The following is a 69,028-nucleotide window of genomic DNA, read 5'->3' on the forward strand; positions in this document are numbered from 1 at the left end:
GAGGACATGGGGCTGTGGGTTGGGAGTGAAGAGCACCAGCAGGGCTGGAGAGGCAGGAGGTTGGGAGTGAGGGTCACCGGCAGGGCTGAGGGAGGCTGGGGGCTGCAGGTCGGGAGTGCAGGGCACCAGACTCTCCCATCCCCACTGCCTCCCCCCTGCCCCATGTCAATGCCCCCTAGGGCATTCTGGAATAGGTCAGGACTCCCCCGCCCCCGCTTGGCATTAGCCCAGACTTCATCTGAACCCTTGACCCCCTTCCCCCTCCCATACTGGGTGGCAATCCCTTAAAGGAGCCACAGACTTTAGGAAATTACCATAATTCCCCACCTACCATGCACCCCTTAGAACGACTGGGGACAGGCTGGACCAGGGAGCAACCATCAATCCTTGAAAACACTGGTGCCCTCAGGGTGTTTATGGGGCAAGATACTCCCTGCTCCATTGGGGGGGCAATAAACCATGGGTGCCTTCTTACACCCTGCGGGCAGGACGGTGTCGCCCCAGAATCAGAGAACGGGGGTGGGAGCAGGCTGATCTCATTGCCGCTCATATTTGCTAGCATACAACATGCACTGCTTGCCACAGGAAATTGTGGGTGGGGGCTGTTGTGAGTGGGAGTGGCCGGGGCGGGGGCAGAATGAAAACAGGAGCCACGGGGAGGGGAGGGGAGGGGAGGGGGGAGGGATGGGCAGAGCCTGGGTGGGAGAGGGATTAGGATTGGGGAGGGAGCAGGAGTGAGCAGAGCCAACAAAGCCCCTGGAAGTGCAGGAAGAGGCAACACAGGGCCCCAGAGGGGAGACAGGACCTGATACAACATGGCGGCCAGACAAGGGCAATGGCGTGTCCCCCACCTCCAGAGCGCCTCCTGCCTGACTGCCGGTGTCCGTCCTGCCAGCCGGTAGAAACAGAAGGAACATCTTCTCCCTGGTGGAAACCTGGTCTCCTCACCATCCACCATTACCGCATTTCTTCACCCATCACATGCCCCCTCCCCGAAAAAGACCCGTCTTCCTCTCTCCTCTTCATTGGCTGATGGTAGGAAGGAGTCCCGTTATGTCTCTGATGACAACAGTCCCAGCCAATCATGGGCCAGATCCTAATGATTATTCAAGAGGATTTTTTTTTTAGGTTTCCTGATCCATTTTTCTCCCAAATTTCCATCTCCAGGGAGGAAATATTTGAATATTCCCATATTTGGGATGAAATTGACGTGGAAACATCAGAATGAATACATTTTCATTTAATTTTCCAAACGGCTCCATCAGCTACTGAATAGTAATTATTGGCTTGATTATTAGCTACTGTTTCCTCATTGGCTACTAATGACTGATGATATTGATTATTGGTTAGTGATTACTGGCTACAATTTCTTCATTAGTTATTCGTGACTGGAAATTGCCTATTGATTGTTGGTTAGTGATTAATAGCTACTGGCTACTGTGTCTTCATTGGCTGCTGGTGACTGGGTTATTGATTATTGTCTAGCGGTTACTGGCCACTGTCTCTTCATTGGTTATTGATGGCTGGCAACTGAGATATTGATTATTGGCTGGGGCTTCCTGGCTACTGTTTCCTCCCTGGCTACTGAAGACTAGTGATTACCTCTTGATTACTGGCTAGTGATTGTTGGCTGCTGTTTCCTCATTGGCTGTTGGTGGCTGGTGGTGGGGTCTTTGATTATTGGCTTGAACTGACCATTGTCTCCTCATTGGTTATTGATAACTGGCAATGGAGTCATTGGTTATTGGCTAGGGGTTACTGGCTACACTTCCTCATTGGCCATTGATGACCAGTGACTGGCTATTGATTATTAGTTAATGATTACTGGCTACCATTTCATCATTAGCTATTCATGACCTGTGATTCGCTATTGATTATTGCATAGTGATTAGTGGCTACAATTTCCTAGCTGGCAATTGATGACTGTTGATTAATTACTGATTACTGGCTAGAGATTAGTGGCTACTGTTTCCTTATTGGTTATTGATTATTGGCTTGGGGTCACTGGCCACTGCCGCCTCATTGGTTATTGAGGACTGATGATTGGCTATTGATTATTGGTCAGTGTTTACTGGCTAGTTTCCTCATGGGTTACTGATGACTGGTTATTGGTTAATGATTATTGTCTAGGGACTACTGGCCACTGTCTCCTCATAGGTTATTTATGATGGTTTGGATATTGATTATTTATTATTAGTTATGAATTATTGATCAATTAATCTCATTACCTTTACAGTGCCTATTATCTGCTTCTTATACGCTACCAGCTACTCTCACTGACTCCCACTTGTTGGCCATTGACTGAGAACTGATCAAAATCCACCAATTGATCATTGATTCATTGGTATTGATTAGTGACAGTAATCTGTGGAAAGGTATATTATTCTGTCTCATCAATGCCAGGCTAAAGTCTGACACCTGCTTGTTTTCTATTGTTGTTAGCCCTTAATTACTCATTAATGATTGGTTATTGGATCCCTCTGGTTTATGGCTTATTGACTACTGATTATTGGCAATTGAGTGATCACTGATGATTGTCCTTGCCCTGGCCATACCCTTTCTGCCCCTGATTGGTGGGATAGGGACAGCAGGGCATGTATAAAAGACCAGCAGGGAAGGGGAGAGGTGGAGAATAAGGTGAGTTTCCAGTAGTGGGGAGGAGGAGGAGGAGGAGGAGGAGGAGGAGGAGGAGGAGGAGGAGGAGGAGGAGGAGGAGGAGGAGGAGGAGGGAGGAGGAGGAGGAGGAGGAAATAAGACTGTGATCAAGCCTCCTGCCAACCCAGATGCCTGGGTTCCTCACTTGTGCTGATGCTAAGAGGGAGGTAAAGTGATGAAATGGGGCATTAGAGACCAGGGCAGGAGAAGGGCTGCGTATAACAGGGACAGGAGCTATGGCTGGCTCTAGATAGGATCCCAACTAGCACCACAGAAACACAACAGCTTCCATAGCAACCTTTTATTACAGCTTCTGATTGGTATATTACAGTGGGCAGAAAGGCCCCACCACCACCTCGACCACCCAGGGCCAGGACCAGGGCATCCAGCCACAACCCAGGACCCCAGCTTCTCCCACCAAGAATCCTGGATGCCTGGGCTCTCTGAGAGAGGTGGGGCTGGGAGCCCAGATACCTGGGTTCTCCGGAGGGGACTAGGGGGCTGAGAGCCTGGACACCTGAATTCTCTGGGAGCGGAGTGCCGAGGGGGATGGGAGCCTGGATGCCTGGGCTCTCCAGGAGGAGGGCTGGGAGCTGACCACTAGTGGGGGGCTGGGAGCCCAGACACTGGGGTTCTCAGGCCAGCCTCAGGGCTCCCCTCGCTGCCCAGCCCCCTCCAGCTCCCCACTGCCATCACAGCCCTGGCTCACCTCTTCCGGGGGGTCCCCCTCTTCTCTTTCCTCTTCCCTTTCCCCTGTCCCTGGACATGGCCCAGTCTCCACCCCTGCCTCCCCCCCCCCAGCCTCTTCCTGCCCCCGCCGCAGCTCAGCCACAGTGGCATAGTCGTGGTTGTGAGGCTGGGGGGGCTCGGGCCTCGCGTCCTTGGCCGAGGCAGATCCCAGGTTCTGGAGGGAGGCATAATGGACGTCAGGCTGCTCCTCTCTGGCGCCGCCCTGGAAGGGGAGGGGGTCCAGCAAGGGGTTAACGGTGCCCCTCACTCCCAACCTGCAGCCCCCTGCCCCTGCCCCAACCTTCAGCCTCACTTACCTTCAGGGCTGCCAGCTTCCTTACTGCAAAAGAAACCAAGTGGCATGAGTTCCAGCTCCCCCAAGTCCCCTCCAGAGTGGGGAGAGAGCCCAGGTGCCCAGGCTCCCAGCGTCCCCTTCTCCAAGCCCCCAGCCCCCACCTTGCTTCCAGAGAGCCCAGTGTCCAAGCTGCCAGGCCCGCTGCTCTCACCCCCCAGCTCCCAACCTCCTCCCAGAGAAGCCTGGTGTCCGCGCCTGGGCCTCACCTCTCCTCTTAGCCCGGCACAGACACACAGACAGGGCCACAATGATGACCAGGACGATGAATCCCCCGGCACCAACTCCAGCCAGTGCCCACCAGGGAGCACAGAGCCCTGCTAGGAAGACATCCCCACAAGGGACAAGGCTTCAGTGAAGTCACACCCCCTCCAGATGCCCCACCCCTTTCCCCAACACCTGCCTCCCTCCCTTGTGTCCTCTGGGCCTGCGTGGTCTGCGGGAGTGGTGAGACGGGGGTGTGGCCCCTTGGGTGTGGCAGGGGCAGGGCTGTGGCCCTACGAGGGGGCCTGGCCTATGATGCTACATCAACTGTAGTGTATAGCATGGCGTGAACTGCACCACATGGTGGGGGAGTGGGGCAGAAGTAGCGTGGCCTGGGTTGTGCCACGTATTTGTGGGGAGAGAGGGTAGCTTGGGTCATACCATGTAACCCTAGTGGGGTGAGAATGGTTTGGGTCATGCCACAAAATCATAGTTGGGCAGGTGACCTAGGTCATACCATTTAACTCGGGGGAGAGCAGTCCAGTGGTACCCAGTGAGGTTGTGACCCAGTAGTTATTGTTGTGGGGGGTGAGGATAGTCAGAGTTATACCATGCACTTGTGGGGAGGGAGAGGATGCCTTGGGTCATACCACAGAATTGTGGAGGGGAGAGGGTGGCCTGGGTTGTACCACAGAATCATATTGGGGAGGGTGGCCTGGGTCATCATCAAATTTTGGGGGAAAAAAACAGTGACTTGGGTCATACCATCTTAGCAGGGGGGGGTATGGGGTGGAGCACAGCCTAGGTTGTACCATGTGCCAGGGGTATGGGGTATGGAGCGGGCTGTATCACACGATAAGGAGCAGGGGACATATGGGTACAGCATTGCCTGGGTTGTACCACATCATGGGGAAACCTTTTGGTATGGCCTGAACCACAGTGTGGCCTGGGTGGTGGAGGCAGGGGGTGTGGGAGCTCCTACCATTGCAGGTTGAGTTCTTGCAAACCAGGGCTCCCATCCAGGTGTTGCAAGGCTGGTCCCGCTACAAGGCTGGTTTCCCATTCCACCCATTGCAAGGTGGGTAGAGGGTGGGAAACATGGGACAGAGGAAATACCCATTACAGGTTGCAAGGAAAAGGAAAGAACCTAGGTGTGCGGGCCCCCAGGCCCCTGCTGTAGCTCACCAGACCTCACTCCCCTCTCAGAGCTGAGAGAGAACCCAGGCCTCCGGACTCCCATTTCTCCCCACTCCCCATTCTGATCCACCAGCCTCCCCCCTCTCCCCAAGCTAGGTCAGAACCCAGACATCTGGGCCATAGCCTGCTCGTAGCCAGTGCTGATGCCACCATTGCAGGCCACCAGGCGGTGCTGTGAGCCAACCCTAGGTTGGTTTCCAGTCCTGTGAAACACTGGGGACAAGCCGAGGTTGGGGGCAGGGGTGTCTGGCTTACAGGGTGATTTCTATGCTCCCCCTCCCGTCCCAGGGTAGGGAGAGAACCCGGGCGTCCAGGCTCCTAGGCTGACCCCAAAGACAGGCACCAGAGATGAGATTTACCACCTCTTCTAGCAGGAGCTTTGGGCCTGCTGGTGCGGATCCAGCCTGCTGTCACACTACAGAGGGGCACCAGGACCAGTCAAACCATCCCCATCTGGCCATCCAACCACATCTAGTCAGCCACCCACCTGTCCGATCAGCTCCTGGCCATCCCCACGTGCCCATCCATCCATCCATCCATCCATCCATCCATCTGTCCACCCACCCACTTTGCCATCCACCTCCCCACACACCTTTCCATCTACAAGAAGGGGAAAAAAAGATGGGGAGAAAGTCCCTCCTGCCTTGCTGATTGTGCAGCCAGGCCACCCCTCCCCACCCCCCCTCCTCAAAACACACCTTGTCCCAAGAGAAGGGCAGCGGCCAGACCCAAGCAGAAGCCAGGGCTCAGTGCTTGTCCCTTGGCCAAAAATACAGTGTTTTCATCTCGGCTTTGGCCACAAACAGGTTGTCTCTGGGCTTCCACATCCTGCTCTGCCTTGAGGCAAGCCGACAAGCCTCTTGGGCTTCTTTCCATAATGCCCCGTTCTCTGTCCTCACATGCCCCCTTCATCCCTCCATCCATCCCCACACAACTCATCTATCCACACATTCCCTTCTGTTCATCCATCCATCCATCCCCACATGCTGCCTCCTTTCCTCCCACCCCACATCCATCCATCCCCCTCAAGCTTCTTCCATCTGTCTGTCCATCCAAATGCAGCCCTTCCATCTGTCTGTCCACCCCTCCAGCCATCTCCTCCTGCCTCATCCATCCATGCTTTCCCATGCACCCCTTCTAGCCACCCCTCCACCTACCCCCCCATGTGCCCACTCCATCCTTCCACTCATCCATTTCCACAAGTCCTCTCTTTCCCTTCTTTCCCACAGACTCCCTTCATCCACCCATCCATCCCCATAGGCTCCATCCATCCCTTTATCTGTCTGTGCACACCCCCCAAAAACCCATTTCCCCTCGCACTTTCTTCATCCACCTACTGACCCACAAACCTACCTTCCCATCTACCTACTGATCTGTGTGCCTAGACAGGGGCTCCTGTATGTACATGTCCTTCCATCTCCACAAGCCCCCTCCTTCCTCTCCTTCCCATAGGCTCTGTTCATCTGTCTATCTGTCAGTCCATCTCTCCTTCCCCTCCCTCCCTCTGTCCATCCATTCCAATACCCCCCACCAATATCTCTCAATCAGCACTGTCCCTGGGGCGCACCATCCGTCCGTCCATCCTTCCACCCAGCCACACCCGCTACCTGGGCGTACTCCGCCCGTCCCTCCGTCTGCCCATCCATTCCTTCATCCACCCATCTGTCTCTCATCCACACCCTGCCAGGGACTCACCTGCTGCAGGACCCCTGGCTCCAGCCCCCCCGGGCTTGCAGTGCCCAGCCCCCTTACTGGCCTCTCTGTCCACCCAGCCTGTGTCCCAGCCGGCCTGTGTCCGTCTGTCCTGCCGCACCAGAGGAAGGTGCGGTTGGTCTTGCTGCTTTCCCGACCGCCCCGGAAACCCCAGTGCTCACATGAAACCAGAACTGAGAGGCAGATGCGTCCGTCTGCATTTCACTGGGGCTCTGTGGGGGAGGGGAGGGGGGTCGGGACACCTTGGTTCTCTCCCTGGCTCTGAAAGGGAAGTGGGGTTGCAGCAGGGGTGGCTGGGTGCCCAGATGCCTGGTTTCTTGTCCAGCCCTGGGAAGGAAGTGGCATCTCGAGGTTAGGAGCAGCGGGGGCTGGGAGCCTGGATGCCTGGGTTCTTTCCTGGGCCCTGGAATGGAAGTGTGGTTATAGCAGCTGGGGGCTGGGACGCTGGACACCTGGGGTCTTGTGGGGAGCGGGGAGTCTCATGGATGAGAGCAGGTGGGAGTTGGGAGCCCGGACACCTTGGCTTTCTCCCCAGCTCTGCAGCATTAGAGCAGGGAGGGCTGGGAACGTGGACACCTGCATTCCTTACACCACACTTCCTTCTGAGAGCAGGGAAAGAGCCCAGGTGCCCCTCCCCACCTTCTCCAAGCCTCAATACCCCACTCCCCCCCCCCCCCCCGAACTGGGAGAAGGTGGGGTGGGGAGCTGGGACACCTGGGTTCTCTATCCCAGCTCTGGGTGGGCAGTGGTATGCAGTGAGGTAAAGTGCTGAGAGCCAGGACGCCTAGGTTCTGCCCGCCCCCCCCCCCCCCCCACGCCCCCCCAAACCCACCTGGAAAGGGATTCAGCGGATGGAAATTCACCCTCTGAGCTTTCTCCACCCTCTGAAGACATAAAACCCTCTGGGGTGGGGTGTGGAGGCTGTGTCTGTCCCACAGTCACCTCTTCCAGCCCTGCCCTGCCCTGTGGTCTCGGCATTTCAGCTGCTCCCTTCCAGAGCCCTCTTGCTCTCACCCCTTGTTCTCACCCCCTGCTCCACTCCCATGAACCCAGACATCTGGACTCTCAGCCTCCCCTGCTCTCCCACCCCTCACCTCCATTCCCCTCCCAAAGAACCCAGGTGTCTGGGCTCCAACCCCCCTGCTCTCACCCCCACAACCCCCTGCCCCCCTAATCTTGTAGGGGAGAAAAAGGGGAGTCTGTGTGTGGGCCTGCGGAGTTGGAGCACGGGGGGAGCTCAGACACCTGGGTTCTTCCCAGCAGTGGTAGAGCCATGGCTTAGAGCGATGGGGGCAGATCATGTGCCCGGATGCCTGGGTTCTGTCCCCAGGGGCAGCCAGCAGAGGAACTGAGAGTGTCAGGCCTGGGTGCGGTGCTGCATCTTCGGGGTCCAATGCCTGTGCCCACCCGGGTGTGATGCTACCCACAGCCAGAGCCATCCAGCTGGAACGTACAGCACTGTGCGCCGGCCCACATCCAGGTTGGGGGGGCGGGGGGGGCTGGGAACACCTGGGTTCTCTCCCCAGATCTGGAATAATAAAGGAGGCTTGTGGAGCAGGGCTGGGAGCCCAGACATCTGGGTTCTCACCAGTTCTGGGGGGAGGGCAGTGAGGGCTACCGGAGGTGAAGTGTTGGGAGCTGGGTTCTCACCAACTCTGTTAGGAAATTAGGGGCTGAGGGTGGAGCTGGGTGCCTGGATGCCTGGGTGCTCTCCACAGCTCCAGGATGTTGTTCAACCACGATTGCAAAATCTCCCTGTCGGCTTCCTCCTGCCAACAGCTCTGAGCTTCCCCAGCCATGGGGAGTACCTGCCCTCCCTCGCCTGTTTCTTCCTCCCCCCCATGAAACTGCAGGAGAACCCAGGTGTCCAGGCTCCCATTTCCCCCCACCCCTCCGCCTCCAACCCCCCAACTCCCACTGCCTCCCAGAGAGCCCAGGTGCCTGGGGTCCTGGTTGAACCCATGGATGCTCACATGATGCAAGTAAACCGGTGTGACTGTCTGTGTCTGTCTGCCACCCCCTGCTGGCTGTGACCATGTCCATCCCTTGTCTGTTGATGCCCTGCCCCAACAATCCCATTAGCTGATGGCCCTGTGACCCCACCAGGGTTCCCAGCACCCACTGGCTGGGTATGGGGGGACCCACCACAGCTTCCATTATGGTAGAATCCCCCGTAACCTGCACTATGGTATGACCCAATCAAGACTCCATTGTGGTAGGGCCCATCACAACCTCCACAATGTACTCCTCCATTTCTGTAGGCCCCACATTAAACTTCCATTAAGGTAGGACCTACCATAAACCTTCCCTTGTCATAAAACCTTCCAAAGCCCTCCATGACAGTGGGATCCTTGTCCACCTCCATATTTGTATGACCCACCATAAACTCCATGGCACAACCCAATCAAGCTTCCATAATGGTAGGACCCACCATAACTTCCACTATAGTAGGGCCCACTATAACCTCCATTATGGTACAACCCAATCACGCTTCCATTGGGTAGCACCCACCACAACAGCTATTGTGGTACAACCCAATTAAGCTGCCCTAATAGTAGGGCCCATCCTCCAACATAACCTCCACATTGGTAGGACCCACTATGAGCTCCATTATGGTACAACCCAATCAAGCTTCCATGGTAGTAGGACCCACCACAACCTCCATTAGGGTAGGACCTGTTATAACCTCTATTATGGTATAACCCGATCAAACTTCCATTACGTTAGCATCCACCACAGCCTGTATTATGGTAGAATCCAATTAAGCTTTCATAATAATAGGAAATAATAATAAAAAATAATTATAATAATAGGGTGCTATGACCCAATCGAGCTTCCATAACATACTCGAGCTTCCTCGACTTCTATTATGGTACAACCCAATTAAGCTTCCATTTCTGTAGGACCCACCACCACCTCCATTAGAGTAGACCCTACCAGAGCCATTTCTGTAGGCCACACACAAAACCACCATTAAGGTAGCACCCACCAACATCCCATTACAGTAGACCTTACCCAAACTTTCATTTGCATAGGTCCCACCATAATAGAGACAGCTGTGACTGGCTGGTGCCCACAAAGACCCCAAGACCACTGCATCCTACTGGGTCCAGGTTTATATGGTGGGGAGGGACTGAAGAGCAGAGGGCCGAGGGCCAAGGTCTGAGGTTGAGCAAAAACGATGGGGGTGGGGGCACAGCAACTTGTCTCCTAGTCCTAGGACATTCGACGGACATTGAAATACTCCAGAATAAGCTCCAGGACATGTCAAGTTTAGAGGATTTACCCCAAATCACAGAATTGGACTTGAAAAATAGTTCTGAGAGAGGATTTGGGGTTGGGGGGGGGGGGGGCTGGGAACCTGGATACATGGGTTCCCTGGGAGCAGGGCAGTGGGGGTGAACCCAGACACCTGGGTTCATCCCTGTTCAGGGAGGGGAGTGGAGCATGGTGGGCTGGAGAGGGTGGGGCTGGGAGCCTGGACGCCTGGGGTCTCTGCCAGCTCTGAGCAGTGAGTGGGGGCTGGTGGAGTTGCACCGGTGATGGGGCTGGGAGCCCGGACGCCTGGGTTCTCTGGGTTCCCATTGACTCTGCAGTTTCAGTCTCTGTCTGTTCTGCAAAACTAGAATGAGGAAAAGAAGAGAGACTACAACACCAACCACATGGCACACTGGTAGGAGGCTGTGGGTCGGGAGTGAGGGGCACTGGTAGGGCTGGGGGGGAATAGGGGCTGCAGGTCGAGAATGAGGGGCACTGGCAGGGCACCACCAGGGGTGGCAGGGGAGGGGGGGGTGCAGGTCAGGAGGGAGGGGCACCAGCAGGGCTTGGGGGGAGGGGCTTCAGGGCAAGAGTGAAGGGCACTGGCAGATGGGTGCAGGTCAGGAGAGGGGCACCGCACCTGCAGGGCTGGGGTGGTAGGAGGATGTGGGTTTGGAGTGAGGGGCATCAGCAGGGTTGGGGGCACGCACCATGCCTTTGGTAATAGAGGCTGGAGCCCAGGGCAGCCATGATGAGAGCAGAGACATAGAGCAGCGCCTTCACAAGCAGAACCAGGAGGACAGTAGGTTGGTTGGATCCTTGGCCAGGGCCTGCCCCTGGGAGAGGAGAGCAGAGAGGGTGTTGGGAAATGGAGAGAACCCAGGTAACTGGGGTCCCATTCCCACCTGCTGCCACCCTCCTGGTCCCCTCCCAGGGAACCCAGGCATCCAGGCTCCCAGCTCCCCTGCTCTCACCCCCCTGCCCAACTCTCCCCCCAGGGAACCCAGGCATCTCGGGGATTCACAGGGCCTGTCCACATGCAGGTGGGTGCCTTTGCCAGCCATCTCAGGTGCTCCATGCAGGATCACCAGGCAGCGGTAGGTGCCAGCATTGTAGTGCCTCAGGTCATGGATCGCCAGGTGAGCATAGCCCTCCTCAAGGAAGACCCGGTCTTCAGGTAGCCTCAGCCACCCCTAAAAGGCGAGGATGCCCGGGGCCACTGCCAGCTCCTTCTCCCAGCAGTAGCTGCCCCCCTGGGCAACCCGCATGGAAGTGTTGTAGGAGCAGGGCAGGGTGACAGAGCCACCGTCCAGGCCCAGCCAGGCTGGAACTCCCAGAGTTCCTGGGGCCAGGACCCTGGAGGGAGGGGAGATGGGGGGAGTCAGTGGTGAGGGGTTGGGAGGCATGTGGGGTTCTGCTCTGCCCCTAGCTGGGGTCCAGGGGGCAACCAGGTTGGTGCAGGTGGGGAGGACTAGCAGCCTTTCTGTATGTTCATCCATCCATCCCCATACCCCATCCATTCATCAGTCTGTCCCCATACACATCCCCTCCATCCATCTTTTCATCTCCATCCTATGTTCCTTCCTTCCTTTCACACGCCCTTTCCATCCATCCATGTGTCCCTTCCACCCTTGTCTCCGCATGTCCCCTACGTTCATCCATTCGTTCCTATACACACCCCATCCATCCATCCATTCACATGCCCCCTCTTTTTGTATTTTTTTCACTTGATTCTAAATCATGATATTGCATATTTATGCAATATCATAATATTACATAATATTACATAATATTACATAAAACTATCTAATGATATTTAAATGGGACATAACATGTTACAAATGGTATTTAAAAATTAACTAAATTGGAGGTATATTGGATTTAAGACTGTAATTAAATATATGCATTATTTCATTTGATGGTCTTTTAAATATTGTATTACTTTCTTTTATGTTCTTTTATGTTTTATAATGTTTATTAAATATTGTCTATTATTAAACCTTATGTTCTTTTAACTTTTTTGTTCATTCAGTTTATGCTCATTTTATTTTGTATTCTATGACATATCTTATTTTCCAGTACTTTATTTTGTTCTGAACAATGATATTATGCAAGATATGATGTAATATTATGTAACACATAAATATGCAATAAGAAAATCAGATAAACCTCAGTCAGAGGTATATTGTATTAGACACCATAATGATATTATGTAATTCTTTTTTAGTTTTACAAAAATCAATTTTATTCTTTCATTGTATGTTGTTCTATTTTATTGTACTATTTAAGTTTTTCTGTGTCTTATTTGTTTATCCTGTGAGCAATGCTAATTGCCTAATGAAACCTTCTGCTGTGTGAAGGGCGGGATTTTGGTTGATTTCACTGGCTTCCTGAGCTTCTGTTATGGATTCAAATGAGGTGACCGGAGCTGTGGGGAATAATTACTGGCCATTGCTAAATACTTTCCATCCCTAATTTGCATTTTTTGAGGCTGACTGTAGTCAAGCCATACATACTTCTGGGCCTAATAGATCACTTTCTTAGGTTGTGAAAGTCGAGGGTAAGTAACTGGTGTATTAATTATATGTATTAGGGTTGTTTATTGTAGGTGTGTTGGGCTAAGGACATAGGCAGACAAGGTTCTTTGGGTAAATCTGATATCTAGTTGGTCTAAATAAAAGATACCACATCTACCCAAAAAACCTTGTCTGCTTAATTATATGTAATGATTTATATGTGTATTGTATTTACATGAAATGAACATGGTGTGAATCCAGTATGTAATATGCTGTATTGCCAGTAGTAACCTTAAATAAGATATTAAGTAATGATATGTCATAACAGTGCATAAAATATGTTAATTTGCTATAATTTGTGTGTGAACGATCCTTAAATATGCTCTTCTTTAAGATACATAAGAGTAGATGCTAATATTGCATAATAGATGCAAATTGGTTTTAATCTGTGAGTGAGCTATCTTTAAGTATGCTTTTCATTGATTGAGATTATGCAATATTCTGTGCTAGTATTGCATAAAATATGCTAATTCATTTTCACATGTGAGCTATCTTGATTAATGAAAAGCATATAAAAAAGTAGTTAATGCACGTGTATTGACATTTTAATGCAATATTAGCCAATAATACTGCATTTCTTAATCAATTAAGAGAATACTTAAAGATACATATTATCGGCTAATAATGAATAAAACATGGATTTCAATGTGTGCGTTAACTAGCTTTTAAATGTGCTTTTTGTTAAGTTATATAATATCATGTGCCATGATTGCATAAAGCATATTAATTGGTGCCTGAGCTACCTTTAAATATACTGCTCATAAATATACCTTTAAATATACTTTAAATATACTGGCTTGAGTCATACCACAGCATTGTGGAAGGGAAAGGGTGGCCTGGGCTATATCATGTCATTGTGGTGGAAGAGGGTGGCCTGGGTCAGAGCACCTCACCATGGCAGGGTAGCAGGTGGCCTGGATCATACCACAGAACCATAGAGGGAAAGGTGGCCTAGGTCAGACCACGTAAACATGGAGGGGAAGAGAGTGGCTTGGGTCACACCATCTGAGCAGGGGGCACAGGGTAGAGTATGGCCTAGATTGTACCATTGGCCGGGGGGCGGGGGGCATGTTGCGGGCTGTACCACGTGATAAGGAGCAGGTGACACATGGTGCAGCATGGCCTGGATTGTACCACGTCATGGAGGAACCTTTTGGCGTGGCCTGAGCCACAGCATGTCCTGGGGGGACAGGGAGGGTGTGAGAGCTCTTAGCATGGTGTGGCAGGGCACTGGTGGTGACTGCCACTTTAAGGGCTGGGTCAAGCAGCCAGGAGGTGCTTGATTGTGGCAACCATTTTAGAGCCCTGGCCACCTATATAAGCAGAGCAGTTTCCTGCTGGCAGCCAGACAGAAACATCGCCTGGCCTAACTGCTGAATGGAACATCTTCAGGTAGGAGCAGGAGGCTCTTGGTCCTGAGCATAACCTAAAACCGCACCCTGCTGGGAATGGGTGGCCTGGTGGGGCTCCCAGTGGCGTGGGAGCCTCCAGGAAAATACCAGACCAGTTACCACCCCGGTGGAAGGTGGGTCGGAGTGCCTCAATAACCCCTAGCCCCCACATCACTGCGGGTAGCAGTTGGGGCCAGGCACGGCTACGGCCACCTGAGCCCCCACGGGGGAGGGAAGCCCCGTAGCCCCAGTGCGGGGGTGGAAGATGTGGAGCCCCAACAAGGATAGGTCCCCAGTGAAGGGGTAGAGATATGGAGCCCCAGCATTGTGTCACCTGGATGCCATCTGTGAGGCTTAGGCTGCGGTGTAGGGGAGGAATGGAGCTGCAGATACCACCCCCTGGCATCAGGGCAAGAATGGGCAGCCTCCTCCCTAATTGGAATCGAGTAAAAAACAACAAGGCGTGGCAGGAAAGTGAGGTGGGCGGTTGGCCCAGAAACAGGTGGGCGAGCCAATGGTGGACCGGCCCCAGGAAAGCCCTCCTGTGACACATGGAAGACGTCCGTCCTGTTGCAAAGCCCGTTTCCCATCATTGGGGGGTTGAATCAATCTCTCGGGGGGGGGGGGGGGGGGGGGAGACAGGAAATGGGACAGAGAAGAAATGCCCAACACAGTTTGTAAAGAAAAGGGGAGAACCCAGGTGTGCGGGCCCCCAGGCCCCTGCTGTAGCTCACCAGACCTCGCTCCCCTCTGAACTGAGAGAGAGCCCAGGCACCTGGACTCCCATTTCCCCTGCCCCTCAGTCTGATCCACCAGCCCCCACCTCCCCAAGCTAAGGCAGAACCCAGGCATCTAGGCCATACCTGCTCGTAGCCAGTGCTGATGCCACCACCACAGGCCACCAGGTCCGCTGTGAGCCACCCCTAGGTTGGTTCCCAGTCCCATGAAGCACTGGGGCCAAGCCAAGGTTGGGGGCAGGGGTGTCAGGCTTACAGGGCGATTTCCATGCCCACACTCCACCCCACCCCCCAGCACCCCCTGCTCTGATCCCTGACCCCCCTCCCCTCCCAGGGTAGGGAGAGAGCCCAGGCATCTGGGCGCCTAGGCTGGCCCCAGTGCCAGGCATCAGAGGTGAGATTCACTGCCTCTTCTAGAGGGAGCATTAGGCCCTTTTGTGCAGGTCCAGCCTGATGTCACACTACAGGGGGGCACCAAAGCCAGTCAGACCGTTCCCATCTATCCATCCATCTACCCAACACCATATGCCTCCATCTGCCCATCCGATCATTCATCCGTCTGTCCATCCAGCCAGCCATCTGTCCACCCACCCACCCACTTCTGCATCCACCTCCCCATACACGTTCTTTCCATCTACAGGGAGGAAAAGATGGAGAGAGAGTCCCTCCTGCCTCTCTGGTTGGGAGTCTAGGCTAGGCTTCACCCTCCCTTCCCCATCCCACTTCCCTGAGATGCACCCTCTCCCAAAGGAAGGCCAGTGGCCTGTGACCCAAGCAGAAGCTGGGGCTCAGTGCTTGGCCCTTGGCCACAGTGTTTTCATCTTGGCTCTGGCCACAAACAGGTCATCTCTGGGCTGGCCCATCCCGCTCTGCCCAGAGATACGCAGACCAACCTCTCAGGCTGCCAGAGATTTCTTGGGCATCTTCCCATAAGGCACCTCCCTCTGTCTGTTCTCACATTCCTCCTCCATCCATCCCTTTTGCCATCTCCACACACCTCAGCCATCCACAGATTCCCATGCGCCCCTTCTGTTCATCCATCCATCCACCTCACCTTTCCTCCATCCCCACATCTATCCACTCCTCCATCCCTTCAAGTGTCCTCCATCTGTCTGTCCATTCCCCCAGCCATCTCCTCCTGCCTCATCCATCCACGCATTGCCATGCACTTCTTCTAGCCACACCTCCATCTACCCCCCACATGCCCGCTCGATCCTTCCATCCATCCCTTCCTCCCCACCAACCCCATCTATTCCCACAAGTCCATTCCTTCCCTTCCTTCCTATAGGCTCCCTTCATCCATCCATCAGTTCCTCCCCTCCCTTCCCCTGTCCATCCATCCCTCCTAACACCCCCTCCAGTATCTCTTGATCAGCACAGCCCCCTGGGACACGCCATCTGTCCATCCATCCTTTCACCCAGCCACCCCTGCCAATGGGGTATGCTCTTCCTGTTCCACTATCCATCCATTCATCCATTCCTTCTTCCATCCATCCATCCATCTGTCACTTGTCCAAACCCCACTGAGGACTCACCTGCATGGGTACTGCTGGCTCCAGCCTCCCCAGGATTGCAGTGCCTACCCCCCTTATGGACCTCTCTGTCCTTCTGTCCTGTGTCCCAGCCAGCCCGTGTCTATCTGTCCTGCGGCACTGGAGGAAGGTGCGGTTGGTCTTGCTGCTTTCCCAAGCACCCTGGAAACCCCAGTGCTCATATGAAACCAGAACTGAGAAGAAGATGCATCTGCCTGTCATTTTACTGGGGCTCTGTGGGGAAGGGGATGGGGGCCTGGATGCCTGGGTTCTCTTCCTGTATCTGAGACAAAAGAGGAGGCTTGTGACAGGGTGCTGGCAGCCCGGACACCTGGGTTCTCACCAGCTCTGTTAGGAAATTAGGGGCTGGGGGTGGGGCTGGGTGCCTGGACGCCTGAGTGCTCTCCACAGCTCCAGGATGTTGTTCAACCAAGTAAACCAGTGTGACTGTCTGTGTCTGTCTGCTACCCCCTGCTGGCTGTGACCATGTCCATCCTTTGTCTATTGATGCCCCACCCCAACAATCCCACCGGCTGATGGCCCTGCAACCCCACGACCTTTCCCACCTGGGTTCCCAGTGCCCATTGGCCTGGTATGGGGGGACCCAATCAAGTTTCCATTATGGTAGGACCACCCCATAACTTGCATTATGGTATAACCCAATCAAGACTCCATTGTGGTAGGGCCCATCACAACCTCCACAATCAACTCCTCCATTTCTGTTGGCCCTGCATTAAACCTCCATTAAGGCCCCACCCTAAACCTTCTATTGTCCTAAGACCTACCAAAGCCCTCCATGACAGTGGGATCTTTGTCAACCTCCATATTTGTATGACCCACCATAACCTCCATGGCACAACCCAATCAAGCTTCCATAATAGGAGGAAGCCCACCCCACCCCCCCAACCTCCATATTGATAGGACCAACCTCAGCTTCCATTATGGTACAACCCAATCAAGCTTCCACTACGGTAGGACCCACCATAACCTCCATTTTTATAAGACCCACCACCACCTCCATTACGGTAGACCCTATCAGAGCCATTTCCGTAGGTCCCACAGAAAACCACCATTATGGTAGCACCCACCAACACCCCATTACAGTAGACCCAGCCCAACTTCCACTTTTGTAGGCCCCACCATAACAAAGACAGCTGTGACTGGCTGGTGCCCATAAAGCCCCAAGACTGACGCGTTCAGCTGGGACCAGGTTTATTTGTGGGGGGGGGAGGAGCTGAAGAGCAGGGGGACAAGGGACAAGGGCTGAGGTTCAACAACAAGGGGGTGGGGGTCCTAATCCTAGGACATTTGACAGGTGCTGAAATACCCCTGAATCATCTCCAGGAAACGTCAGGTTCAGAAACAACAGGATTTACCAAAAATCACAGAATTAGCCCCCAAAACAGTTCTAGGAGAGGACTGGGGGTTCAGCATGGGGGGCTGGGAGCCTCGATATGTGGGTTCCGTGGGAGGGGAATCGGGGTGTGAACCCGGACACCTAGGTTCATCCCTGTTCAGGATGGGGAGTGGAGCGTGGTGGGCTGGAGAGGGTGGGGCTGGGAGCCTGGACGCCTGGGGTCTCTGCCAGCTCTGAGCAGTGAGTAGGGGCTGGCGGAGTTGCACCGGTGGTGGGGCTGGGAGCCCGGACGCCTGGGTTCTCTGGGTTCCTGTTGACTCTGCAGTTTCAGTCTCTGTCTGTTTTGCAAAACTAGAATGAGAGGAAAAAGAGGAAGAAAAGAGAAACCACAATTGAGTGATGTAGGTACATGACACACTGGTAGGGCTGGGGGGAACAGGACCTGCAGGTCGGAAGTGAGGGACACCAGCAGGGCTGGAGTGGGCGGGCATTGATGGGGTACTGCAGGCCAGAAATGAGAGGGCACCAGCAGGGCTGGGGTGGCGGGAGGATGAGGGCTGGGAGTGAGGGGCATGAGCTGAGTGGGGGGCACTCACCCTGCCTTTGGTAATAGAGGCTGGAGCCCAGGGCAGCCATGATGATGCCAAGGACATAGAGTAGCGCCCTCACAAGCAGAACCAGGAGGACAGTAGGTTGGTCAGACCCTTGGCCTGGGCCTGCCCCTGGGGGAGCAGAGCAGGAGAGAATGCTGGAGAATGGAGAGATCCCAGGTATCTGCGGTCCCACTCCCGCCTGCTCTCACCCCCTGGTCCACTTCCACAGAACCCAAGCATCTGGGCTCCCAGCCCACACTGATCTCCCTCCCGCCCCGCCTCCCCTCCCAGAGACCCTAGGCATCCAGGTTACTCACCAGGCCTGTCCACGTGCAGCTGGGTGCCATTGCCTGCCGCCTCAGGTGCTCCGTGTAGGGTCACCAGGCAGCGGTAGGTGCCAGCATCGTAGTGCCGCAGGTCATGGATCTCCAGGTCTGCCCGGCCCTCCTCAAGGAAGACCCTGGCCTCGGGCACCCCCAGACGCCCCTGAAAGGGCAGGACCCCTGGGGCCACCTTCAGCCCTGGCTCCTTCTCCCAGCGGTAGCTGCCCACTTGGGGACCCTGCACAGAGGTGTTGTAGGAACAGGGCAGGGTGACAGAGCCACCCTCCAGGCCCCAGGCCCAGTTGGGTTGGGACACCCAGAGCTCCTGGGACCAGGACCCTGGAGGGAGGGGAAATAGGGGGAGTCAGTGGTGAGGGGTTGGGAGGCATGGGGGGTTCTGCTCTGCCTAGTTGGGTCCTAGGGGGCAACCGAGTTGGTGCAGGTGGGAAGGACTAGCAGCCTTTTCTTATGCTCATCTATCCATCCCCACACCCCATCAGTTCATCCATCTGTCCATCTGTCCCCATATACATCCCCTGCATCCATCTTTCCATTCATCCTTCCATCATTCATCTTTATATGTTCCTTCCTTCCTTCCTTACTTCCACACACCTTCTCCATCCATCCCTCTGTCTATGTTCCCCTTCCACCCGTCTCTCTACCCATCCCCACATAGGCTGCAGAAGGCCGGGGCTAATGGGGCTTACCCCCACAAATGCAGGGCAGTGGTGGCAGTACAGAGGCCCACAGGGCAGCCTGGGCATGGGCTCTGAGTGGCTGCAGTAAGGTTGGCAGGAGCACGCGTAGACACAGACATAGAGCAGTGCCCACCACAACAGGTAAGTCTGTCATGAGGAAGAGGCATGGGGGTGCAGATCGAGGCCCCCCCAGTGAGGGAGGGAGTGGGGCAGAGGCAGGGGCAGGGGCAGGAGTGAGTGGGAGCCTGGGGTCAGGGTGAGTTCTGTGACACTCGGAGCCTGGGTGGCTTATCCAGGGGGGCGAGGGGGCTCCCACTGCTGTGCGCACCCTGGGGGGCACGTGTTCCCCAGATCTGTGTGTGTGGTAGAGGCGGTTGCCACTGTGTGCTGGGCTGTGCGCCCCACTGCTGCTGCCCTGGGAGTGGTACAATGCCAAGTGCCTGCTGCGTGCTGACCATGCCATGTTCCCTGCCTGCCTGACAGCGGCTGACACATGGTGTTGTGCCATTCCCAAAGCAGCGGCAGCAGGGCACACAGCCCAATGAACAGCAGCAGCCACCGCTGCCCCGCGCAAAGATTCAGGGGGCACATGCCTGCCAGACCGCCACGGGGGTGAGCGCAGCAGCAGAAGCCACCACCCCCCATACCCCTGGACAAGCCACCTGGGGTCCAAGCATCCCATGACCTACCCTGGCCCCAGGGGGTCCATTCACCCCAGCCCCAGCCCCTGCCCTGGCTCTGCCCAACTCCCTCCCTCACTGCAGGGGTTTTGATTTGCACCCCCCCACGCCCCTTCCCCATGACAGACTTACCTGCTGGAGGATTGGCATGCATAAACAGGCATGTGTTCAGGCCCCGCAAATAATATTTTCTCCTTCCACCTGTGCATCCACATGGCCCCTACGGTCATCGATCCATCCTTCTCCCCACAAACCCTCTCCATCCATCTGTCCATTCATTTTTACATCTTCCTTCCTTCCTTCCACACACCTTCTCCATCACTCCATCTCTCTATGTGCCCCTTCCAGCCTTCCCTCTACCCATCCACATGCTCCCTACATTCATCCATCCCCATACACACCCCCTCCATCCATCCATCCGTCCATCCATCCATCCACATGCCCCTCCTTTTGTATCTTTTTACTTGCCTCTAAATCATGATATTGCACGTTTATGTATTCCATAATATTACATAAAAATTTTCTATGTTACAAATGGGATTTATAGATGAACTATATTTATTAAATATTGTATGCATTATTTCATTTGATGTTCTTTAAACTATTTTATTACTTTCTTTTATATTCTTTTACGTTTTATAATATTCATTATTTTATTAAATATTTTCTATTATTACTTTATATTCTTTTAAATATTTTGTTATTTCATGTTATGCTTATTTTATCTTATAATCTATGGTATATCTTATTTTCTAGTATTTTGTTTTGGTCTGAACAATGATATTATGCAAGGTATATACTATTATGTAACACAGAGTTTCCCAACTGGTGTGCCATCAGGCATGCCGAGGTGTGCTGTGGCATTTTGAGCTGGAGCCTCACCCCCCGCCTGCTGTTGCTGTGGACACAGATTGATGGGGAGCGTGGCTCCAGCCAGGCATGGGGCATTTCCCCAGCCCAAAATGCTATCCGGCTGGCCGCGCACCATCTCCCCCCCGCCAGCTCCCGCCAGCCCCCGCACTCCATGCCTGGTTTGTCATCGTGCTTTTTTATTTAGGTAAGTGTGCTGTGGGGCAAAAAAGGTTGGGAAATGCTGATGTAACATAAATATGCAATAATAATATCAGATATACCTCAATCAGAGGTATATTGGATTAGACACCATAATGATATTGCTTATATAATATTTTATTTTAGCTTTAAAAAACAGTTTCATTCTTTCATTGTATGTTATTCTATTTTATCGTAGCATTTACGCTTTTCCTGTGTCTTGTTTGTTTATCCTGTGACTAACACTAATTGCCCAGGAAACAAATTTCCTAACAAAACCTTCCGCTGTGTGAAGGGTAGGATTTTGGTCAATTTTATTGACTTCCTGAGCTTCCATTATGGATTGAAATGAGGTGACTGGAGCTGGGGAATAATTACTGGCCACTACCAGACTCCATAACAAACAAATACATATTTTATGCTAAATACTTTCCATCCCTAATTTACATTTTTGAGGCTGACCATAGCCAAGTCATATTCGCTTCAGGGCCTAATCAACTACTTTCTGGGATGGTGAGACCCCAGGGTAATTAACTGGTGTATTAATTATACATATTAGGATTGTTGGTTACAGCCGTGTTGGTCTAAGGACACAGGCAGACAAGGTTCTTTGGGTAAATCTGATATCTTTTAGACCAAATAAATTTTAGTTGGTCAAATAAAAGTTTGAATATTATTAGTAGCTGGACTACATCTACCCAAAGAACTGTGTTGCTTAATTATGTAACGATTTATATGTGTATTGTATTTATATGAAATGAACATGGTGTGAATTGAGTATGTAATATGCCATACATAGGCAACGTGTAGGGGGTGCATGGCGGAGCACATGCACCCCCTGAGAGTATTGTTGCCCTCCTCGAGAGCAAGCGCTCTCAGCTTAGGCGACAGGCAAGGGGGGCAGGCAGAGCACTGGTGCCTCACCTGAGAAGTGCCTCTGGCACTTCTACCACTTCCGGCACTTTCAGGCTCGGCGTCCAGCCACAGGAGGCACCCCGGCCCTGCTGCCAGCACCTCCATGGCTGCCTGCAGACGGTCCCCACTTGGCCTGCCCTCGCCACCAACACCCACATCACTGCCTGCATGCAGTCACTGTGCCCCCCCCCCCCCCCCACCTCAGGAGGCACGCATAGCCAGAGATGCCGTATTGCCTGTACATTAATAAGATATTAAATAATGATATGTCATAACAGCATAAAATATATTAATGTGTTATCATTTGTGCATGAGCAATCATTAAATATGCTCATCATTAAGATATATAAAAGTAGGTGCTAATATTGTGTAAAATATGCTAATTGGTTTTAATTTGTGAGTGAATTATCTTTAACTATGCTCTTCATTGATTGGCAACTGTTGATCCTCCTGGATCATGGAGTATGCATGAGGGCTACCCAGACCTTTGATGCATATGCCTGGGCAGGAATTTTTGGAGGAGTATAAGCTGCCCAGACCCGCCATCCTTCCTTTAGGCCACTGAGACAGAATCCAAAGACCAGACTAAGTCCATATGTTTGGTGCCTCTATGGCTGTAATTGTATAAGTGTCTAGAAATCGAAGCCAGGTCTCCTGTGTGGTAGACAAGAATTGTACCACTGAACCACAGGGGACTCCTATTGTCAGCTAATAATGTATAAAACATGTGTGCGTTAACTAGGTTTTAAATGTGCTCTTCATTAAGTTATGTAATACTATGTGCTATGATCTCAAAAGCATTTTAATTGGTGTGTGAGCTACTTTTAAATATACTGTTCATTGATGAAGATACATAATGTTATATACTAATATTGCATAGAATATGTTAATTTATTTAAAAGTGTGCATTAACTAGCTTGAAATATACTATTAAGATATGTAATATTATGTGCTAATATGGCATAAAATACATTAATTAATTTTAATGTGTGCATGAGCTAGCTTTAAATACCTTCTTCAATAAAATATGCAATATTATGTGCTACTGTTGCCTGAAATATTTTAATTTATTTTAAGTGGTCATGAGCTGTCTTTAAACATGTTTTTCATTTATAAATATAGGTAATATTATGTACTAATATTACATAGAATACATTTTTATTTTAATATGTGCATGATTTTTTTTAAATATGCTCCTAAGATATGTAATATTATGTGCTAATTTTGCATAAAATATATTAATTAGTTAATGTGTGGGTGATCTATCCTTAAATACCCTTTTCATCAATTAAGATATATACTATCATGTGCTAATATGGTATAAAATCAGTTAATTCCTTTTAACTGGTGCATTACCTTAGTTGGTGAAGAGCATGTGTAAAGATAGATAACACACCAATTAAAAGGAATTAACCTATTTGATTCCATATTCACATATATTAATATTACATATGCGAACAAACAACATGCTTAATGATAATTATGTAATCTTATGTGTTTATGTGGCATAAAATATGGTAATTTATGTTAAAGTGTGCGTGGATTAGATTTAAATTTGCTCTTTATTAATGGTGTTATGCTACATTACCTGTTATTATTGCATAAAATATTTTAATTCATTTTAATTTGGGACTGAGCTATCTTTATTGAAGAAGATAAGTAATATTATGTACTAATGTTGCATAGGCTATGTTAATTTATTCTAACATGTGCATTAACTAGCTTTAAATACGCTCTTCATTGATGAAGATGGGCTAATATGACATAAAATAAGTTAATTTATTTTAACTGGTGCATTGTCTTAATTAATGAAGAGCACATTTAAAGATAGCTAGCATACCACTTAAATCAAAATAACCTGTGCTATGCCATATTAGCTCATAATATTACCTATCTTCATCAACGAGGACCATGTTTAAAGATAGTTACATAATATTGGGGGCTGATATGATGTAAAATAGGTAAATTCATGTCAATTTGTGTAGGAATGGTCATCAACTACCTCCATTGATTAAGACACATCATATTATCTGCTAATATTCTGTAAAATAGGTTAATTAATGTTAATTTGTGTGGAAATTAATTACCTCCTTCATTCATTAAGGTGCTTCATATTATCTGCTAATATTCCATAGGATACGTTAATTCATGTTAACTAGTATAGGGACAGTTATTAACTTCGTCCTTCATTGATTAAGGTGAGTCATGTTATCTGCTAATATTCCATAGAATAGGTTAATACATGTTAAATTGTGTGGGATCAATTTTAACTACCTTCTTCATTGATGAAAACACATCATATTATCTACTAATATTATGTGAAATAGGTTAATTCATGTTAATCTGTATGGGAATGATCATTAACTAATTCCTTCATTGATTCAGATGTATCATATTATCTGTTAATATTCTGTAAAATAGGTTAATTTATATTAATTTGTGCCTGAGCTATCTTCAAACACACTCTTCCTCCCCAATCTGTCTGTCCATCCACCTCCCCAACCCTTCCACCCCACTCACCTGTCAAGAGGGTCCCGATCCCCAACAGGGTCCCCAGAGCCATTTGGTGCTCACGGCCCCGCCAGATCTGGACCAAAGATTGACGGGCGCTGGACTGAGCTGTGGGGAAGGGAGGAGGAGGATGGGGGTCCGGAAATGGGGGTGGGGACCAGGGAAGGCAGGCACCGGCAGTGGTGAGCGTGACTTGCTGGTGACCTGGGGCCCAGTGGCAGGAGAGGTGTCAGAACCCAGCCTCCTGGGTTCACACACCTCCCTCCCCCCTAACAGGCAGGATGGGGAGGTGAGAAGCAGGGTGGGGGGCTGGAAGCCCAGGTGCCTGGGTCTATTAGGCAGTGGGGTCTAGCGGGTTGGAGCAGGGGGAAACGGGGAGACTGGACACTTGGATTCTCTGAAAGGGGAGTTGGGGGCTAGAGGGCTGGAAAAGGGGGAGCTAGATGCCCGGACACCTGGGCTCTCTGGGGGGTTGGATCAGTGGGGGGCAGAAGACGAGACACCTGGGTTCTCTGGGAGGGGAGTAGAGCTGGAGGGTTAGAGCAGGGCGTGCTGCGAACCCAGATGCCTGGGTTCTCTCCAGTTGTGGGAAGGGTGGGGGCTCTTCCATTTCACTTCCACCACCAAGTACTCTGCGGAGCTGAGACCCTCTCACAGCTGGGCTCTTCTTCCACCAGTTTCGATCTCTGCACACGGAAACATCTTCTGGCTTCACCTGACCACACGGGACTCCCAAAGGTGCCAGGTACAGAACCCCTTCATGTAGCACCCCCTCCAGGCCTAGCCTATGTCCCTGAAATCCTTCCCCCTTCCAAACCAGTACAGAACACTACAGGCTCCTTGCCACTGCCTTACCCCCCTTGCAGCTGAAACCCAGGCATTTGGCTAGAAGAACCCCCTTCACCCTTTCTGGATGCCAATGCTTCTACCAAATATGCCTGGATCTCTGCAGAAGAAATCTAAGAATTGCCTCCAAAAATCATGTTTTGGCCTTGAGTTTAAGTTCAGGGGGACCAAACCCAGGTATCCAGCCCAGACTGGGGCCTGATCCCCTTACTAATGAGCTCCAGTGGCTTCTGGGACTGAGAACACCCACAATCAGGCCTGTGCCTCTCAGCCAGGGGCTGCCATGGTAAGCTGACAGACTCGAGACCCTATAAAAGGTGCTGCAGCCCTTGAGACCCATGAGATTTACCCACATCCATACAATCCTCAAGTGGAAACCAGAGACTCTCAGTAGTAATCAGTGGATCCCAACCTTCCTCCCATAGCTGGGGGCTGCTTGAGATCTGCAAGACTCTCTGTGGGATTATTGCCCCCATAGTCAAAAAATGTAAGAGCCTAAGAAGGACTAGATGGGGTCAGACCCATGGGCCATCTAGCCCCATATCTCATCCCTGACAGCAGCCAGGGTGAATGCTATAGAGGGAGAGCATTGAATTGGATAGATCTACTGTGATCTATCCCTTATTCAGCAGCCTCCCAGGCTCCCACCGTCATTGGGTGAGAGATGCCAGAGGAGACAGCTCCACCCATCCTGTTTGACAGCAATGGATAAATCCATCCTTCATGAGTTCATCCAGTCCCAAGTTGAACCCAGCTCTGCTCTCAGCCTCTACCCCATCTTGTGGCTATGAATTCCATATGTTAATGACCTGCTGGCATCCAAAGGTCCTTTCTCTTGTTCGTTTTAGACCCATTACCTTCTATTTTCAGTGGGTTCTCCCTGTTCTGGTCTTCTGGGACCTGGGGAACAACAGGTCCTGAGTCATTTGGTCTACACCCTTCATGGTGTGATAGACCTCCATTCTTTCTCCCGTTCAGCTGACTCCTTTCCAAATGGAGGAGTACTGGAATTTCTGGTCTCTCCTGAGATGGTAAAGGCTTCAGGTCCTTTCTCTGAACATTTTCTACCTTCAAGGCTTCTTAGACCTTAATGCTGGAGGGCAAGACAGGAACAGTAGAAAAAACTGGTCATACCCAAGTCACCCTCCATTTCAGTGTCCAATCTCTGCCTCTGTGTAACACAGGAGACTAAGCAAGATGGACTTGGGCCTGACCCAGTGAATGGCAGCTCTTATGGGGGGTTTTTCTCTGCCTTCTTTTTACCTGTTTTTATCTTTACCTGATAACATACAAAGAAAAGGTGGAATCGGGGCGGTTTTTTGTTTTCCGTTGGCTGTGAAACGAGCAAAGATTGTCGTTAACTTTGACCTGAAAGTGACAACTCAAAGGTAGAAGAGAATTGTTCTTCTGAATGTGAAATGAATGAACACAGATGGTAGATTACATGGAGTTTCAACCTGAAACTGACAAGCAAAAGGGAGAAAATCAATTGTTCTACTTGATAGTAAATTAACGAATGCAGCCGGTGGATTGCTTTCAGTTTTAACATAAAACTCACTGATAAAAGATAAAAGAGAATTGTTCTTCTAAAAGTGAACTGAATGAATAAGGCTGGTAGATTATTTCTAGTTTCAACATGAGACTGACCAATAAAAAGGAAAAGAGAATTTTCCTTCTTAATGTGAAATGAACTAATAAACCTTGTAGATTACTTTTAGTTTTAATGTGAAACTGGCCGATGAAAGGGAGAAGATTAATTGATTTACTTAATCAGCCAACTTTATTTATTCTTTTAACATACTTTTAGTTTTCATGTGAAACTAATAAGTGAAGGGAATTGTTGTTCTACATGTGAAATATATTAATACAGCTGGTAGATTGCTTCAGTTTTAACATGAAACTGACTAATAAAAAGCTGAAAAGAATTAATCTTCTTAAGGTGAAATGAACAAATACAGCTAGGAGGTTACTTTTTAGTTTTAACCTGAAATTGACTGATACGAGGAAGAAGACTAATTATTTTTCCTAATGTGAAGTGAATGAAGAACGTTGGTAGTAGATGACTTGCAGTTTTAACCTGAAACTGGCCAATAAAGGTAGAAGAGAATTATTATCCTTAATATCAAATGAATGATTAAAGCTGGTAAATTTACTTTTATTGGTCAATTTCACTTTAAAATTAAAAGGGAGAAGATCAATTGTTTTACTGAATGTTCATTGTGGAATACAGTTGGTAGTTTGTTCGGTTTTCACTTCAAACTGACCGATAAAATGCAAAAGAGAATGAATCTTCTTAAAGTGAAATGAACAAATACAGATAGGAGGTTACTTTTAGTTATTTTAAACCTGAAAGTGAGCAATAAAAGGGAGACCAATTGCTTAATGTTAACATTAAATTAAGGAATACAGCTGGTAGACAGCTTTCAGAATTAACATGAAATTGACCCCCCAAAAAGGTAGAAGAAAATCATTTTTCTTAAGATAAAATGAAATAATACATCTGGTAAATTACTTTTGGTTTTTATGTGAAACCGATAAATAAGAGGGAGAAGATCAAGTTTTTCTCTTAATGTGAAATGAACAAATAAGGCTGGTAGATTACTTTTAGTTTTAATCTGAAACTGATAGATAAAAGCTAGAAGAGAATTATTCGTCTTAACATGAAATGAACTAATAAAGCTAATTGATTGCTTTTAGTTTTAACTCGAACCTGGTAAATAAAGGGGAGAAGATCAATTGTTTCCCTTAATGTTAAATTAGCGACTATGACTGGTAGATTGCTTTCATTATTAATGTGAAATTGACCAATAAAAAGTGGAAGAGAAAGCTTTTAATTTTAATGTGAAACCAGGAATCCTGGTTTTCTCTGATTTAAAAAAAATCCCCAATTTTTGGATTAAAAAAAATAACCCCAAATCCACATTTTATCTTGATTAAAATGAAACACCACATGTATATATTAGTGGTGTTTCATTTTAACCATGGAAAGATGTGGATTTGGGGTTAGTTTTTAATCCTAAAATTGGCGATTTTTTAAAATCAGAGAAATCCAGGATCCCTGCTGATAAATAAAAGGGAGAAGATTTAAATTGTGTTTCTTAATGTGAAATTAATAAATAAGGCTGGTAGGTTACTTAGAGTTTTAACATGAAACTAGCCAATAAAAGGGAGAAGAGAATTATTCTTCTTAATAGGAAATGAACAAATAGGGCTAGTTGATTACTTTTAATTTTAACATGAACTTGCCACATACAGTAGAGTATCTGGAAAGTCATTTACCCCTGGAAGGTTTTATATTAGCCAAATCATCGGCCCATAGTTGGGTTTTGCTGGTTGTTGAGACAATGGTGCATTGTGCACTGAGAACTTAAAACCTTGCCCAGAACCAGGCGTTTATTTCATGCCGGGGTTTTTTTTTTTATATTTCCTGTCCAGGACAGGAATTAAGGCCCAGGTATCAGCACTTTCTACAGCTGTTTGATCATCCAGAAAAACTGATTATCAAGATTGAAGGCAATACTAATTAGTTCTGATTAACTGACTTTCTACTGTATCGTAAATTAGCTAATTGGGTTGGAAACATTTTTTTTCAGCTAACCATAAATACACGCACAAAAAGGCAATCAAGGGCCTCTAGGGTGTGTGCTACATGATAGAGGTGGTAGCAAAGATATTAGTTTTAATGATAGCAATGATAGTGATTGTAATGATGATGATGATAATTACTGTCACCATCACTGCAATCATTGCTACCCGATAGCTGTGATAGCAATGATACTAGTAGTAGCAGTAGTCAACCACTGATCCTTCTGGATCACGGTGTATGAGTGAGAGGTCACTAGGACTGTTGATGCATATGCCTAGGCAGGAGTATGGAGGAGCGGAGGCTGCCCAAACCTTCCATCCCACCTTTAGGCCATTGAGACTGTATCCAAGGCCAGACTGAGTTTGGGCAGGCAGTGCCTCATTAGCTGTAACTATCTTACCTGCATATCTGGGAGTCAAACCCAGCTCTTCCACATAGTGGGCAAGGATTCTACCACTGATCACAACAGTGGGTGATATTTGTTGTAATGATGATACTAATGATAGTAATAGAAATGATGACAGTAATGATAACAGTAATCGTTTCTATCATTACTATCACTATGATACAAGTAGTAATGATGATAGTGATGATGTAATAATTGCTATCAACATTATTCTCATTACTATTCTCATTACTATTACCATCACTGTCAACATTACTACAATCATTTTGACTAGTATCTTTGCTATTACTACTACTACCATCATCATTACTATCATTGCTATTACCATGGTAGTAACAATGATGGTAGTAATGATACTAGCAGCAATGATGATAGTAATGATAGTAGTAAAAATAATGACAGTGATAATAATGGCAATCATTACTATTGTTGCTATTTCTATGGTACTAGTAGTAATGATGACAGTGATGATAATAGTAATGATTACTGTTGTTACAACTATCATTACTACTAGCACCATAGTAATAGTAATGATAGTAATGATTGCTGTTATCATCACTGTCATCATTTTTACTACTATTATTACTAAAATTCCTACCAGTATCACTGCTATCATCACTAATGATTCCACTACCACTATCATCATTACTACCATCATCATTACTAGCATGATAATGGTGATAGAAATGGTAATAATGATGATGGGTGATGGCAGCAATAACCATTGTCATGGCTGTTATTCCTGCTGTCATTTTTATCATTATCAGTATAGTCATCATTATTTTATTGTTACCATTTTGCTATTTTATTGGTATTGTTTTATTGTTGCTGTTACACCCACAGAAAGGTAACACTTGGGTAAATCTCAGATCAAGATGGGAAATTATTTTCAGCGTCACCACATTGACAAATATGTTTCGAATCAAATGGAGAGATTTTGTGCATTTTTTTAGTTTTTCACACAAAATCACAAGCACTCTGCTGTTACCACTAGAGATGGAGGATTCCTTTGAGTTGTACCCTGAAATACTGCAGCTGTCTGGAGAGAACCAGAAGATGGGTTTTAATTAATAACGTGAAACTTATGTATTTTGTACATTTTCTGCTAAAGCTGAAACAAAAACTTAACCTAAGAACATCAGAGCTGCCATAGACTGGGCCAGACCTTGGTCCATGTTGCCTGGTCTCTTATGTCCCATGGGGGCAAAGAGTGGATGCTGGAAGGGGGACTGAACTGGGTCTAACCAGGGTTTTTGCCACTGTTCCTCTCCCACCTGAAGCCTCCAGCATTTAAGGTCTAGGAAGTTCTGATTCAGAAGCCTCACTCCTGTGCTCATTGGCTACAAATGCCCCTTTCCTCCAAGAATGAGTCCAATCCCTGTTTGAATTTGGCTGAACTCTCAGCTTCCACCTCTAGCAGGTTGTTGGAGCCAGAGGCTACAGCCCAGCTGTGGGCTGTAATGCTAAGTACAAGCTGCTCAGGAGGACTGAGCAACGATCTGGAAGACAAGGATGGAGTGCACCCTCAGCAAGTTTGCAGATGACACCAAGCTGGGAGCAGTAGTTGATACGCTAGAGGGTAGGGCTAGGACTCAGAGAGACCGCAACAAATTGGAGGATTGGGCCAAAAGAAATCATATGAGGTTCAACAAGGACAAGTGCAAAGTGCTGCACTTAGGACAGAACAGTCCCATGCACAGGCTGGGGACTGACTGGCTAAGCAGCAGCTCTGCAGAAAAGGACCCAGAGTTCACAGTTGGCAAAAAGCTGAATATGAGCCAACAGTATGCCCTAGTTGCCAAGGCTAATGGCATCCTGGGCTGCATAAGTAGAAGCATTGCCAGCAGATTAAGCGAAGTGATTCTTCCCCTCTATTCAGCATTGGTGAGGCCACATCTGGAGTCCAGTGTTGGGGCCCCACTCCAGAAAGGATGTGGGCAACATATGCTGTGGAAGGCTAGGACAAATGGGGTTTAACCCCCCTAGTACAGGGCAGCGGTGGCAGGGCAGAGGGCCACAGGGCAGCCCAGGCATGGGCTCTGGGTGGCTGCAGCAAGGCAGGGAGGGCACACACAGACACAGGCACACAGCCACAGCCTGTAGCAGCCCGGTGGCATGTAGAGCACTGACCACGACAACAGGTAAGTCTGTCATGTGGAAGGGGCATGGGTGGCCAGATCGAGACCTCCACAGTGAAGGAGAGAGTGAGACAGAGGCAGAGGCAGGGGCTGGGATGAATGGGTCACTGGGGCTGGGGTGGGTTGTGGGATGCTCGGAGCCCGTGCGGCTCATCTAGGGGTTTTGGAGTGGGGGGGCTCCCTCCACTGCCCATACCCCAGCAGAGGCTCAGAGAGCACATGCCTCCTGAATCTGTGTGGGGTGGAGGTGGTTGCTGCTGTGGGCTGGGCTCTGTGCCCGGCTGCTGCTGCTACGGGAGTGGCACAATGCCATGTGCCTGCCATGCGCTAACGACACCATGTCCCCTGCCTGCCCAGCAATGGCCAGCACATAGTGTCACACCACTCCCAAGGCAGCGGTAGCAGGGCCAGAGCCCAGCGTACAGCAGCAGCCACCTCCACCCCGTGCACAGATCCAGGGGCACATGCCTCCCAGGCCTCCACCAGGGTGCCCACAGCAGCAGGAGGTCCCCTGCCCCACCCCATGCCACTGGACAAGTTGCCCAGGCTCCAAGCATCCCACAACCTGCCCTGGCTCCTGGGGCCCCATTCACCCCAGCACCTGCCCCTGCCTCTGCCCCACTCCCTCCCTCACCATGGGGACCTCAATATGCTCCCCACTGTGGTGACGCAAAGGGGGTTCATGGGGGTGCAACCGCACCCCCTGAGAGTGCTGGTGCACCCCCTGACAGCAGCATTTCCCACTTAGGCAATGAGTGGGGGGGGGCAGACAAGAGTGCTGGTGCCCCCTCTTAAAGCATCAGCTGGGGAATGGGGGTGCCAGGTGAAGTGATCCCATGGTCCCCCCATGACTGATCACGCTGATGGGGGGGGGTTCCCCCACAGCCAATTGCACTGGCCCGGAAGTGCAATCGGCTGCAGGTGACACCCCCCCCATCTCAAGTCGCTGACTGGCCACTGGGGGGGCAAGTGCCCCCCACCCCGACTCAGGAGGCACCAGTCACCCATGTGCCCCCCCACACCATTTCCCCACAACAAACTTACCTGCTGGGGAGGGGGCTGCACACGCACAAGAACACCTGTGCTCAGCCCTCCCACCCTCCCCCAATAATATTTTCTCCCTCTGCCTGTGGTGGGCAATTTGGAGATTGTCCAGAAGAGGGTAACAAAAAAGGCCAGGGAGCTGGGGCACGTGATTTATAAGGAGAGGTGGAGGGAACTGGGCTTATTTAGTCTGGAGAAGAAGAGACTGGGGGGGTGTTTAATAGCAGCCTTCAACTCCCTGCAGAGGGTTCAAAAGAGAATGGAGCTGGACTTGTCTCAGTGGTGGCAGACGACAGGACAAGGAGCAATGGGCTCAAGCTGCAGCAAGGGAAATTTAGGTTAGATATGAGGAAAAAAAATTCACTAGGAGGGTAGTGAAGCACTGGAACAGGTTACCCAGAGAGGTGGTGGAATCTGCATCCCTAGAGGTTTTGAAGACCTGGCTAGAAAAAGCCTTGGCAGGAATCATCTAGTTGGGGTTGGTCCCACTTGGAGCAGGGGTTGGACTAGATGTGACCTCCTGAGGTCCCTTCCCACGCTCATTGTCTGTGATTTTATGCCTGGGCCAGCTGAGGGAGATAATTAGTGGCCACAGGAAGTTAAAAGGGTCCCAGGGAGGTGGGTCAGACAGAGAAGGTAAGAGAGAGCAGCTTGGCCAGTAGCTGAGACCAGACCAGGGACTCTCAGTGTCTGGGAAGAGACCCATTGGCTGTAAGACTCAGAGCAGCAGCCCCACGCCATGAGCTGAGTTGTAGCTCGCTTGAGAGGAAACACTGCAGGAGGAAGGAGCAGTGGTAAACCAACCTGGAGGCACTTTCTCAGGGGCTAAAGAGGCCTCAGACCTGTCAGTTAACCTTTTATGGACTCTATTTGTGTTAGTGCTTGAGGGCCGACTGATGTGGGATGTTTCCCCTGGTTATTAAAGACTGTTTCATGGTTAAAGACCTCGTAAGCTAATCAGTAACCCTGATCTTGCTACACCATCTTGTCTGCTGGTGAACACCCTCTGCCCCGCCTCTTTAAAGACCCACTGGGTGAAAAAAAAAGTCCTTTTATTAGCTTTAATCTTCTTGTCTATTCATTTTATGTTGTGACCCCTTGTTCTTGTCTGGCAAGAGATCTACGTTCTATTGTTGCTTTTCTTGTTCATTTTTAGTATGAAGTGTTCATATCCAAGTTGGCAAATACCAGGGGAGGAGGGGGGGGGGGTTAATTTAACGATATGATGATGATTTTAATGTGATGTTTTTAATTTCTTTCTACATTTCTGAACATACATTATATAGAAGAAAAAAAGGGAGCCAATAAGATGTTTTGCTCTATTTGTCTTTCTTCTGGTTTGGAAGTTATTCAATTGTCTTATTACAGGTTGGCCCAAGCCTTTGTTGGGAAGAGTGGCGTATGGACAACGTGGGTCTAGGGGACATGGTGATGGACAACACAGGTCTCAGGGATGTGGAGATGGATGACACGGGTCCAGGGAATGAGGACATGGAAGACATGGTTCTTGGGGGTGTAGAGATAGAGGATGCAGGTTCAGGGGCTGCAGTGATGGATGAAACAAGTCCAGGAACCATGGATATGAGGATGTGGAGATGGAGAATGCAGATCTAAGGGATATAGCTATGGTGGATGCAAATCCAGGGGACATAGAGATGGACCAGGCAACGTAGTAATGGGTTACACAAGTCCAGGGCATATAGCAATGGATGGATTGGAGTCCAGAGGATACAGCAATGGACAATGTGGGTCCAGAGGACATAGCGATTGGTGGATGGGGGTCTAGGGGATATAGTGATAGGGGATGTATGTCTAGGGTACATAGCAATGGACAACACAGGGGAAGTACAACTGGAGGATGAGAGTCTAGAGATGTAGCAAAGGAGGATTGGGGTCTAGGAGATGTAGCAATGGAAGAAGCAGGTCCAGGGACATAGAGATGGAGCAAATGGGTCTAGGGAATGTAGAGATGTAGGACATGGGTCTAGGGGCCACAGGAATGGATAGATATGGGTCTAGGGGATGTAGAAATGGAGCAGGCAGGTGTAAGGGATGTACAGATGGAGGGTGTGGGTCATGGGGACGTTGTGATGCAGAACATGGGTCTACAGGATGTAACAATGGGCGGCGCAGGTCCAGGAGCCATATTGCTGAGGAATGTGTTTCTATGGGACTTAAACACACAAGATACATGTCTAGGAGATGTAGATATTGAGAAAAGGCTAGACCCGGGTTCTCCTAAGTTTCACAAGGCTAAAACCAGACAACCTACTCCCGTCTCCCCTTTTATGCTTCTCCCCTCCCATGTCACCCCTATGGCCACTTTGAACACAAAAGCCCAAAGAAAAGCTGCTTTTCTCTGCCCCATGGCCCTGAATCTCTCTCCACTGCTCCCCAGCCCTGCCGGTGCCCCTCACTCCCCCATGCCCTTGTCTAGGGCCTGTTCTCTCCCCTGTGGTTTCTTCCCCTCAAGCATCTCATCTGGTTTCCGCTGCAGCAAGATGAAATTGTATTGGCCTTTAAAGAATGGGGAGAGGCTGGCCGAGGAGCTGAGGCCTGGCTGGGGTGGGCCAGGGTTGTGGGGAGGCAGGAAATTAGTTAGCTGGGCTCTAACAAGTCTCATGCCCTGGCTAAGAAAACCACACAAGCAGCAAGACACACGTACACGGAAAGTTACACAAGGGCTGCTTGGAAACTCCCTCCTCCCCACCCCCGGCCCCAACACATGCACACATTTCTGGCACCTGCCTTTGTGGGGGTTCACTAGCGTGCGAGAGGCAGAGGGCTGCAGGCCGGGTGTGAGGGGCACCAGCAAGGCTGTAGGGGCTGTGTGTCAGAAGTGAGGGGCATCAGGAGGGCTGTGAGGGGAGGGAGCCGGGACCTGCAGGTTGGGAGTGAGGGGCACCAGCTAGGCGGAGGCAGGGACAAGGGACTCTGGGTCAGGAGTGAGGGGCACCGGCCAGGCTGGTGGGGGACAGGAGGCTGGGGGTCAGGAGTGAGGGACACCAGCCAGGCTGGGGGGAGCAGTGACTGCAGGACAAGAGGGCACCACCTGATGGTGAGTTGGGGCGCAGCATGGACCTGTGTCCTGGACGTCTGGGTTTTCTGCATGTGCCCCAGGTGCCCCCTGCTGGCCCATGCTGGGTTCACAACCTGGATGGGGGGGGAGTCATGACTGCCCCCGATGGCTCCAGGGGGATGTTCCCTGCCCCACAGCAAGAGCTGCGTAGACCACAGGTAGCTGCTTCCCCTGAGGAGGCACCCGGTCATGCCCCTTCTTCACCCGCAGCTCCACGTAGTTTGGCTCCAGCCCAGCAGCCTGGTCCTGGGCACAGAGAGGGTTGTCAGCCCGCCTGCACCCAGCATTCCCTGGGCCTCCCAACCCCACACCCCTACGAGTTACCCCAACTCGGGTCACCCTTACCCGGCTGCTCTGTCCATCTGGCCCTGAATGTGCTTCTTCATCCATTCCTCCCTCCATCCCCACACTCACTTCTCCCCACCTCCACCCCTTCACTCTCCACACACAGGTTCTCTCTTTCTGGCCCTAGCCTCGGCTGCCCTCACTGCCTGGGGCAGGACTGCCATGTCAAGTGCCAGGATGGAGGGGCTGAGGGTGCTCCTGTTTCCTGGGGCACATTCAGGGTCTCACCTGTCTTGGGTGCTCCCATCGAGATTCTGTCTCTCTCCTGCCTGTTGTTGAGGGATTAAAACCATAATTAGCAATGAATTAGTTATTTTATCCCTAGCAAGTATGGTCTAATGACTAATTTTTTACAGGTAATGATTGATTAGCCATAACCAATAGCCATGATTCAACTGTCAGTCAGTTGTCAGTAATCATTCATTGTTAGCCAGTAATAAAAGAGCTATTCAATAACCAAAAATGAAGCAGGAGTTAACTGAAATAATCAATAATTATCCCAGAGCCATCAGCCATAACAGCTCCGGAATGGATCATTGTGGATCAATTAGCCAATTCAATTCAAGCAGAATGCAATTAGCCAATAATTAGCAATCAATGATAAACCAAAAAACAATTCCCAATAGATAACAGTATCCAAATAACCACTAATGGATATTTAGCCCATAGCCAACAACCAACACTAACTTGCTAATATATCGAATGCTAGTAATCAATTATCATTTAAAGGACAAAAAAAGCAATAAATGGGAAATGAACAACAAAGAACCAAGAATCAATTACCAGTAGCTAATATTCAGTATTCAAATAATCAATTACCCACGTGGCCAATAGTAACTCAGTAATGCATCATCATTCATTAGCATTCAAATTTAATCAATAGCCAGTAAATAACCAGTAATCAATCAACAAGAGCTGATAGTCAACATTCAATTAACCAATAAGCAATAATGAGCCCATAGCCAGCACCCAACAACTACTCAATGACCAGTCTCTGAAACTCTACCAACTCTATGAAATTATGAAACAGTCGTCAGGGGGTTATCAATCAGTATTCCAGTATCTAATAATCAGTAGTCTCCCTTAACCAGTAAACAGGCAGCAATAACTAATAGCACTCAAATAACAAACCACCAGTCAGTACCCAATTAAAGCTTAATATTCCATCATCAGCCAATTATCTGACATTAATAATCAATTCTCAAACACCCCTGGTCAATCAGCAATAGCCAATGATCAATGATCTGTCCATAGTCACTGTTGCCAAATAAGTCACAACCAATCATTAATAACCAATGAATATTCAATCATCAAAAGGCAAGAATCAGACAGGTAATCATTAAACAAGAATCATTTGTCACTCCACAGAGAATAGCCAATAGCCAACAAGCAGCAATAATCAATAGTCACTGATCAGGAATTAGTATACCACCAACAAGGCATAATGATTCCAGAGTATAACCAATAGACAATAATCAGCTGCTGAGAAACATGAACTAGAAAGTGACCAGTTCAATAATATCCAATCAATAGCAAAACCTTGCCAATCAGCAGCCAGCTGTCATGGACTGGCAAGCACCCAACAGGGGATAATCAATAACTGTCAATCAATAATCTCTAGGTCTTAATTTGAGGTGAGCCAACAGTCCTCAGCCAATCACCAGTGGGGAGGTGATCAATCATTTGCAGCCAATTAAGAACCACCCACTGGCAGCCAATAAGGAGGCAATAACCAGTCATCATGAGCCTGGATTCAACACTCTGAAGCAAATAGAGGTGTTTGGAGAATGGGTCCTTTCAAGGTTGGTCCAAGATTGAGACCAAAATGTATAATATTGACTCTGTTTTGGGGGGGAAATGCTGAAAAATGTGACTTTGGCAGCATGAAGGAGAAGCAATTGAATATTCAAAACAAGCATTAAAAGGCAAGAGACGTAACACATGCATCATATATGAGGTTATAATCAGTGTTATCAGGTCACACAGGACATTGCAAGTGGAAGGGGGACGTCCAAAGGGAAAGAACTCAGTACAGTTTGGTGTCTTGCTTGAGGGTTATGAGTAGGGCTGGAGATGTGGGTGGGGTGCATGATGGGAGGTTATGGGTTGGGCTCATGGTTGGTGTTGGGGTCAGGGCTGAGGTCACAAGTTGGGGTTTGGCTGGAGGCCAAGGTTTGGTGGGGGGTCCCTAGTTGCACCCATGGGTTGGGTTGGTGTTGATGGGTTGGTGGAAGGGTGGGGTTGCAACTGGGGTTAGGTCATGGTTGGGGATCATGGGATCTGTTGGAATCACAGATAGGGTGGGGGGTCATATGTAGAGACTTGGGTCAAGGTATGGGGTCAGAGGTGAGGTTGGGGGTCATAGTCAAGGATGGATTCTAAGTATGAGGTCTGGTGGAGTTGGGGTCACCTCCAGAAAAGGGGTCAGGTCTGCACTTGGGTCACAGGTTGGGGGGTGGCCACAGGATTGGATGGGGGATCAGAGGGTAAGCAGGGGGTCATGAACAGGACAACCTTGTGACCTCACCTTGTCGCTGCCTGCGTAGGACACACACCAGGATGGCGGCTATGACTGACACCAGCCCCATGGCCCCCAGCCCAGCCCCCATGGCTCCCCACAGCCATGAGTTCATGGTTTGGCTGGTCCCTGTCCCTGAAGGAGAAGGAGGAAGTGAGAAACACACCCAGAAGGAGAAGCGAAGGGGCAGCAGGTCCCATCCCCAGGACTCCTCCCTACAGGGGTGACCTGCACACCCAGACCAGGCTAAACTGGGGAAAAGATGACTCAGGTGTCCAGGCTCCCAACCCCCCACCCCACTCTAACCCACTAGACCCCTCTCCCCTTCCCACTCCCAGACAACCCAGGCATCTGGGCTCCCATCCTCCCCATTGCCCCTCAAACCAATCACTGGGACAGAACCCAGGCAGCCGAGCCCCCAACCCTCCTTGCTCTAACCCACTAGCCCCCACTCACCTTCCTGATAAAGGAGGAGAACCCAGGTGTCTGGACTCTGAGCTGCTGCCCCAAACCCTCCCCTCCCCCAATGGGGGTAGACCCTAGGCATTTGGATGACTCACCAGGCCTGTCCACGTGCAGCCGGGTGCCATTGCCGGCCACCTCAGGTGCTCCGTGCAGGGTCACCAGGCAGTGGTAGGTGCCAGCATCATAGTGCCGCAGGTCATGGATCTCCAGGTCTGCCCGGCCCTCCTCAAGGAAGATCCTGGCCTCGGGCATTCCCAGACGCCCCTGAAAGGGCAGGACCCCCGGGGCCACCTTCAGCCCTGGCTCCTTCTCCCAGCGGTAGCTGCCCACTTGGGGACCCTGCACAGAGGTCTTGTAGGAGCAGGGCAGGGTGACAGAGCCACCCTCCAGGCCCTGGGCCCAGCCAGGCTGAGACACCCTGAGCTCCTGGGACCAGGACCCTGTGGGAAGAATAGGTAGGTCAGAAGGACGGATGGACAGACCCCACTCCCATCCCAGACCCCACCCCCCTCCCTGAGCAGAGAGAGAACCCATGCGTCTGGGCTTCCAGCCCTTCCTGCTTCATATCTGCTTCATCCCTTCACTTTGCCTCTTGTCTCTCTCTGTCTGTCTCTTTCTGTCTCTTGTTCTTCCTTTCATTTTTCTTCTTTCCTGTATCTTTTGTTTGTTCTTGGGGCAGGGGACTTTTTGGGTGGTTTGTCATCTTTTGCAGGGGGAGGGATAGTTTTGTACAGGATTTTCAGGGTGATTTACCAAAACCTAAGGTTGAAGAAATGTTCAGCTTCCAGCCATGAAAGCTGGTGGCTGGCAAATAGCTGCCAACATCCAAAACGGATGGAGGATTTTAAATGGGAATCGGGGTTGATTTGCTGGCAAGGGATTTTCGTTTCTTCTTTTCCTAGAATCACAGACAATGAGGGTTGGACAGGACCTCGGGGGTCACATCTAGTCCAACCCCTTCGTCAAAGCAGGGCCAGTCCCAACTGCATCATCCCAGCCAAGGCTTTGTCTACTGGGGTCTTCAAAACCTCCAAGGATGGTGGTTCAGCCACCTCCCTGGACAGCCTGTTCCAGTGCTTTACTACACTCCTCATAAGAAAGTTGTTCCTAATACCCATGGGCGACTGGTGCCTCCTGAGTCGGGGTGGGGGGCACCAGATTGCCAACGGGGGATGGGGGGAGCCCTCAATGACCGATCACCGAGCTGGTGGCAAAACCAGAAGTGCACTTCTGGTTTGAGGCTGGCACTTCCAGGGGGTGCACAGCCAATATCAGGGGGTGCACGTGCACCCGCATGCACCCCCTACATGTTGCCAATGCTAATACCTAAGGCTAACTTCTCTTGCTGCAACTTGAGCCCATTGCTCCATGTTCTGTCATCTGCCCCCACTGAGAGCAGTCCAGCTCCATCCTCTTTACAGCCCCCCTGCAGGGAGTTGAAGGCTGCTATGAAATCCCCTCCCAGACAACAACAACCATAGACAACAGGGATTGGAAGGGACCTCAGGAAGCCACATCTAGTCCAGCCCTCACTTAAAGTAAGATTAGCCCCAACTAGATCAGCCCCAACTATCTCATCTTTTCTTCTCCAAACTCAATAATAAACCCAGTTCCCTCAGCCTTTTCGCACAAGCCATGTGTCCCAGCCTCCAAACCATCTTCATTGCCCTCCATTGGACTCTCTCCAATTTGTAGTGGGGGCCCAAAATGAGATAGTTTTCTATCCTTCCTTCCTTTCTTTTCTTTTCTTTCCTTTCCCTTCCCTTCCATCCTTGTCTCCTTTTATTTTTTTCCCTTTTCTTCCTTTCTTCTCTTTGCTGGAGATTTGGGAGGTCATTTTTCTTTCTTCTTTTCTTTCTCTCTCTCTCCCTCTTTTTCTGATGAGTCATGCTTCCCTTTTTCCCCTCCTCTTTCCCTTTCATCCATAACACATCTCTACAATACAACTCTAAGAAGAAAACTAAAAGCTTTCTTCCTTCCCTTCTCTCTGTCTTGGTAGCTCTCGGTGGGGGTGGGGGACAGGATTTCTGCAGTCATAAGGGTTTTTTTGCTCAAAGCCGTCAGCACTTCCCTCCGAAAACAAAATAGTGCCATCTGAGTGCTGATTTTTTATATATGTCAGATAGCACTATGTCATATAGCACATTATTACCCTCTTACATTATGTATATGTCATGTATAGTGCTATATCATATATACACATGCACACACACACATACATAGCTACATATATAGCTGTAGAGCATTGATTTGCTAGGGCTTATATACTGTATATCATATATATGCCATAGTGCATGGGTTTGCTATAGCTTACATATATACACGTATGTATGTATGTATATGTATGTAAGCTCTATCAAACCCATGCACTATAGCATATATATGATATACAATATATAAGCTATAGTGAATCAGTGTGTGTGTGTGTGTGTGTGTGTGTGTGTGTGTGTGTGTGTACATACACTAGCAAACTGCCTGTCAAGAATGATTGGGGGGCGACAGCAGGAGCGGAGCCTCACTTTTGGCCCTGCACCCCACTCACTCCACCCTGTTGCTTCAGGTCCAAACACACTCCTTCCTGCCCCCCCCATGCCCCCCCCCCCGCTTCAGGTCCAACCCTGCTCCACCCCTGTCCCCGCTTTGGGTCTGACCCCATTCCCCCCCTCCCTGCTGCTTTGGGTCCAAACATGCTCCCCCCGCCCCCCCCCCACTTTGGGTTCAAGCCCACTCCCCCTCTCCCCCCAACTTCGAGTCCAACCCCCTTCCCCACCTTCCCCCACCCACTTCAGGTCTGACCCTGCAACGCCCCGCTCCCTCCCCATCCAAGGAACTAGTGTAATTCGCCCTGGACTCATTTGAGTTTGATGGGCATCTCTCTTTCAGATTCAATGCAAAATCCAGCTTCCAGAATGTCTGGGTAGCGCCCCTTCTTCCCTCCACCCCCTCCAGCCCCGAGCTTCATGGAAAGGGATTTTCACCCCTGAGCTAACATTCACTGGATTTATTTCCACCCCTGAGTAAATGTCTCTAGTTAGAGGTAAAAGAGAGAGTCTTCAGGGCTGTGAAATGGAAGCAACATGGCAAGGAGCATCCTGGCAGAAGACAGGCTGGCTGGATTAGTGGAAGATCAAGAGCGCAAGAAGAGAGGGTGATTAACATTCAAGGAATGAAGAGATTAGCAGGAAGCTGGGAAACTGAGGAGCCATGAAATCACTGGACTCCCACACTGCTGCTTGCATAGAAATGCCCCTGCCACTGCCAAGCAGTTGGCTTTCAACTGTGGGTGGAGCAGGAATCATGGTCAATGACTCTATGACCCCTGGAGGCCCCTTCCAGTCCCACTTCTCTCAGACTATGACTCCATGACCTCCGGAGGTGCTTTCCATCCTAATTTCTCTAGGACTATGACTCTGTGACCCCTTCCTCGAGATCCCTTCCAGCCCCATTTCTCTAGGATGCTATGATTTAATTTTGACTATTTTTTGCCTAGTTTGTTGTGTTCTTTTAAACTCTCTCCATAATCTAGCAAACAAGCTAGATTCCAACAGGTATCTTTTGTTTTGCTCTGATCTCAAACAAGGCTGTAGCACAAGCCTCCTCGCCTAAGAACGAAGCTTCTAGTGTCTCTCTGCCTGGAGGAGAATGGGTGTTGCGCTCTGTGTGAGGATGCCCATTTTCCCCACCCCACTTTTCAAAATCCTACATCTGCCCCTGGAGACACCAAATCCAAACCTCAGAAAGTCTCCAGCCTGAGGGAGAAGGATGGGTTTGACTGGATTCCTCTTAGAAATCTCTGGTTTTCTCTAAGGAAGCCAGTGGATCTCATGGATCTTTGTAAGTTGTGACAGCCTGTATATGGTCTCGAGGGCTATCAGCGTGTCTCAGTAATGCCCGGTTGAGAGTCATGGGGCTGACTGAGGGCGTTCTAGGCCTCAGAAGCCAATGGATCTGGTTAGGGGGGATCTTGGGGTGATGGGGTGGAAAGGGAATGGTGGGGACCTGCTCCTGACCTGCAGCCCCCCGCCCTTCCAGCCCTGCTGGTGCTCCTCACTCCCAACCAGCAGCCCCCCTGCACTCTCCTGGCTTTGGTGGTGCCCCTCACTTCTGCCCTGCAGCCTCCTTCCAGTGCCCCTCACTTCCAACCAGCAGCCCCTTGCCATTGCCCCCAACTCACCGGAGCTGGCAGCTAGGAGACAGCAGAGGAGCAGTCCAGCCATGGTGCGACAAAGGTTGGGGACCAGTGGCTGTGGGGGGCCAGGTGGACTCCAGGGACCAGGAGGGACAGGACGTGAGGTCATGGAAAGTGGAGGGCAGGCAGGAAGGCACAGGGGGGAGATCAGCGAGGCCTGAGACCGGAAAACAACTCCCCCCCACCCCCAGCATCCGGCCACAGCCACCTGGTTGCCTGGCCCTGCCCCCCCCAGGCTGCCAGCACCCCTCAATCCCAACCCACAGCCCCCTACCACCTCTAGCCCTGCCAGTGCCCCTCATTCCTGACCTGCAGCCCCTGCTTCCCCAACCCTGCCAGCGCCCTTCGTTCTCAACTCGCAGCCCCCTGCCCCACCACTGCAGCTCAGACATTTGGGTTTTTTCCTTGCCCTGGGAGGAGAGTGGTGCCTGATGGTTAGATCAGGGGGCCTGGGAGCCTGGACAGTGGGATTTTCTGGGGGGGAGGCAGGCTGGAGGGTGAGAGAAAGGTAGTAGCTCCATTCTTGGCTGGGCTCTCGAAAGCTGCTGGTCACAGAACCCAGATGTCCAAGCTAGCAGGGCTAAGGCTCCCCCTGCTCCCATCCACAGCTCCTCCCAGCCTAGCTGCGGGCCAAGATGCAGCTGAGTCTGGGGTGGGACCTGACCACATAGAACAGCATTAGCATCTGGGGCTAGAGCTGAGGCTAAGACCCACCCAGCCAAGGCTCTGCAGAGGAAGTGCTGGGCCCCGGAAGGGGGAAGTGGCTGGGGTGGGCGGCCACCAGCAGCCTCCCGGACGCCTGGGTTCCACGCCACCCGAAGGCATGAGCTGCAAGCCAAACTATCAAGGTGACCACCCCTCCCCAGACACCTGGGTTCCCCAGGCCACCCCACCTCCCACCCCTGTGCTAGACTCCCTCCTGGATGCCCACGTTCCTGCCCTTCAGCATCTCAGCCTCTCCCGGACACCTGGGTTCTCTCCAGGGTCCTGGTCTCCCCCCAGCTCGGATGCCCAGGGTCTTTCTGGGGTTCTAGAGCTCTGCCCCGGCAGCCCTGACACCTGGGTTCTTTCCAGGTCTCCAGGCTCTGACCCCTCCTCACCACATCCTGGATGCCTGGGTTGTTTCTAGGGTGCCAGAGCCCCTCCCACAATAGCCAGGGTTCTATCCTGGATTCGAGACCCGCCCCCAGTCACCAGGACTCCTGGGCTCTAGAACCCGCCACCAACAGGCCGGACGCCGGGGTCTTTCCAGGAGCCGAGTCTCTCCCCGCCCCCACCAGGTCCTGGGCACTTAGGTTCTTTCCAGGGTTCTAGAGCATCGCCCCTTTCCTCCCCCCAGCTCTCAGGACACCAGGGTTCCCCCTCCCCCCTGTCCCACAACAGCCCCGACGCCTGGGTCCCTTTTCCACAGCTCAGCCGGAGAGGGGGGAAGGGATGGTTCCTCTTCCCAGGAAAGGAACATGCCAGAACGAAACTGGGGCGTGGAGGAGGCACTGTGGGTCGGGAGTGAGGGGCATCATGGGTAGAAGGGAGACTGCAGGTCAGGTGCGAGGGGCACCAGCAGGACTGGGGAGAGCAGGGGGCTGCAGGTTGAGAGTGAGGGGCACCGGGAGGGGGGCAGAGAAGACAGGGGCTTCAGGTCAGGAGTGAGGGGCACCAGCAAGGCTGGGGAGGGCAGGGGGCTGTGGGTTGGGAATGATGGGCACCGTTAACCCTTTGCTCCCCCTGCCCCCCCAGGGGGCAAGGACTTTGGGGCCCGGAAGGCCCAGCAGGAAGCGCAGCTGGATTCCATCAACCAGGTATTGCAAGGGGGCACCTGGGTCCCCTGGGTGGGGAGGGGCAGGGGGATGGGACCGGGGGGGCTGGGAGCCCGGATACCTGGGTTCCTTGGGAGGGTCACCACGTGGCACACAGTGACCCCAACAGTGGTTGTGCTCTGAGTGATGTCACCCACCGCTCCCCACGACCCCATGGGGGTGTGGCCGGCTCCCCTTCTAGCCCTGCCCCCCTCACCAGGCCCCTCCCACCCCCCCAGGAGTTCCTTGATCACCCCAAATATGGCCAGGACGAGGGGCTGCCAAGCCAGCTGGAGACCTTCAAGAGTAAGGCTGGGGAGGGCGGGGCCTGGGGAGCTGGGGGCAGGGCTCTAGGAGGTCAGGTGGGGCTCTGGGAGACAGGAGAGGGGGCTGGAGGCGGGGCCTGGACTGTGGGGGGGGGCTGAGGGAGGGGGCAGGGACGGGGGGGGCCATGCTGTGGCCCATGAGGGCGAGGCTCCAGGCATTGGGCGGGGCTCTGGGTGGGCAAAGAAGTGGCTGGGGGGGGGGACCTTGGCCACAGGGTTGAGTCTAAAGGGTGGGGTTGGGCTTTCCAGCAGCGGGCAGGGCTCTCAGGGGCAGGAGGAGGGGCTGAGCCCACGGCGTGGACCATAGGTTGGGGTCTAGGGGCCAGGAAGGCTGGAGGTGGGGCCTGGACTATGGGGGTGGGCCTCTTTGAAGTGGGCAGGGCTCTGGGGCAGGGCCTAGACTGTTGGTGGGGCGGAAGGAGGGGTCTAGAGGGCAGGGCCGAGCTGGGGGGTCAAGGGGAGGGGCTGGGGTGGGGCCTGGAACATGGAGGGAGGGCCTTGAGGCATGGGGCGGGCTGTGTCTGGCCCATCCGTCTGTCTGACAGACCGTCCCGCCCCGACAGAGAAGTACATGGAGTTCGACCTCAACTCAGATGGGGAAATCGGTGAGGCCCCCCCGCGCCCGTCTGGCCATACATCCCCTTTGCTGGGGCGGGGGGCGGTGGATTGTCCATCTCCCTGTCCACCCCCTACCCCCCACTTGTTGTATGTGGGGGCATTGGTGTCCATCTGTCTGTCAGGGCATGTCTCTGTGCACCTGGCCTCCAACCCCTGACTTTAGATGCCTGGCCGTCTTCAAGCCTGACTCTTGACACGCTGCCCAGTGTGCCACCCCCACTTGGACCCTTGATCCCTGACCTTCAATTTGCTACCCCTGACCTTTGACCTCTGACCTTTGATACCCAATTCACCACCCCTGACCCAAACCTGGATTCCAAATCCCTGACCCCCGTACTTTGATGCCTGACCCGCTGACCCTCGACCCCTGAGCTGGGATGCCTGAGGCCCCCACCTGTAATCCCAGCCCTTGTCACCCCTAGCCTCTGATCTTTAATCCCTGACTGCCTGATCCTTGACACACAACCCCTGACATCTGAACCTTGACCCCTCACCCCCCATGGGTCCTTGATCTTTTGACCACCAACCCCTGCAACTTTGTACCCTGACCCCTGGAACCTTGGCCATCCACCCCTTGGCATCTGACCTCTGACCCTTGACCCCTACAGACCTGATGTCACTCAAACAGATGCTGGAGAAGCTCGGGGTGGCCAAGACCCACCTGGAGCTGAAGCGACTCCTGCACAAGGCCACGGGAGGCACCAGCGACACCATCAGCTACCGCAGCTTCGTGCGGCTGCTGCTGGGCCCACAGTCCGACATCCGCGACCTGTGCGTGCCCACCCCCTCCAGCCTCTCGTGCCCCTGCCCGCCCCCCAGTGCCCCTGACTCCCTGGTGCCCCTCACTCCCAGCCTAAAACCTTCCCCACCCCAGCCCTGCCAGTGTCCCTCTCTCCTGGCCCACAGCCCCTGCCCCTCCACCCCAGCCAGTGCCCCTCACTCCCAACCCGCAGCCCCTGCCCCCCCAGCCCTGGCGGTGCCCCTCCCTCCCAGCCCACAGCCCTGCCAGGGCCCCTCACTCCTCACCTGCTCTCTCCACAGGATTCTCCTGTTCGAGAGCAAGGCCAAGGAGCAGGAGCCCTCCGCACCCGGGCCCCCCCGCAAGAGGGACATCACCGAGCTCCCCTAGCCTTGCTCCCAACCTGCGGGAGGACACGAAGTGGCGCTGATCCTGCAAAGGATGCTGGGAGGGGGGGCAGGGGGAGGAGGTTCCACCTCCTTGGTGAAGGAGGTTGGAGGGGTGAAAGGTCAGAGGTTACGTGGTGACCTCATGTGCTCAGCCATGTTAATAAAGGCCATTTAAGGACGCTGCTGTTGGGTGGTGTTGTCTGGGGGGGGGAGGCTAGATCATGGACCTGCTCCTAGCCAAACAGGGCCTCCCATGGGCTCGCAAGGCTCTGATTGGCTGAGAAGTGGGGCCTTGGCCTGGGGGGGTGGGGTTCTGAGGTGGAATAGTTCATTGAGGGCTGGAGGGGAGCTACAGTTGGGACAGTCCAATCCTCCCATGGGCCAGTCCAACTGGCAACACCTCCTTCTCCTGTGTAATGGGCCAGTCCATTTTACAGGGTGGGGGTGCCCAGGGGTCAGCAAAATACCGCCCGCGAGCCAAATCTCGCCCGTGGAGGGACTTTGGTCCCCCAGTCTCGCCTGGTCCAGGCACCATCCAGCCCGTGGCGCGTGTCCCACTACCCCACCCTGGCCATGCCCTGGCTGGAGCGAGCCAGCTGCAGGCAGCCCACCACAGTGCAGACATGGGCTTTGGGGTTGGGGGCAGCTGCAGGGGCGGGGAGGCATGGGCCGGCCCAAATAATTGCCCCCCCCCCCCTGCACTGGCCCACGGGCGATTTGGGATGTTCCATTACACAGGGGAGGGGGGTGTTGGCAGTTGGACTAGCCCATGGGAGGTTCGGGATGCTCCATTACATAGAGGAGTGGGGTGTTGGCAGCTGGGCTGGACCATGGGAAGCTTGGGATGTTCCATTACATAGGGGAGAGAGGTGTTGGCAGTTGGGCTAGCCCATGGGAGGTTTGGGATGTTCCATTACACAGGGGAGGGCGGTGTTGGCTGCTGGGCTGGACCATGGGAACCTTGAGATGTTCTATTACATAGAGGACAGGGATGTTGACAGTTGGGCTAGCCAATGGGAGGTTTGGGATGTTCCATTACATAGGGGAGGGGGATGTTGTCAGTTGCATTAGCCCCTGGGAGGGCTGGAATATGCCATTGCACAAGGGTAGGTGGTTGCTTGGATTTGGACTGGACCATTATAGTGGGAGGGTTGGGATGTGCCATTAGGAAGAGAGGCAGCTGGTTTCACTGAGACTGGCCCATTGAAGTGTACAGTTGGAGTGTTCCAGTTTAGAAGGTGCGAGGGGGGGCAGAATTCCAGGTTCAACAGCCCATTATAGAGCTGAGCAGGGTAGACAATCCCCTGTTATAGCAGGCAAGTATGGAGAAACATCATCGTGTTAATGAACGGGGTGGTCCCTAAATGGAATGGCCCATTATAAGCACATGATGTTGGGGAAGATAGCCAGATAGTGGAATATCCCATGGGGGGGGAGCACTATTCCACCACAAGGAGAGGGGTACCTGGGTGTGCAATGACCTAGCCATGGGCACTTGGAACCTCCCATTTTAATGCACTAAACAGGGGTATTCCTTGGTGGAATGGTCCATTGCAGTAGTTAGAGAAGTTCCCATCTGGGGCGGGGGAAGGGGGGGGGGGGGGAGAGAGAGAGAGAGAGAGAGAGAGAGAGAGAGAGAGAGAGAGAGAGAGAGAGACTACCCTTGCTGGAATGATCCATTGGTGTAGGTGAGGCTGGAACAGCTCAAAATGTGGAGCAGTCCATTACAGCAGGTGAGATTGGCATGGCTCATTTGAACAGCTTGAGGGGGGTGTCAACTGGTGGACTGACCCATTATGAGAAGAGGAGGGTGTATAATGGCATAAGAGGGGGTATTTATATATCATGCAGATAATAAATTATAATATATAGTATATATATAATATTTATTTAAAGTATGTTATGATATATAATAATAAAATGAAAATAGCACATACCATGTATGTCTATGTATATATGTGCATGTGTTTATGTACATGCTTGTGTGTGTGTGTGTGTGTGTGTGTGTGTGTGTGTGTGTGTGTGTGTGTGTGTGTGTGCATATGCATACATATGTAGAGAGAGATACTAGCGAATTGCCCTTCAAGAATAACAGGAGATGGGGTGGGGAGCAGGCTGGGAGGGAGCGCTGCCACCTCCCACCCTGCACCACCACTGCCTCTTGGGAGTGGGGAGGGAAGCTTGCCTCACCGTCCCCTCTGTCCCCCTAGGCCAGCACCCCACACCACCTCCACCTTCAGTGCCACTGGTCTCCCCCCTCCCCGCTCCCCCCCGCCCTCATCCTCGGAGGTGGCAGAGCACCACCATGATGGCAGGGATGAACTGGGGGGAAAGAGGCCAGTGCTGCTGGCTTTACCACCACACTCTGTCCCCTCCATCCCTGCTGTCATGGCAACTTTTCACACTCTGATTGGTTGTTTCACTAACCAATCAGAGTGCTCCAAGAGCATTACAGACAGACAGACGGACTAAGCCCTTTATTATATAACAGTGGTTCTCAAACTTTTTTTTTTTTGCGGACCACTGGGAAATTGCTGAGAGTCTCGGTGGATCACTTAATAAACTTTTTATTTGTTTTAAATATCAAAGCACACAATTCATATTTTAGTATCAGTATTCTAACCTTACAAGTAAAGATATTCTGGATTGTTCTGCAACCTCTTACTGTGGACCACCTGAATGGAGCTTGTGAATGAGGGGTGGTCCATGGACCACCGTTTCAGAACCTCTGTTATATATATAGAGAGAGATATATATGTGTGTGTGTGTGTGTGTAAATCTATTTATATCTCATGAAGATAATAGATTATAACATATAGTATTATAACAATAGTATAGTATAGTATAATAGTAATATATGATAGCAATAGTAAATATAATAGTGTTGGCTACAAATGTCCAACTCGGGATCCTTAAAATTCTGGTTTATTAGGCAGATTGAAACACTGTAATGAGTTAAATCATAAACCTTGGGGCTGGTTCCCCCCCCCCCATGCACACACATACACACACATAGTAGCAGGCTACAGAGTCAGGTATACCTATCCTACAAGCGCTGGAGTCTGTCGTTGAGGCTTCTTTCAGGGTGGTGTTATCTTCCAGAAGGAGGCCACTGGCTGGTCCTTCTGGCTGGACAGATCTGGTCGAGTTGGAGATCAAGAGGGCACCTCTGAGGGTCACTTTTCACTGCCTTTTATCTGTCCCTGGCAGACTTTGGTGACTCCCCAGTTTTCAGGTTTGCCCAATCCAGGGGTCATTGACCCTTGTGGGACTTCCCCCGCCTCGGTGGCTACTGGACGGCATCTGTCAGCCCCAGGGGTCGTCTGCATGAACGTGCCGGTTTGGGAGTCCGTTGATGAATTTAGAATAGGGCTCTGGGAGTGGTCGATCTGGAGATATTCAGCCCAAAAGTTGGTCTCTGGTGTTGATTAACTCAGGCCAGGGCTTCTAGCCCTTGATCAGTGAGGTTTAGAGATTTCCCGGTTGATACATTGTCTTCTATTGAGTTCTTCCTTCCGTTGGCTGATCTGCAGCTTCCAGGTGTTAATTGCTGTGTGCTACATTGTTATACATTCAATCATGTTACACATTCAATCACTGATTCACTCGCTCTTTCAGGGGCCAGCCTGATACAGGGAAGGGCAGTTTGATTCCTGCCCTTGTTAATATTGTTACAATGTATAACTTACTTATGAAACTAAACACATTTAGTTGAAAGTTGAAAGGTGAGGAGTATAAAATATAAGCTACAAATGCCATGGCACACAAATAGATAAAAATACCAAACTACAAGGGGAGATACAAAATGCACACATACAAATTTTAAAACACAATTCCTTATCTTAAAGTGAAAGAGGAAGGAAGAAAAGGTAGAAAAAGAGAAACATACCCAAAGAGGGGAGAGCAAATGCAGGCAAGAGGAAAAGGGGGCTTTCTGCTACAATAGTAGTATAGCTTTATAATAATAGATTATATATGGGGGTGGGGGTATCTCATATACTATGACATAATAGGAGAGACTGGATTATGCATTTGCCTCCTCCACCTCCTAGTTTTCCTGCTACAAGGCCCCACCTCTTTTACATAAATTATATAAAGAGTAATTTCAAATACCAGGCTGTATCTCATTAGCATAATTTAGGCATCACATAGGGAAAGCAGACTCTAAAAGTTGCCCCTCCTCCGCCATCAGGCCTATCGGTCCCAATTTGCATTGCACATATTTTGCCCCTCTCTTGGCATAAATTATGCAATGAGTTTCTGAAAAATCAGGCTGTGGCTCGTTTGCATAGTTTACGCATACAGGAGAGAAAGCAGAAGGAACCTTTATTTTAAATGATGGCCCCATCTTCACCTTAAGTGTGCACTCACATAAGGCAGAGGAACCCTCATTTGCATGCCGTTGAAGGTTTTTGCATAAATTATGTAGATTACAGGTGGTTCTTGTTTATGGTCAAGCTGCCCCCCCACCCCAGGATACCCATGTAGGACATACATCCCTATTTGCATATCATTTCTTTGCATAAAAATATGCCAAGCGCTCCTCTTGCCTGCGGCTAAGCTCCGCCCCTTTGCATCACATACCCATAAATTATGCAAAGTATTGATATGTATTGTTATATTTATATTATATTTATATATTTCTATGTTTAACTTATGCATGATGTAATAACTTAATGTCTAATTTATGTATTGTAATCATGCAATCAGGACACAGTCCCCGCCCTTCTCGTTTGCCTAAGTTATGCACATCAGAAACCGCTTAAAAGCCGCGCTCCTCGTGGGGAAGGAAGCCCCGCCCCTTTTGCATAGATTACACATATCAGGACGGAGCTCGAAGGCTGCTTGCGCCCCCCCCCCCCCTTGCAGGCATTATGCAAATCCCCGGCGCGCTCTCCACAGCCTAGGCCGGCGGGAAGCCCCGCCCCCGACGCAGCGTGGGGGGCGTGGCTTCCCCCGCCGCCGGGGCCTGGGACCCGGATGGCCGTTTAGTCGGTGCCGAGACGCCGAAGCTGCCACATCGGGCGCTGGGCTGGGCGGAGGGGGTGGGGACCCGCCGCCATCCGCCGCCATCCTCCGCCTGGAAGCCCCCTCCGCTCCCGGGGACCCCGCGGCCGGTGAGAGCGGAGCCCGCCCGACCCGACCCGACGAGGTGGGTATCGGCCTGCGGACACCCTCCCCGGGGCGCCCGGCCAGGCGCGCTGCGCGGAGCCCGCTGGGACGCTCGGGCCTCCGCCATCTTGTGCCCGGCTTCCTAACCCGCCCCCCCTCCGGTTTCATCCGCATCCATCCTCCCCCCGGCGCCCTCCAGCCCCGGCCGGGAGACCCCCCAGCCCGTCCCAAATCGCTTCCTCTCTCTCCCTGGGGGGTTATTTACTGGCTGGGGGGGCAAGAAGGGGACTAATTACCCCCCTGGACTCCAGGGTCCCCCAAGGGGCGGGGGGGGGTTAAAGTGACTGTTGAGGCTCTAGAGGCCAACCCCCCACCCATTATATACCCCCCATGGGGTGGAGGAGGGGGTGCTTGGGGGAGCTGTAAATGGGCAGCCCTTTAACAGCCCCCTTCTACTTCATCCCATCGTTTTTAAGGCAAAAATTGGGGATGGGGGGTATTTGGGGTACAGGCTGCTGGGGGCTCTTGCAAAGCCCTGCCCAGTAAACCAGTCCCTTCTGTTCTAGGGGGTTGGGGTATCCCTTGATGACTTATGGGGGGGCTGTAGCTTTTGAGGGTGAAATTGGAGGTTTTCTGGGCTCCCCCTTGTCCCCCAGTGGCCACACCCTCCCCAACCCCCCAGGTTTTGGGGTGCATGAGGGGGCTAAGATTTAGGGTATAAGCAGGGAGTGGGACCCTTTTAAACCCCCCCTTCAAAGTCGGAGACACCCCAAAATGTGTGGAAACAGCTGCTTTATGGCTGTAGGTTTGTTTTGGGGGGGCAGCCACCAGATTGGACCCGTCAGCTTTTTGGGGGCATCTGAAATGGATTGGGGATGCTAGGCTACCTGGGGGAGTGGGGTGAGATATCGGGGTTCCCCCACTGCCTTTGGGGGGCTGGGGCTTCGCTCCCTGGTACCTTCCTGCCTAACCAGTGCTGGTCCTCGGTGAGACCCAGCCCGCCGGGCTGCTTCCGCAGTGGTACCCAGCACCCCCAGGAAATGGGGGGGGGGGGTACGTTTTCACTGCTCTGCTTGTTTTGGTGCTGGTTTGGGGATGGTGTTCGGTTTAGCTCAGCCCCCCCATACTCACTTATTTTGGGGTCTTCTGGGATTGTTGGAGTGCCTTGAATGGGGGACTTGATTTGGGGGGGCTTCCCCTGATATCCCCTAGAAGATGTGCCCATAGCCCTGGAGCTGCCTTTCATGCTCCTCCTTTATTGTTGGGGTGTCTCAGATGGAGGTGGGGGGTATTGAGCTGCCTTTTGTGCTCCCCTCTGCAGGTTGTTTTGGGGTCTCCTGGGATTGTTGGAGTGTCTTGGATGGGAGGGCGTTGATTTGGGGGATACCTTCCCTGATACCGCCCAACCCCTAGGAAGTGCCCCTGTGACCTCTGAGCTGCCTTTAATGCCCCCTTGAGTTGTTTTGGGGGCTCCTGGGATTGTTGGGGTGCATTGGGTGGGTAGGCATTGATTGATATGGGACATGCCCTCTCTGATACCTGCGTTGGAAACACCCCTGTGCCCATTGAGCCACCTTTCACATGTGATAGGGGGGCTGGAGGGGTGTCTAGCTTCACCCCAGAACCCCTCAGCCCTCAACATATTGGGGGCACTACTGAATCAAGGTCTGGAGCTTCCCCCTCTTCTGTCATTCCCCCCAGCAATGAATAGATATCCATCCCTTTAACTTGGGAGGAGGGTCTATGGGAAAGGAGGGGCTGGTTTCACCCAGCCCCCACTGTCAGTCAAACTTGGGTGGGCTTATTTCCATGCAGTTTTGGGGCAGAAATCAGAGCTTTTGGGGTCTCTGTCCTCCCAGGATTTTTCTCACCTATTCTGCTTCAATAAAAGCCATTGGTTTTTAACCCCCTCCTGGCAGAAGGCCGCAAAGGACCTTTTTCATACCAGCCACTCTGGCTTTGCCAGCCGCTCTCCTTTTAAGTTCATCGAGGTACGTGTGACGTTCAGGGGTCTGCAGGGACCCCCATCTCACCCTCCCCATCCCAAAATTGCCACTGAGAAGTAGAAACCCCCTTGGAAATATGAAGGTTTAAATAAAAACAGACTATTTGCAGAGGGCTTGGTATCTCCGAATACAGGACGAAGGCAGATGATTAAATCTAGCTTGGAGGTTTTAATTGTCCGGGGTGGGGGGTATTAAAATATGGGTGGAAAATCCAGGAGAGATTGGACAAATAAATAAGAAAACTTAGCGGGTTCTAGGTGGGGGTTGTTCTGGTTTGGACTTTAGATGAGCTCTAAGGAGGGAAAACCCAGCTCCTCTTGCCCCCTAAAATTTCCTGGTGGCTAGATCGTTTTGGTGGGGGGGCATCTTGGGGGTGCCTTGGATGCTTCTGGGAGGGGGGTTTTTTGGGGTGCAGGCCTGGGCAGATGAATGACATGGAGGAGTAGACAGCCCATCGTTGGTCTTGGAGTGAACCCTAGGCTTGGAAGGAGGTTAAGGGGGTCCCCCCAAACCCTTCAGCCTCTTTAATATTGAGGGAGGGTCAGATTTGGGGGGGGGCAAAGATGAAGGTCTGTAGCTACCCCCTTCTGCATCACCCCCATAAACGCATCCCTCAGCCATGAATATGGACCAGAGGCATCCATTTTGGCGGGCAAAAAGAGGATTAACCATGTTTTATTAGGTCAGGAACACCCAGACCTAGCTGAAACGTGTCTGAATTTGGGGTGTCTTTGCTCCCCCCAAACCCCCGGCTGCAGAGCTCCTAGTCAACCACACTGGTGCCAGTGGGGATTAATGGCTTCTTAATTGATTTGCAGAGAACACCCAGGCGCCCGCCGGCTCTGTTAATCGATGGTTTTTTATTCCCTCTCATGATGACATGCTCTCTTTTTTCCTTCCTGGCTTTAACATATCCCTGTTTTCCAGGGGCAGACCTCTCCCTTCACCTCCCTCCATCCAAGGAGCACCCGCAGCAAACTGAGGTGCATGATTATGTGGCTATAACTAATTAGTACCTCCCCAGACCCACACAGAGGTGGGGGGGTGGCGGTGGCAATAATTAGGTTGTATGCAGTGCCTCATTCGGGGTCATTCAGAGTTTTAGAAGTAGATCTTGGGACCTCACGTTGGGTTGGCAGAAGGCAAGGCAGCGTGGCACCTTGGAGACTAACCGATTGAGAGACGCAGTATTATCTGAAGGCAGCTCCCAAAACATATTGGGGTGAACTAGAGGTGGGAGGGCGTATCATACATCGGTCCGATGTCAGATCGGCACTGATATAAAGGAAATTGAATATATTGGAAAGCATTCACATCGGGCTGATTATTTGATTGATAAATGGCCCCTGTGTGCACGCAGCTGCAAGACAGTGCAGGCAGCGATGCCTGGCAGCGTGGACAGCTGCCTCCAGCTGGTAAGTCTGGTGTGGGGGGGGGGCAGATCAAGGGTTCCTGCAGGGAGATAGGGGGGCTGGAGCTGGGACAAGGGCAAGCGCTGCCCAGCCAGGGTGGGACAGAGCCATGGCTCGTCCAGGGGGCACAGTTCCCGCTGCTGCTTGGCCGCTTGTCCTGCCGCTGCTCCCACACTCATCAGGGTGGGGGAGCAGGGCATGTGCCTCCAGATCTGTGGGGGGCGGGCTGGGGCTGTGCTAAGCTCTTCCTGGCAGGGTGCAAAGGGACTGTGCTGGGAAGTGTGGGGGGGAGCTGCAGTCACAAAGTCACTGTAGCCCCATCCCAGTGCCGAGCTCAGTGCAGCCCCAGCCTGCCCTGCACAGATCTGTGGTTACAGGCCCCCCCCCCTCCCCCACCCCCCCAGACAAGCAGCAGGAACAGCGGCAGGTGCTGCTGGGTGAGCACTAGATGAGCCACCACACCAGCAGCATGTGGCAGTGGGAGATGCCCGTGCCTCCCAGATCAGACCCGGCTCTGTCCCACGCCTGCCCCAGCTGGGCAGCGCTTGCCCCAGCCCCACTCTTCCCTCCCATGGGAACCTTGATCTGCCCCTCCACGCCCCTTCCCTTCCCCCTCCCCCCCACACCAGCTGAACACAGCTCTCCACACTGCAGGGCTGGTATCAGAAATTGGATGGGTATCAGTTGATATACCTCAAAAATCAGCTATCGGCTACAAAAATCTCTTATCGTTGCACCCCTAGAGTGAACTTCTAAAGGAGCCTTGGGTTGGGGGCGACAAATGAATGGTGGACACCCCCAAAAAAGAAAGCCCAGACCACTTGGGCAGAGAGTTGTATGCTGGGATACATGATGAAAAGAGCCTCTTAAAGGCCCCGGTTAGGCAGAATAAATGAACAGTGGACACCCCCCAAAAAGAAAACCCAGCTGACTTCAACAGAGAATGGGTGGTGGGTTGTTGTCTTCTGATGTTCATAGGCAGTATTAATGTCACTGTTGGCTGTTTCAGGCATCACTGCCCCTTTGCAATGGAGCTTAGAAAGACCCCCTTCCCAACCAATCTTTGTTTCCATCTCATCCCTTTTTCTTCTTAATACAGATTTCTGCTGTGGGGGTGGGGGGAAATGACTTGCAGGTGGGTTTGTTTCCAGCCAGGTTGCTTCCAAGTGTCAGCTCAGGGCCCAGGCATCATCAAAAAAGGCAAACGCAGTGGTAGGGCTTATTGAGAAGGGAGTTGGAAACAAAACTGAACCTTTTCATGATGCCCTTTTATAAACCTACAGTGTATCCACACCTCGAAGACTGCACTTGGTTCTGGTCTCCACACATCTGAAAGGGTATAGACCTGGAGAAGGTCCAGAGAAGGGCAGCAAGGATGATGAGTGGTATGGAGGGGCTTCCATATGAGGAGAGGCTAATGAGAGAGAGTCTGTGGGGTGGATAGAAGGACGGATGGATAGATAAATGGATAGATGGACCATGGGGTGGGTGGGTGGGTGGGTGGATGGATGGAGTGTGGTGGGTAGACACGGGTGGGTGGATGGCTGGAGTGTGATGAATGGAGTCTGAGGTGGATATATAGACACGTGGACAGATGACATGTGGGATGAATGAACAGATGGTGTGTGGGATGGGTGAGTGGACGGATGGCTTGTGGGGCAGATGGATAGACTTGTGGACAAGATGGCATGTGGGACCAGTGGTGTGGATGGATGGATGTGTGGCTTGTGGGGTGAATGGATGGAGGGACAGATAGTGTGGGGTGGACAGATAGACAGGCCTCCAGTTTAGAAAAGAGACACCTGTGGGGGGACATGAGAAGGCTTTAAGGACATGAGAAGACATGGGTGCCATATGTCAATGAGGAGGTGGAAAAACTTGAGAGGGTCCACCTGTATGATCAGGGACTTGCAAGGCAAGTCATACAAGGAAATGCTGAGGGCCCTGGGCCTCTTTAGCTTGAAGAGGAGGTTTAAGAGAGGACTTGATAGCAGCTTACCGCTATATCAGAGGAGTGCATCAGGAGCTCAGTGAACAGCTGTTTACTAGGGCACCCCTGGGGAGTAGACCAGGACTAATGGATATAAGCTCCTGGAAGGCTGCTTCAGACTTAATACCAGGAAAAATTCCTTCACAGTCAGGCTGTCTGGACTGTGGATTAAACTCTCTCCAGAGGTGGTACAGTCACTTACCCTGGAGGTTTTCAAGAGGAGACTGGACAGTCACCTTGCTGGGTCACTTGACCCCAGTTGTCTTCCTGCCTAGAGCGGGGGGCTGGACCCAGTGGTGTGCGAGGTCCCTTCCAGCTCCTAACAGTCTGTGAATTTATAAAACATACTGTATGGCGAAGAGAGAGCCAGTGGGGATTTATTATAGACTATCTTGCCAGATGAGAACCAGGGGTCACAGCATGAAATGTGCAGGCCTTCAGTTTAAAACAGACACGAGAAAGTTCTTCCTTCCCCAGTGGATAATTAATCTGTGGATCTTGTTGCCACCAGATGTGGTGGAAGCTGAGAGTTCAGCCAGTTTTCCAAGAGGGCTTGGAGCCATTCTTGGAGGAAAGGGGCATCGGGAGCTATTGAGCATGGGAGTGAGGGGCACAACCTCTGAGTCGGAGCTCCCTAGACCTTAAATGCTGGAGGCTGCAAGTGAGAGAGGAATAGGGGGGAAAAACCCCAGTCAGAAGCAGTTCTCTCTCCCTTCCAGCATCCACGGTCTGCCCCAGTGCAACATAGGAGACTAGGTAAGAGAGACCTATGGTCTGACCCAGTCCATGGCAGTTCTTAGGGTTGCTGCTCAGGGATGATCTAGGCCAGGGGTGCTCATCATCTGCACCACTGTAATCAAAATCTTAGATCCACCTATGACATCACTAGGAGCATTAGGGGCGAGACCCAGAAGATGATTCATAGATGTTTGGGTCAGAAGGGACCTTAGCAGATCATCGAGTCCGACCCCCTGTATTGGGCAGGAAAGTCTCTGTGTGCATGTCCAGTCTCCTCTTAAAGACGCCAAGGTAGGAGAGAGCCACCACCTCCCTTGGGAGCCCATTCCAGATTTTGGCAACCCTTACTGTAAATAATTCCTCTCTACTTGACCTTAATTAGGCCTCATCTAGAGCTCTGTGTGCAGTTCTGGGCGCCACATTTTAGACACGGAGAAGTTTGTGAGGGTCCAGGACAAGGATGATCAAGGGTTTGGAAGATGAGTCCTACGAGGAGAGGCTGAAGGAGCTGGACATGTCCCAGCTTGTGGAGAAGGCACATGATAACCTTCAGATATTTGAGGGCCTGATATAAAGAAGAATGAAAGTATTTCTACCTGTAGGCTTGAGGTGGCAGCCGAGGAGGTTGAGATTGGATCTCAGGAAGAACATCTTCACTGTTAGAGCAGGGAGGCAGTGGAATAGACCAGGGGTTCCCAACACCCGGGCTGTGAAGGGTTGTCTGCCAGTCCACAGGAGAGTTGGCTGCTGGACCGGAAGTCTGGAAGTATATTACAGTAAAAGCTCTGTTATCCAGCATCTCCTGGGAATACAGGGGAGATGCTGGATAACAAAATGTTTTGGTTAATTGAGCAGCCCAAACAGGCGTCCTTGCCTGTTCGGACCGCCGTCTCTTCCGCTGCATCTGGGATGTTGCTGCCCCTCCCGCGGCATCACCGACCCTCCTGCAGGCCCCACAGGACAGGGAGGCGGGCCCTGTGCAGCCTGCTATGCCCCGGGCTGTGGGGGCTCAGCTGTGCAGGCTGCTTTTCCCCCAGCCATGGGGGCTCGGAGAAACCGGAAGTGCCACGGTGGGCACTTCTGGTTTCACTTTACCTTACAAGCTGGCATGCCGGTTAATAGAGCATGCTAGCTTGTAAGGTGCCAGTTAACGGAGCTTTTCATAGTTTCATAGTAGCTAGGGTCAGGAGGGACCTGAACGATCATCTAGCCTGACCCCCTGCCACAGGCAGGACTGAATGCTGGGTTCACAAGACCTGCCCGTGGTATGTCAGTCACTGCCAGTCTGCAGTTTGCCAGTCCACGGTCACTTCTGGTTCGCAACATGAAAAGGTTGGGAACCATTGGAATAGATGCCTAGGGGAGTTGTGGGCTGTCCATCACTGGAGGTGTTCAAGAAAAGATTGGGCAGCTACTGGTTGGGGATGATTTAGGCATGATAGTGTTCTGTGAAGTTTTGCTATCCCCTTGTTGGGGATGACCTAGGTATAACAGTGCACTGCTACCCCTGGTCCGGGATGATCTGTCCTTGATGATGTTTTGCTATGGGCTACTATTCCCGGGTCAGGAATGATCTAGGCGTGGTGATGTTCTACTATCGCCTGCTTGGGGATGATCACGACGTGACGATGTTATGCCGATGTTCTACTCGCCCCTGGTCCAGGATGATCTAGGCCTGATAATGTTCTGCTGTGTTCTACTATCCCCTGGTTGGGACTGATCTAGGCATGATGATATTGGGCACGACTACTATCCCCTGGTGCGGGATGATCTGGGTGTGACGATGTTCAGCCAATGTTCTACTATCCCAGAGTGGGGATAATCTAGGCTTGACAATGTTCTGCTATGTTCTACTATCTCTGGTCCAAGATGATCTAATCATAGCGCTGTTCTGTTATGTTCTACTTGCCCCTGGTCCAGGATGGTCTAGACATGACTCTGGCCTGCTCGGTTTACTACCCCAGTCCAGAATGATCTAGGTATGCCGACGTTTTGCTATGTTTACTACCCCTAGGCCGGGTTGTTCTAGGTGCGATGATGGTTTGGGATGACCTAGGCGTGATTATGTTTTACTATCCCCTTGTCTGGGATGATACAACTGTGCGGGCTGGGCGCGAGGCACGGCCCATCTTTGCGCACGTGGGCTGTGGCCAGCAGCCCGGGCACGCGGGGTCGGAGAAGACCGGGAGTGAGCTAGAATTAGTTACGGACGCGTAGTGGTTGATTTAAAGATTGTTTACTTACACCAAAGATGGTCGTGGTGTAGGCTGGACAGTTTTCCAGGCACAGCTCCGCTTAAATCCTCATTTGAGGATTACAGCAAATTCGCTCTCTCCAATGGAGTTGTTGAAGCTCCATGGGTTCGTTTCTTTTGTTCCAGGAAGGGATATGTCTAGGAATCTATTGGCGACGGGGAGAGGCCAGAGGCTGTTCAGGCCTCTGTTGCCTTTTAAGAAATACGTTGGGTCCGTAAGGATCCGCAGCGCTTAGAGATCTTCACACAAAGCAAAGGTTTTCTCTCTCTAACTCCAATTTCTCTCCAGCTTGGGCGGAAACTACCCAAGCTCTTTATACGGCTAGCAAGCCAATCGCTAGCCGCCACGTGTGCATAAGTTCACGTGAACCAATAATGTGGTTCGAATTTGAATACAAATGGCGGGAACTCTTTGCACCGAGCATTTCTTAGATGCAAAAAGAAATGCACCGTGCAAAGAAAGCTACAAATTGGCGGGAAATTCTCCGTTGCAGCGGGGTTCTCTTCTGCAGCAGAAAACTCTACCGTGCAAAGAAGCTGCAATTTAGCGGGAAAATAATTTAGCAGTGCTGAAGCACGCACAAAACAAAAATCACAACGTTGGGTTGTGACAATAACCACAGTGATGGTCAGAGATGATCTAGGCATGACTATGTTCTGCTTTGTTTACTACCCCTGGTCTGGGGTTGTTCTATCTATGACGGTGCTATGGTGGTCCAGGATGACCTAGATGTGACTATATTTTATTACCCCCTGGTCCGGGGTGATCTAGGCGTGACAGTGCTCAGGGATGATCTAGGCATGACAGTGTTCTGCTCTGTTCACTACCCCTGGTCCAGGATGATCTGGGCATGATGCTGGTTAGGGATGAACTAGATGTGACAATGTTCTGCTGTGTTCTACTTACCCTGGTCGCCGTGATCTAGGCATAGCAATGCCTGTGTTCTACCATGGGGATTTCTCGCCTTCTGGGCCTTGCTGATTGCTGCCGCCAGTCTCCCCTCCTTTTTGCTACAGAGAGCAGGGGAGCCTTGGAAGTCCAGGTGCTTAGCATCTCTTCTTAGCTTTGGTCAGGAAGTGGGAGCTGGAGGGCTTAGAGCAGGGTGGAGGCCTGGGAGCCCAGGTTCTCTCCCTGCTCTGAGAGGGGAGTGGGGGCTGGGGTGACAGTAGGGAGCAGGATACATCGTTCCTCTCTCCACCTCTGGGCAGGGAGTTAAATCTAGAGGGTTTGGACTGGGTGTGGCAGGGGGCAGGCTGGGAGCCCGGATACCTGGGTCCTGCCCTCCTCATCCTCATCTCTCCTCCCCTTCTCCAGACAGGCAGGTTTCGCGAGGCACCGGAGGAACCATCGTACTCAATGACCTTCCAGCGCGATGTCCGATCGTCTGGGGCAGACAGCAAAGGGGAAGGATGGAAAAAAGTATTCATCGCTCAACCTGTTTGACACATACAAGGGGAAGTCCTTAGAAGTCCAGAAGCCCACAGGTGCGGGGGCAGGGGGGCACCCTCCTGGGGCAGGCAGGGTGCACTGTGCTGGGGTGGCAGTTCTTACCCACATTGAGCACTTGCTCATACCATCCACTCCCACTGCAGGCAGAGTTGGTGGGGGGTGGCTCTAGGTGGCACTGTGCTGTCAGTTAGGTGCGGGGGGAAGGTGTACTGACCCAGTTTCAGGATGGAAGTGGGTGCTGGGGGCTGAGAGCCTGGACTCCTGGCTACCCTCTGAATTCTGGGACAGGGCTGTGGGGTCTGAACACCTGAGTTCCCTTCTCATTCTGGTGGGGTCAGTTATGTTCCAACCAGGGAGGGTAGTGCTGGGAGCCCAGGTACCTGGGTTCCCTCATAGTTTGGGGTCTGGTGGGGAACAGTGGGATCTAGTAGCTTAGAGCTGGGAGCCTGGATGCCTGGCTTTTCCCCTTTGTTGAGGATAGAGCAGGAGGGGCTAGAAGCCTGGATGCCTGGGTTCTCTTCCCTACTCTGGAAGATGAGTGGGGTACATGGGATGAAAGTGGGGGGCTGGGAACCCAGGTGCCTGGGCTTCTTCCTCATTCTGGTGAGGTCTGTTAGGATAGAGCAGGGGGGGCTGGGAGCCCGGATGCCCGAGTTCCATGCCCAACTCAACAGAATCTCTCAAGCTGGGGAAGATTGGTGGGGCCAAGAGCCTCAAAGGGGATCAGCAGGGGGTGCCTTCCCAGGTAGGCAGGCGGGGCAGGGGGTGCTGTGCTGGGGCAGCACTTTCTCCTCTACACTGGGCATTTGCTCACACCATTGCCCCCATCTCAGGCAGGGCTCGGAGGTGGGGATTACTTCGATATATGACCTGCCCTGTGTCTCCGCCCCGCTCCCTCTCCCCTCCACCCCCCCTTGCTCGCAGTAGCCCCTCGCCATGGCCTGCAGAGTCTGGGGAAAGTTGCTATCGCTCGGCGCATGCCGCCGCCCGCCAACCTGCCGAGCCTGAAAGCGGAGAACAAAGGCAATGACCCCAACGTCTCACTAGTGCCGAAAGACGGGACAGGATGGGCAAGCAAGCAGGACCAGCCCGACCCAAAGAGGTAAGGAGGGGCAGGGGGCATGATATGATCCAGTGGCTCCTGGGTGCAGATGAGCACTAGGGGATAATGGAGCAGCGGGTCTTGGCTGCCATGGGGGTGCGGGGGAGGAACTGGGGCAATGGGGATCCTGACTGACTGGGGGGTGCTGAAGGGCTGTGGCAAGGGACCATGGCTGGCTGGGGGGGGGGGGGCAAGGATGGGGCTGGGGCAGTACAGAGCAATAGGGTGGAAGATTGTAGCCTGCTCAGGCAGTAGGGCAAGGAGCCCTGAGTGACTGGTGGTGGGAGCAGGGGGCCTGGCTGTCTGGATTGGGGGTAGTAAGGGGCAAGGGGGTGGGAGACTCTAATTGGTGTAGGGAAACAGGGTTGGGGAACCATGGCTAGCTGGGGGTGAGGCCAGGGGACTGTGGCTGGCTGGGGAGCGAGGAGGGGCTGGGGCAGTAAGGTGGGAGATTCTGGCTGGCTGGGAGGTGGGAGGCAGGGGCACGTGGGGCCCTTGGCTGGCTGATGGTGAAGACTTGGTTGAGGAACCAAGTAGGATTTGATTCCTACTCCAAGTAGGATTTGGAGTAGGATCCTTCCCTACCTCACTGCCCTGGTAGTGCCCCAGGCTGGGGTCTCCTGGACTTGTCCTCCCTGACTTTGCCCCCCTTGCAGTACCGATGCCTCAGCAGCTCCGCCGCCGGAGTCGCAGTCACAGCCGGCTTCACAGACGCCTGCCTCCAACCAAGTGAAACGCCCCCCAGCACCCCCCGAGGTGAAGGCTTGGGGAGGGGTGGGGAGGAATTGGGCAGGAAGGTGTATGCAAGCTCCCTGATGTAACTTATCAGACCTCATTTCCTTCCCAAAGCAGAGGAGGACCCAAAGCTCCCCAAGAGACCCCACTGCCCTCCCAGAGCTAGAGAGAACCCAGGTGTCCAGGGTCTTAGCACCCCTGAGACCCACTGCCCTCCTAGAGCTGGAGAGGACCGTGGTGCCTGGTCTCCTAACTCCCCAAAAGACCCTACCACCCTCCCAGAGCTGGGATGAAACCCAGGTGTCCGGACTCTCTGATGAACCCTTCTCCTCCATCAGCCACTCTAACCCTACCCTAACTAGACCCCAGTCCCCTTCCATAGTGGGGATGGCACCCAGGTGTCCTGTCCCCTACACCAGTCCCTGCCCCTGTGGACAGTTCCCAGGTGACCTACCTGAACCTCCTGCCCCTGACTGATGACCTTTGGTGAGGGTCTGTATGTGAAGTATCTTGGGGAGCTGGGGCACTTTGGGGGTTGAGTGCCCCCAAACTCACCCCTCCCCCTTTTTTTCTGTTTCAGAATCCCCCCACAGCAGCAGGCGGGGTAAAGTCTTGGGCTCAGGCCAGCGTTACCCATGGAGCGCAAGGAGATGGTGAGGCTGGGCACCAGGGGACGCTGTACGGGGGGAGGGGGGGGGGGTGTCCTCCATGGTCATAGGGTTGTGGGAGATCATTGGTCATCCAGGGGTTTAGAGGAAGCAGTTTGTGTTTTCTTCAACCTCTTTGGTCCCCCACGGGCATGGAGGCAGTAGGTCCTTGGTCCTCAAGGGTCATAAAAGTGAGAGGCCATTGGGCCTCCAGGGTTGCAGACTGGGCTTTCCCCTCTTTCTTTTCTAGAGTCATAGAGGTGGCAACCCCTTTCTGCCTCTTGGTCTTCCTGAGTCATATATGTGGGGAGCCCTTTGGTCTTCCCAGGGTCACAGAGAGGATAAGTCACTCCTCACTCCCCCTGTCCTTAGAGCCTGGATGATCATAGAGGCAGAAGGACCATAGAGGATCTTGGTCCTCCTGGACAATAGATGTGGGCTGGAGAGGGGCAGGAGACCACCCCTAACTACCCTCTCTCTTCCTACAGGTGGAAAGGGATCAAACCTACTGTCGCGATTCTCTCGCGAGGAATTTCCGACCCTGCAGGCGGCTGGCGACCAGGACAAGGCTGGCAAAGAAAGGGACACTGCCGATGCGTCGTATGGGCCAGGACCAAACCTCCGCCCCCAGAGTGAGTCTCACCCTGCCTCCATTTCCCCTGTTCTTCATAGCTGTTTCCCAGTGGAGCACCTCACCCTGAGCCAGCTGCATTGTATAGTTGGAGGTGGCTAAATTTGCCCCCCCCCCCCCCCCCCAAAAAAAAAAAGATGTGGGCCTGTTAGGTTAAACGAGAAGAGGTGCTAGTTTACAAGCTTCTTTTTTTCTTTTAAGACAGAAGTGGAGCTAATAAGGTGTTCTTTGCAGGGGGGATAAGGGTTGTCAGTAAAAGTGATGCCGATGTTCTACCATGATTGCCTCCCCACCTTTTGTTTCTGCTTGATGTGTCAGGGTGTTTTTAAGCCTCCTTCCCAGGCATTGGGTCTTGCCTACAGCAAAAATTATGGATGGTGAGTGGGCTATGCCCATGCTCCTGCTGGAAGCAAAGTCAGAGGTTCCTGTCTAGAGGGTCTTGCCCCTCCTCTCAGGGTCAGACCCACGCCATTTTTGGGGTCAGAAAGTAATTTTACCCCATGTTCAGATTGATATGGACTGGGGTGGGGGTTTGCCTTCCTCTGTAGTGGGGAGCATGGCCTCTATCCAGGGCCTCTTGAGTGTATATTTTCAACATTTTATAGAAACAGGACATTGGTTGCTGTGGCTCCTTTGCTTTACCTGTGGCAGGTGTTCAGTCTGTGTTGCATCAGGGTGGAGGGGTAGTCCTATAGCACCATAGAAAATTTGGGTTGGAAGTGATCTCAGGAGGTCACATCTAGTCTAGCCCCTTGCTCAAAGCAAGACCAGTCCTAACTAGATCATCATCTAATGTAGAGTTGAGATGGATTTGTCTGGGATGGTTTGGATAGGCCTGATCCTGCCTCAAGTAGGGGATTGAACTATATGCAACCCTTGGAGGTCCCTCCAGCCCGACTTCTCTAGGAGTCTGTGATTTTATGAAAAAAGTGGAGCAATCATTTTGTAAATACAGTATTTCATGATGTGTAAGTCAAAGTTTGAAGCCAAAATATTTACCTTTTTAAATTTCTGCCTTGATTTATACACCGTATCAATACTTTTGACCCCAGCCCCAACCTGACTCGGACTTCTTCATTTACCGACAGTGTGGGGTTCAGGCCCAGCCTAAGCGCATCCTATAGGCCTTACCATCACCTTGGAGACGCCACTCAGCCGGGCGCCAAGCCCAGCCCTGTCCCCTGCAAATGATGTTGCCTGGGCCGCACCAGCTGAGCCCAACCCTGTCCCCTGCGAGCAGTGGTGCAGCATGTGCCCATCCCCCAGGTGCCCAGTGTGCAGGGGCAGGTATAAGTCAACCCCATATTAATGATCCAAAAAGTTAGGTCTATGAAAATCCTAACTTTCTGGATCGGAAAACTGGGGTCAACTTGCATACTGGACACCATCAAATACAGTAAATAAAAAAAACGAAAGAGGTGGCCAAAAAAAAAAAAGAAAAGAAGAAATTCTTCTAGTCCAGGGGTAGGCAATCATTTGGGCCCAAGGGCCACATAGCTCATCAAAACTCCCTATCGTGTCATGTCAGCACCACTACCCCTGCCCCCCCCCCACCCTTCCCCACCATGCAGCAATTCACCAAAACTCCCTACAGGGTTTTCTGCCTACAGTGAGCAGTGTTTGGGAGCAGGACCGGCAGGCTAGGCCAGGATCATGGAGCTGGGTTGCAGGGTGGTGACAGATGGGGCCTGGGCTAAGCCATGGTCTGCTCCTTGCACACCTTGCCCTGTAGGGGGTGAGGGAAGGGTGTGGTGATGTGTGGGGGGGTAGGCGCTGCCTAGGAGCCAGCAGAGTTCACCTGGGCAGTGTGGTCCGTGACGCTGCATGGAGCTGAGTCCCATCCAGGGCAGCCCACCCTGCACTCCCACCCGCGCCTGCCGGCCCAGCCCCAACCAGTGCGCAGCTCCCAGGCCACCTGTGCTATACTTGGTCAGTAAAAACATTTTCCCTGGGCTGGAAAGCCAGCCTGGCTGTAGCAGTCATTCTCAGTGCTGCCCCCACCCCCGACCCATCTACCCCTTTGCCTTCCAGATGCGACGAGCTGGCGGGATGGAGGCGGGCGGGGTGCTGATGGGGAGCTGGTGCCCGAGGAGCGCCCCGGAGCTGGCCCGCAGCCCTCTGGGCCCCCCCAGTTCCCTCCCTACCGGGGGATGATGCCACCATTTGTGAGTCCTGAGGGGAAGGGGGAGGGGTAGTTCATTACCTTATTGGGTGCTTGAAGGGGCTTTGATCTGGCCCTGTGACTTTAGGGTCCCCCTAACACCCCATGCCCTGTCATCTCCTCCCCCCTCCCCCCCACAGATGTATCCCCCGTACCTCCCGTTCCCGCCTCCATATGGGCCTCAGGGACCTTACCGCTACCCCACCCCAGAGGCACAGAGGTGAGTGGGGTGGGGGTGGGGTGGGGGGATCCAGACACCTGGGTTCTATCCCCAGTTATGGGGGAAGGAGCAGAGTCCAGTGGGGTGCAGCCAGGGGGGTGGACACCTGGGTTCTCCTGGATCTTGAGGAGCTAAAGTAGTGGTGGGTTGGGAGCCCAGACACCTGGGTTCTTTGCTGGGTTTCAAGGCTAGAATAGTGGCTAGATTGGGAGCCTGGACACTTGGGTTCTATCTTACCCCCCTCACCCCCCATCCAATCCGCACACCAAGGCAGGGCAATTTAACCCCTTCTCCCCCCCCCCAGGATCCCCCGGCTCGCAGGCCCCCGCTCCTCCCACCCCATGCGCGTGTCGGAGCCCATCAGCCGCCCACCCGTGCTAAAGCAGGATGACCTCAAGGAGTTCGACGAGCTGGACCAGGAGAACGATGAAGGCTGGGCAGGTAGCACCCCCTGCTGGGCTGGGAGGAAACGCCCCCACTCCCTGCTGGATCAGGGCCAGCGCCACCACCCCTGGGGCAGGTGTTGGGGGGGAGATATGGGGTTGGAGGGGGCAGCCCAGGCCCTGATTCTGCTCCTGCATGCCTGGCGTAGGTGCCCACGAGGAAGTGGACTATACAGAGAAGCTGAAATTCAGCGACGAAGAAGACGGCAAAGACTCGGACGAAGAGGCAACGGGTGAAAAAGAGTAAGACCCTGAGCTCTCCCCTCGCTAGCTCAAATGGATCAGTCTGGTGGGAGCTGCTGGCCCAGTATCTGTTTCTCTTCCCCCCCCCCCCTTTTGCCAAATGGACCAGCCCAGAGTGAGCTTCTGGGCTATATCCCATACCCCCTTCCCCACCCCCCAGTGTGTTCATACTGTTGGGGGATTCTCCCCTCCTAGGTCCAAATGAATTAGCCCAATATCCTCCCCATCCTTACATGTGGTTCAGCCTTGTCCCAGACCCCCACATCCCTGCTTCCCAAATGAATCAGCCCAGTATCCATCTCCATTACCCCCGCATATGGTTTAGCCCAGTGGGAGGTGGCCGGCCTATCAGCACCCCCCACCTCCCAAATGGATCAGTCCAGTATCCCCCTCCTCACCCCCACTCCACTTGGACCAATCTAGGCTGGTATTAGCCCCTCCTCACCCCCACACATGGTTTAGCCCAGTGGGATGTACCCAGCCTGTTATCAGACCCCCACACCCAAATGGATCATCCCAGTGTCACCCTCCCCACCTTCACATAAAGGTCAGCCCAGGGGTACCTACCTGGTCTGGTATCAGCCCCCTGCCCCTCCACGTACACTGCTGCCCATCCAAATGGATCAACCCAGTGTCACCCCCATTCCCTGCACATGGTTTAGCCCAGTGGAAATGCCTGTCTACCCCCACCACCCAAATGGATCAGCCCAATATCTCCTCCTGCGCATGCACGCGGTTCAGCCCGGTTTGTCTGTCTCTTCCCTCCCTCCCCCTGCAGGAAGGAGGTGGAGCCACCAGGTGAGGCCAAGAAAGGTGCTGGCCTGACTGAGGCTCCACCCCCGGCGAAGGCAGCGTGGGCTGAGACCTCACGCATTCCCGAGGGCCCCAAGCAGCCAGCCCCACCTCCCCCCACACCCCGGCCCCCCCCA

At 52.1% G+C, this 69,028-nt stretch overlaps 5 protein-coding genes across 12 annotated transcripts in view; 2 read left to right on the forward strand and 3 right to left on the reverse strand.

Annotated features, from left to right (window-relative positions):
* Window positions 1–2,733: 2,733 nt before the first annotated feature.
* LST1 (leukocyte specific transcript 1) lies at window positions 2,734–7,086 on the reverse strand. 4 transcript variants are annotated; one of them, XM_014595695.3, is made up of 5 exons: window positions 6,833–7,086; window positions 4,923–4,991; window positions 3,946–4,056; window positions 3,702–3,724; window positions 2,734–3,607 (listed from the first exon to the last, which is right to left on the reverse strand). In XM_014595695.3, the coding sequence occupies exons 2-5, from the start codon at window positions 4,957–4,959 to the stop codon at window positions 3,302–3,304; spliced, it is 477 nt and encodes a 158-aa protein (XP_014451181.2). In that variant the 5' UTR covers window positions 4,960–4,991; window positions 6,833–7,086; the 3' UTR covers window positions 2,734–3,301. The 4 variants fall into 4 exon arrangements, with proteins under 4 accessions (XP_014451181.2, XP_014451182.2, XP_059570350.1 ...); XM_014595696.3 differs by having other exon boundaries at window positions 3,946–4,053; window positions 6,833–7,084; XM_059714367.1 differs by lacking the exon at window positions 6,833–7,086 and having other exon boundaries at window positions 4,923–5,778.
* Window positions 7,087–17,509: 10,423 nt separating this feature from the next.
* LOC109283060 (natural cytotoxicity triggering receptor 3) lies at window positions 17,510–18,981 on the reverse strand (the record flags this gene model as incomplete). The annotated part of the gene is made up of 3 exons (XM_019487069.2): window positions 17,510–18,052; window positions 18,298–18,423; window positions 18,612–18,981. Coding segments are annotated over 3 exons (690 nt in total), but the record flags the coding sequence as incomplete, so codon positions are not given.
* A 14,545-nt stretch (window positions 18,982–33,526) lies between these two features.
* On the reverse strand, window positions 33,527–43,855 carry LOC102570453 (natural cytotoxicity triggering receptor 3). Its single transcript, XM_014595701.3, has 5 exons — window positions 43,073–43,855; window positions 38,994–39,338; window positions 38,443–38,568; window positions 36,144–36,184; window positions 33,527–35,816 (listed from the first exon to the last, which is right to left on the reverse strand). The coding sequence occupies exons 1-5, from the start codon at window positions 43,194–43,196 to the stop codon at window positions 35,661–35,663; spliced, it is 792 nt and encodes a 263-aa protein (XP_014451187.1). The 5' UTR covers window positions 43,197–43,855; the 3' UTR covers window positions 33,527–35,660.
* On the forward strand, window positions 43,854–47,133 carry AIF1 (allograft inflammatory factor 1). Its single transcript, XM_019487063.2, has 6 exons — window positions 43,854–43,935; window positions 44,825–44,886; window positions 45,123–45,189; window positions 45,773–45,814; window positions 46,436–46,598; window positions 46,869–47,133. The coding sequence occupies exons 1-6, from the start codon at window positions 43,911–43,913 to the stop codon at window positions 46,954–46,956; spliced, it is 447 nt and encodes a 148-aa protein (XP_019342608.2). The 5' UTR covers window positions 43,854–43,910; the 3' UTR covers window positions 46,957–47,133.
* A 4,774-nt stretch (window positions 47,134–51,907) lies between these two features.
* The window catches only part of PRRC2A (proline rich coiled-coil 2A), a 31,843-nt gene continuing 14,722 nt past the window's right edge, over window positions 51,908–69,028 (forward strand). Inside the window, exons 1-11 of one of the 5 annotated variants that reach the window (XM_059714307.1) lie at window positions 51,908–52,107; window positions 61,783–61,952; window positions 62,842–63,019; window positions 63,676–63,775; window positions 64,335–64,407; window positions 64,890–65,033; window positions 67,064–67,197; window positions 67,334–67,413; window positions 67,718–67,854; window positions 68,006–68,099; window positions 68,878–69,028. The exon at window positions 68,878–69,028 is cut by the window's right edge and continues 48 nt beyond it. In XM_059714307.1, coding sequence (XP_059570290.1) covers window positions 61,841–61,952; window positions 62,842–63,019; window positions 63,676–63,775; window positions 64,335–64,407; window positions 64,890–65,033; window positions 67,064–67,197; window positions 67,334–67,413; window positions 67,718–67,854; window positions 68,006–68,099; window positions 68,878–69,028 — 1,203 coding nt within the window. In that variant the 5' untranslated portion in view covers window positions 51,908–52,107; window positions 61,783–61,840. Of the gene's footprint in view, window positions 52,108–61,782; window positions 61,953–62,841; window positions 63,020–63,675; window positions 63,776–64,334; window positions 64,408–64,889; window positions 65,034–67,063; window positions 67,198–67,333; window positions 67,414–67,717; window positions 67,855–68,005; window positions 68,100–68,877 lie in introns of those variants that run through there. The other 4 variants (XM_059714309.1, XM_059714308.1, XM_059714310.1 and 1 more) reach the window with 4 other exon arrangements.

The sequence above is a fragment of the Alligator mississippiensis genome, chromosome 11 (genome assembly GCF_030867095.1).
Source record: "Alligator mississippiensis isolate rAllMis1 chromosome 11, rAllMis1, whole genome shotgun sequence".
In the NCBI taxonomy this organism is placed as follows: Eukaryota; Metazoa; Chordata; order Crocodylia; family Alligatoridae; genus Alligator; species Alligator mississippiensis.

Excerpts from the sequence above, each read along its gene's own strand:
- LOC102570453 (XM_014595701.3), bottom strand. The coding sequence starts at position 43,196 with ATGACCTCACGTCCTGTCCCTCCTGGTCCCTGGAGTCCACCTGGCCCC. Across the intron at positions 38,569-38,993 it reads GCTGCACGTGGACAGGCCTG|GGACAGGGACCAGCCAAACC; the intron begins GTGAGTCATCCA and ends CTTCTCCTTCAG. Across the intron at positions 36,185-38,442 it reads CCTACGCAGGCAGCGACAAG|GCAGGAGAGAGACAGAATCT; the intron begins GTGAGGTCACAA and ends CCTCAACAACAG.
- AIF1 (XM_019487063.2), top strand. The coding sequence starts at position 43,911 with ATGAGCTGCAAGCCAAACTATCAAG. Across the intron at positions 43,936-44,824 it reads CTGCAAGCCAAACTATCAAG|GGGGCAAGGACTTTGGGGCC; the intron begins GTGACCACCCCT and ends CTGCCCCCCCAG. Across the intron at positions 45,815-46,435 it reads CAACTCAGATGGGGAAATCG|ACCTGATGTCACTCAAACAG; the intron begins GTGAGGCCCCCC and ends TGACCCCTACAG.
- LST1 (XM_014595695.3), bottom strand. The coding sequence starts at position 4,959 with ATGGGAGCCCTGGTTTGCAAGAACTCAACCTGCAATG. Across the intron at positions 3,725-3,945 it reads GTGCCGGGCTAAGAGGAGAG|TAAGGAAGCTGGCAGCCCTG; the intron begins GTGAGGCCCAGG and ends TTTCTTTTGCAG. Across the intron at positions 3,608-3,701 it reads GGAAGCTGGCAGCCCTGAAG|GGCGGCGCCAGAGAGGAGCA; the intron begins GTAAGTGAGGCT and ends CTCCCCTTCCAG.